General features: G+C 33.7%; 4 protein-coding genes across 6 annotated transcripts in view; 1 reads left to right on the top strand and 3 right to left on the bottom strand.

Moving 5' to 3' along the window:
- Positions 1-8,581: 8,581 nt before the first annotated feature.
- LOC113238803 (vesicle-associated membrane protein 2-like) lies at positions 8,582-11,460 on the bottom strand. Its single transcript, XM_026475644.1, has 6 exons — positions 11,381-11,460; positions 10,169-10,355; positions 9,496-9,574; positions 9,348-9,427; positions 9,146-9,197; positions 8,582-8,664 (listed from the first exon to the last, which is right to left on the bottom strand). Exons 1-6 carry the CDS (start codon positions 11,458-11,460, stop codon positions 8,651-8,653), a joined length of 492 nt encoding a protein of 163 aa, XP_026331429.1. The 3' UTR covers positions 8,582-8,650.
- Positions 11,461-24,406: 12,946 nt separating this feature from the next.
- LOC113238789 (vesicle-associated membrane protein 2-like) lies at positions 24,407-38,550 on the bottom strand. 3 transcript variants are annotated; one of them, XR_003311129.1, is made up of 7 exons: positions 38,435-38,550; positions 34,142-34,292; positions 33,612-33,690; positions 32,984-33,063; positions 31,755-31,806; positions 28,958-29,071; positions 24,407-26,442 (listed from the first exon to the last, which is right to left on the bottom strand). XR_003311129.1 is itself a non-coding variant. In XM_026475623.1 (7 exons), coding segments are annotated over exons 1-6 (444 nt in total). In that variant the 5' UTR covers positions 38,437-38,550; the 3' UTR covers positions 24,408-26,442; positions 28,958-28,962. The 3 variants fall into 3 exon arrangements, 2 of the variants coding, with proteins under 2 accessions (XP_026331408.1, XP_026331409.1); XM_026475623.1 differs by having other exon boundaries at positions 24,408-26,442; positions 28,958-29,042; XM_026475624.1 differs by lacking the exon at positions 28,958-29,071 and having other exon boundaries at positions 24,408-26,442.
- Positions 38,551-45,608: 7,058 nt separating this feature from the next.
- On the bottom strand, positions 45,609-48,148 carry LOC113238802. Its single transcript, XM_026475643.1, has 4 exons — positions 48,117-48,148; positions 47,776-47,858; positions 46,458-46,593; positions 45,609-45,688 (listed from the first exon to the last, which is right to left on the bottom strand). The coding sequence occupies exons 1-4, from the start codon at positions 48,139-48,141 to the stop codon at positions 45,609-45,611; spliced, it is 324 nt and encodes a 107-aa protein (XP_026331428.1). The 5' UTR covers positions 48,142-48,148.
- Positions 48,149-64,045: 15,897 nt separating this feature from the next.
- The window catches only part of LOC113238793 (neuronal PAS domain-containing protein 4-like), a 9,713-nt gene continuing 1,669 nt past the window's right edge, over positions 64,046-72,089 (top strand). Inside the window, exons 1-10 of the mRNA XM_026475633.1 lie at positions 64,046-64,190; positions 64,698-64,771; positions 64,856-64,945; positions 65,038-65,223; positions 65,307-65,491; positions 67,835-67,941; positions 68,649-68,799; positions 69,406-69,711; positions 71,652-71,800; positions 72,010-72,089. The exon at positions 72,010-72,089 is cut by the window's right edge and continues 161 nt beyond it. Of these exons, the coding sequence (XP_026331418.1) occupies positions 64,046-64,190; positions 64,698-64,771; positions 64,856-64,945; positions 65,038-65,223; positions 65,307-65,491; positions 67,835-67,941; positions 68,649-68,799; positions 69,406-69,711; positions 71,652-71,800; positions 72,010-72,089 (1,473 nt within the window). The remainder of the gene's footprint in view (positions 64,191-64,697; positions 64,772-64,855; positions 64,946-65,037; positions 65,224-65,306; positions 65,492-67,834; positions 67,942-68,648; positions 68,800-69,405; positions 69,712-71,651; positions 71,801-72,009) is intronic.

The following is a 72,089-nucleotide window of genomic DNA, read 5'->3' as shown; positions in this document are numbered from 1 at the left end:
ACAGGAAGATTCTTTTGCCCATCGTATTGGCAAAGACAATTATTCTTAGACAAAATTTAAGTATTTACTTCTATGTAACATTGGTTTTTATCTTTTTACAAAAACAAAAATTCAAATATCTACAACAAGCACATGGAAACTTTTGCAAGATTTGCTGGTTCGCTCCGTAGCACAGTTCGGAGAGTGTCAAGCACGGTATGCTGAAGGCGCTGGTTCGTATACAACCGGATTGAAATAATTTTTCTTAGTATTCGATTTTTGTATCAATAATAACACTAAACTAGTGGAGTATTTTCACAAAAATATATGAATATCATGGTATTTAATTTAAAAAAGTCAAACCTAGTAATGGTAAAGATGTTTCTAGATCCCTAATTGAATAATATTAAAATCTGTGAACATTACACATTTATTATAACTATTACAAAATAGGTGCCATTCCAGTGAAGTTGGAACTACATGGAGCTGTCACCCGCGCTGCGCTGTTACGATTTTATGTCACTTTGGTGATGCTATCGAATGTGCAAATGTGTTTCATACAGGCATACTGGGACGGTTTAAGACGGTTTATTGTTTATTTTATGTTTTATATTCAAACTTTCTTAACCGAATTGCTAACTGAACTAAGTGAATTGAATAATATTGATAAAACTTTTAGTAACGGTATAATTTTTAATTACAAAAAGCTCGTATCTATTTCATAAAAATTAACATAGAGTGCGTGAAAACAATGGCTTACTCATTATAACACACCCATTGCGACAAATTAATACGCACCTTTCAAGTTTTGATAGCTACACGCAATAATAAGGACTTAGGTAGTTTGTAACAACTGCGCTCATAAAATCAAATTAAGAGCAACAAATTAGTTTGGCCACGGTCTCTGTAAACCGGATTTTAACGTTCATAATCGGATTGCTACGAAGTACATCTCTCGTAAATTTAGAAAATGTTTTAGGTTTTAAGATATTTGATCGTTCCTAGTTGTGTAGTTTTGCGTATGGTAAATTTTCCATGTCTGTTTCTGAGTTTTATATTCAGTAAAGTGACAGATCCAGGTGAAGAGGACAGGCCGTTTCTACCCAGGAGAGCAGTGTTCGCTGGTTAGAGCTTCTTTTTTCACCTTGCACTCATGAAGCAATACAACTTGACAGAGCTATGGAGAATCTTTAAGATGTTAGATCGTTAGTTTTATGATGGGTTCTTATTTCATTTACCACATGCAAAGAAGCAAATATTTATTATTTATCCAAGAAATGTCAATGACATCTTTCTGTTACTTAAGTACGGTCACCAACCCCTCATCAATCCTGGAAATTATACATTGTTTGGAGACGTCCGTGTTTAGTTCTTATTAATGTTGGTGATATCAAAATAGCATCAAATAACTAGTATTTAAAGTATTTTAATTTTTTTTCTTATCTCCACGAATAAGTAAATTGATAGCAAATTAAAATGAAGCAAATATCGGTAGGAAAAGTAGCATCAGAATTAGACCTCGAATAAAATCCATTCAGTATTTACAGTAACGAGGCAACTATTAGAGCTAAGTGCCCCTGTACCAGCGGCCTACACGTCACAGGTTAAGTGGGCCGTATAATAAAATTTTACTGCCGTACCTAGGGCCTCGACTTACAACGGAAACAATGACCGTCGGTAATAGAATAGTTATTAAAATTTTGTGGACATTGCACTTTTCTTATAATAATATTTGCACAACTGTAACATAAGCCGAAAGACGAAAAACTGTGTGTGACTGCAGCTGCTGTTGTCTTTATAATATGGTACAAATCTTTTTACAACGATTGATCGGAGACGACACATACGCATTAAAATGTTGATTGATGATGAAAATATACATGTTTTATGTTGTGCGTTGCTGTAGAAGTTTTATTTTGTGCCTAAAAATCGAATCAGAAAAGGTGTTAATATAAATTTAATAATATTTTGTTTAAAACGGAATTATCTAACCAATGGTTTAGTTTCAGTACCACACTAAAACCACTTTCAACAGACGTCGTGTAAAGCAAAAACAAAGGCGTTATCAAACTGACTAAAGTCTACTATGCTCACACCTACCGCATGTATTGGTTAATTGGGTACATGGTTTTAAATAAACTGGGTGAAATCGATATCTGGTATCATAACTATGCTCTCGTCTCGTTTACTATAAACAAAAAAATGTGTTATATCCTAATATGTAATAGAATACAATAATTTTATTCAGAACGCAATTATCAAAAATATGGCGAAAGATAAACAAGTAATTTGGGCAAGATAAAATAAAAAAAACCTAAGCATTAAAATATTAAGTTTGTTGAATATCGTCGTGGTTAGTGCAAATTCGCGTATGTGGCATTGGTAAAAATCTGCACTAAACCAAATTTTATAAGGGAGGGATTTAACGTGAATACTTTGTTATTTCAATGGCTACGACTCATTTTTGCACAGTAAGCATTAATTTTTGTTGTCTGCGGACTGATAGCAATAGCTTAACGTATATCATGCAAATTTGGTTGCCACGACATATAAACAAAATGCAAACTCATAACCCAATGCTAGTTCCGCGTAATTGCAATATCCCAGACGATATCACGATGTTTTACTACCATGATAATCATGTTTTTTTACCACAATTTGGTGTTATTATTGGATACCAATCAGAAGTCCGAAATGACATTTTCCAGAAATAACGTTTGCTCCAATTTTGATAAGCTCGAAAGTAATTTTGAGCGGAAAATGTTTTTTCTTTTAAACCTAACTTAACCTAACCGAACCTAATCGTGTCTTCGCGATAAACATCTAACATATCCTGAAAGAACAACGGTTTCGTTATAATTCGGTTTTTGGGGTATTGAAAATTCGAACAAACATTATTTCGGAAAAAATAAATTCGAGTTAGTGGTAGGTTACCGTTATTATTGATACAAAGATCGAACACTAAGAAAAATTCCTTCAATCCAGCCAGCGACAGCGCCTTCAGCATACTGTGCTTGACACTCTCCCAACTGTGTTATGGATCGAACCAGTTTTTGGTTTTTAACGACATTTGTGCCACTAAGTAATCATCCAAAGTTTTAGATGTTATAACACTATAAAAAGGTACAAATCAATATAATATAAAAACAAATACTTAAATGTTGACTAAGAGTAATTGTCTGCCAATACGATGGGCAAAAGCATCTTCCTGTAAAATTTACTGCGGCGATCACCGCTGCCAAGCATCTGAACTGTTTTCATATTGATGAGCTTCATATCCACTGAAATCATGGTAAAATATAAAAGTAAATTTTTAAGTTATTATTTTATTCAAATGTAATGTAATATTTAATCGTTCCTGTTCCCTCGTACCCCTTACTTCAAGCCCGGCAGCGCCAAATAAGTTATATACAATATATACATATACATTATATACAATACTTAACATAGATTGATTAATTGAACAAATAAAACGTTTCTTACTTTTTTTATGATTTCGAGTGAACAAATCGTAAGCGTCACGCCCATTCATAGCAGTTGCATTGCCATTCAAAGCTTTAAATCACAAAAACTCTGAAGGACACTCTGCCACTGCGCCCGTTACTCTGATACATAAGTTGACAACTCTCTTGTGCTTGTAATTTTACCAACACCCTTACCCTTCGAAACCAAAACGCAGTAATGCTCACATTATTGTTTGGCGCTAGAAATAGGTAAGGTAGCATTACTACTCTGGACGAACTCTTCCCCAATTAGCTCTTCTGTTACTAATTGTACGTTTTCTGTGGGCTGGTCCTTCGTATATAGAATATCATCATTCGTTGTAGAGAGTATCGGTAATCTTAAATAGTAAACAAAAGTAAAGATGATGATAGTCAAGGCCTACACACTTATCTTAAGTCTAGTCTTAAGATATGTGTGGTATTCGCAACAATCAATAGCGCTCGATTTCGACGTTTTGCAATTAACCGATTGCAATCATTTTAATTATCAAACAATGAACATATTCAAATCCGTGTTTCGATAACGAGAAATTATAAGACGATTTATATTGAATTTATGTATTATGGGCTTCTGGGTTGCTTTACATTGAACAAAGTATACGTATTGGCAAGATATTATCATTATTGGATTTAGAAAAAATTAAGGTACACTTAATTATATGAAAATGAGATTGTAGAGACCTACATCTTATTTCATTCAATATTCATTTGTGATAGTACATTGTTATGTAGTATGAAGGAGTTTACGTTATACGTTTTTGACGAGTCTTAAAGCAAACATGGCGTTATTTAACTGCCTCCTTGAACGAACGGTTATCATGCTGGTCTGCCAGGCAGAGGTGCTGGGTTCGATTCTCGGGCCGGGAGATATATTTCTATGGCGTACATCTATTTATCTCGTGAGTTTGGGTGTAATTTGTGGTTGTTTATGTGCGTGTCCATGGCAGCCGCTACACAGAGTTTCCCTTGCGGGGCTACGATTATGTGCATTATTAATTATAAATAAAATATTATTGTTTGTTTCGTCGCTGAAACCTGCGGTATTTTCCCTATATCAGCCAGCAAAAGTAAATTGTACGATGTGAAAACTATTACGAGATCCAAACACTCAGTTTTGAATTAAAATGAACTTTAAGATAACCTATAAGGAGTTAATAGTTTATTGGCTGTGTTTGGAAATTAATCCGCGCCGCATAAGGTCAGTTGAATAGAGTTTCTTGCCCCTTTTTCACAGAACAATGCCTTTTTTGAAGTCATAGATGAGACATTGTGTATATGCCACTTGATTTTTAAATAATAATTCCAAGTTTTGTCCGCAAACGGGTTAATTCCACTCAGCCTTGCTAGCAGCTTAAGGTAGTTGAATTTTTGTAGCTTGTCGCTTCCAGCACAAATGCAGAAAGAGATTTTGCTCGATAAGATACTTATTCTATATCATTGGAAAATCAAACTTAATCTTTCAAACCATGGAAGAGGCAAGAGTCCAAAATGCGTAATAATAATAAAGCACTTATTTCAGAATAGTGGCCTTAGTGTTAGTAACAAATTCTCTTAGGGTTAGTGTTAGTAGGTTTGAAAATAAAATAAAATTAAATTAAAAATAAGGCCTGGTATGGCCTTGCACCAAATACGGAGTCCCACAGGTTTCTAAAGGTTTCACTTGCCTGTATAAACATTTTTGTAAATATTTTTTATCATTATCTTTTTTTATATCCATTATGCTTTCTGTATATGTGGTATAATCAAAGAAAAATGTTAAGTAGGTAAAACATTTATTTCATTGTGCATCGTCCATAAAAACAAAAGCCCCGCGCGCTCGTCTTCTCTTCTATAATTTCCTTTAATTTCGAATCATCGCTCTCATTGCACACTCCTTCTCTCTTACTCCCTAGTTTAGATACGTTCACATTTGCCTAAATTATAATAATGCATGCGTTCAAATCTAGTAATCCTACATATATGTCCTCATGTTGGGCATATGCGTTTAAAAAGTGTGTTCCTAAGAACTGTAAAGTTACGAGAACCATTTTTGACGTGTATTATTAAGTAATAATTAGTACAGTAAAGCACATGCTGTTGAAACGACACGCAGTGATGCCGGTCCTTAGTGGCTATCGAATCCAAGACCTCATATATATCACTGATGTTAGCAATAACAATAGAAAATCGATTTTTACGTCAATCCATTTTTTTACGATTTAATTGTTTACTATGGCAGTGACATCTCATTACCACGATACAAATTTCATCGGGGAAAAACGCTAAATCTTAATCATTTTAGAAGTCACATCCAAACAAAAATCTAGAAATGTGATTCCATGTTACACCGTACAACATTACCAGCTATTTCCATTACAATAATATGATTGTTCCCACTGTAATACAGTCGGTATCCTATCTATTCGATTATTGAAGTGTAATTGACGATTTCAAGTTGTTGCTTTTGTTTGGAAATACAAAAAATACTTACCTCTACTAATTTGAAACGCCATAAGTTGTTATCTCTTAGCCGGAGAAATGCTTACCTTTGATCCTAAAAGAGTGTGATATAGACTCCTGTGCTGCAGAGGTGTCGAATAATGATAAACGTGTATAGTATTTTATACAAAGAGCAACTAGAGTTTCTAACTCGTTTTTCTCTGAGGAATCTACCCTACAAATGAGTAATAAATAGAGTTGAAAAGTTGTGAATATAGATATAGGAAAAAAGTTTGGTTGTTTATTCTCTGTGTATGTATCTCAAGTTCAGAGTAATCCATTCCTGGGTGTAGGGCTATAATAATATAGCTTAAATAATTAAGTTTAAAAGCTTTTGGATGCCCCTTCTCAGAAACAGTGACACAGTGTGTAAACTTGTATTAGTGGAGGAGCCATAGGATACTACTTTTACAAATGTCACTATGGGTCCATTTAGTTCTTGTTTTGTGCAGTTTATCAATGAGTAAAAATTATCGAAATTGGTCCCTTGTCATTTTCGATGTTTTCCTCGATGTAGGCATTTATCTGGTGGGAACTATTTTCTGATTATTTCAATCCGTCGCGTTTACCCCCACCCGTTAATCAGTTATGAGAGTATTTATCTAATATTGCAGCTGCTAATGGCTTTGCATATGTTCTCTTGGAAGGTTTTCATAACTTCGGTCTTCGCAAGTAGGTACTACTATATTGTGTTTAACCCCGCAACAAAGCGGTTTACGCCATACGATTACAGGGAAAGTCGCGAACACCTAGTTACGACCTAACATAATAATCGCAATTTGCTATTACCTACAGGCCACACGTAATCTGGGGGGGTCACTATGCTCTGAGTAGACTTCTCTTCACTACAATCTCAAAATTTCCTTCTCTTTCTAACAATAGGTTGATGGCTCTTGTAAGACAAAGATATATGCAAAAACGGCGATGTGTGGATGTTTTTTAGGATATCGTGGTAGTGGTGCCTGGCGTTTTGACGCTGACAGGCACTTGAGATGAGTAACCGTGTAGATAATGTGTGGCAGGTTCACTAGCATCACAGGGTAAAAATGTTGAGTTGTTTTGATGCATCGTTAGTTAAATTCACCATGACGATGCTTGGTGAATACATGCAAAGTGTTTATTTTGATAATACAACAACTTCTTATCTCAATTGTTATACAAAGGGCATTGCTTTTTAATTCTAAAATGGCGGCGCTAAAGTTAACCTTTTATGTTAGAACGTGTTACCAGTCGAAGAAATTAGCTTAACAAGTGTTCAAATTGATATATAAAACTTTTTGTTGCTATTTTCATTCATTTTGATGTTAAAATATATTTAACTATAATAAATAATATAATAAATAGTAATTATATAATTGGTTGATTTCGCAGTTGTGAATAGAAACAAATAAGTTACCACTTATGTAGAGGTTTAAAACGTAATTGCCGAATTGCAAAGATCAAATAATGTAATTAAAATACCAGCGGTGCAATAGGTTTTTTATTGTCTTTTTAATTTACTCTACACAACATTTTTGTATTTTTAATACTGTACTAATATAAAATATCGTTACATCTACGTACAGTACTATGTCCGAAAGTCCAAGTTTCGTAGCTATTCTAGGATACTGAAACTGTCGAATATAGGTCATTTGTTATTTATGTGTACTTAGTTTTTGTGTAATAATTATTTTTTATATATTAATTTTTTATAATTAATTTATTAATTTATTATATATTTCTCTTTGACTTTGTTAATTAAGCACTTAATGTTGTTTGCAAAAGGTGGAAATTCGTAAATGTCATTTTATTACTCCTATTTAAGTATAACTGTAATAGTATAATTAGTGTGCATTTTCGTAAAGTTTATAAAATAAAATAAATTACCGTGTCGATAGTAGTTTTCAACTCGTGGTTTCGACGCGGGACCATTTCACCTTAGCAGGGAAGCAGTTTAAATAGGGAGTACTCAGTTGTATTGTTAAATTGTTCGGTGTACTAGTATAGTTATTAGAAAATAGTACTGAAAAATAATTGACTTATCCTTCAAATCAAAGCTATAAGCTAAACATAGTCTTTGCGCTTTATTCAAAAGCATTTAAATTTGTTTGAGATTTTTGAGCCTTGTGCCTTCTAGTAAAATTCTTAATGACGTGACTAATCTCAATGAGTTTGGTATATACAATAAATATTAATAAATTACTTAACGCAATGTCGATACTGTACATGTTTTGCACAATTGTAAATTATACTGCTACTTACAAGAAGTAAATAAATATATTTTAAGAAAATATATTTTAACTATCCGTATGTACATTGAAAAATCATACAGCTATATATTTGACTATTTTTTAGACTATAATATAAACCTGCAATTATGCTATTGATTATATAATTGATTATATTGATTATATAAAATGTTTAGTCTTCAAATAACAATAATTGATTTCGTATTAAACAAAAAATGTGTATTTTTAATAATAGATACTATTTATGATAAATACTAATTGTACTAAATGTTTTACTAGTTCGTAGATGTATATACATATATATATATATATATATATATATATATATGTATATATATGTATATATATATACAGGTACTAACAAACGTCCTACAGATTGCTTGTTATGCCGTTGAGAAGTTAGCGCCATGCAATGTCAGGGTATCTTCATATTTCAGTTTTTTCAGCATAAGTAGATTGTATTTATAAATACACCTCTGAAAATATAAAATTTGCGATAGATTTTTAGAACTATTCAAGAAAACGGATTTGTGTGTAACGAATGCATAAGTATCCTTCGCACTTCAGCTGTACGAGCTGTTACTACGGTCTTGGAGTCTTAATGGATTAGCCACGCAGAAGACATTTCCTAACCTTCTCGAGTTACAAAACCCTCAACTGTATCGAGCTTGTTTATTTTATAATACTAAGGTGACTCTGCGCTTGTACCCATGTACGCGCAATCACCAGGGGGTCAATGGTTACTGACCTCCTGGTGTATGTGTACCCCAGGTAAGGAACCATTGCCGTACTGTATGGTTTATGAGTTTTATCCGCTTTCGTCTGCTTTCCGCTTTCGGCGCGGTGTCAAATTCGCTAATGGCACGTAATCACCGGAAGCCTTCGTTTATGACAAACTTTTAGCCTATCGGATCAGCGTATTAGTAGTTAATGGATGTAGATAGATACATGACTTACCATATATCACGCCAATGATGATAAGTAAAATGATACCGCTGATTATCATACTCTGAAATTGCATAAACAAGTTACAAATTGACACAAACATATAACAAAGCTTATCTATAAGACAAAATATTTATACAATGAAATAATGAAATTAAAGATATAATTTCGTTTGTTCATTTGATTTAAAACGTTCATTACTTTATTCATTTACCTTTAAGTTTTCTAGCCAAAATTTATTTTTTAAACTTTTTGCCTGCTTTTCAAACATCGATGCGTCGTCTTGTAACGCCTCTGTAAAATACCAATGGATTATTTAGTTTGGATATTATAATTGGTCTTGCTTCTATAGTACACCATACCTGCTCTTTCTGACAGATCCGACAGTTTTGTGTCTCTTTCGATTACTTTCTCCATGTTAACCTTCATTATATCAACCACCTGTAAGATATAACAAAAATGTAGTCGCTGAGCTAATTTTAAATCTATATCATGAGTTATATAATCTCACTTGCAAATAAATATATGATACAAATTTACATAAGACCGGAGGTTTTATTGTTAGGCAGCCATCTGTTTTAGGCGATTTTCGTATGATAGGATAAACATTAAAACATAAAAATAGGCAGCGGGTGCAACAAATACTTTAATTAAGTACTTTTATCATTGATATGCAATACATAATAGACATTTCGGTCGCCAAATGTAAAGTAACATAGTGCATAGCATAACAAGATGGCATACCCCAACATTTTAAAAACTTTGCTGTTTTCTTGTGGTATTACTAAACACTTTAATGAACACTATAATAGACAGAAAAGAGAAAACATGTTGATTCATATTATGCTTGATTAATGAAAAGATCGAAGACGGTGTACTGAAGACCAAGATTTATAGGATAATAGACCAGGGTTTAAAGAAAAGGAAATAGTGGCAAAGGAGAAACTATTTGAGCTTTGTACAGCCACGAAAACATTCTATTCGAAAACATTCTATTAGAGGAAATATTTATATCATACAGAAATTGGTAGTTACCTCCTGAACTTGAGCCTGGGTTTGTTGCAGCCGTCTTTGTGCAGCTATTTGTTGCATGTTGCGAGGACCGCCTACGATTTCGCCGTCTCCAGTTGGAGCATCCAATGAAGAGCCAGGCTCTCCAACTGGAGCTCCTACTTCTGCTGGGGTAGATGTCGAGGGTGCGGCTTTTTCTCCTTCTTCAGCCCTGTAATGATTTTAAAGAAATATTTAATTTTTTAGTGTTCACTCACCGAGATTCTTTGGATTCTATACGGAGCCCATCGAATATAATGTAAATATGGGGTTGTAAGAGTTGCAAAAGAAGTCAGTGAAACGGATGGTTAAGACCATTACAACTGCAATCAGTTATAATGGTCCTAACCATCCATTGACATCTAAAGCTACTGACAGACTACCTTATGTCAAATGCTTTCTGTTTGATTTTAAAGGTAAAGAGTTGACGAGATACTGTTGCAAAATTCGTCGGGTCCAAGTAGTCGACTATCCTCAAGGATGACGGTCAATCATGGTACCTAACTGATAGTGAGCGAAAAAAATTTTCATAGGTTTTGCTATACACCAAACTAAATTTTCTTTTGATTCTAAAATATTGAAGTCACATCATGCTCTTTTGTCATTAATATTTTCATATTCTCCTTTGTTGTGAATATCTAGGAACCAAACTGAGATTAGTTAATCAATAACAGTATTGGAAACATGCCAACTGCCTGTGACGTCACACTTTTTGATTATAATTCATATTATTACTATCATATTATATACATAACTATAAACCTAAAATAACTCTAAAATAATAAAGGCAACAAATTATTATAATTCCTAATTAATTAATTTTATAAAAAAATACTCATATAAATTAATGGTATATTGTCATTGTAAGCGAATAAAGTTCAGTTTCATCAAAACAATATATAATTAAAAAAACAATTCAAATGACGGTTACATACAATAATAATAGTTTAAATAAAATACGTAAATGAAAAATAATGGTTCAAAGAATCTAATTCCAAAAATACGGAAAACATTTTGAAAAAGGTAAAATATCACACACGATCCTTCGATCAAATATGTATGGTAAGAAACGGTGCAATAATTAAAAATACTCACATATTTTTTCTCCTTTAGTGCTCCTATTCAGATGGAAACAGTGGTCGCTGTTTTGAAGAAGCAGCACCCGTATGCCGCTAAGAGTCAAGAGATGAATGGCACAGTGCGTCATTCCCGCGCCGCGCAGCCCGGGTACAGGAGCTGTACGCACGCTCGCGGACGGCGCCAACGCGTCGCGCCATTGATATTACCTAGTCTCGTCAATTCGATTTTTGGAATCCTCAAAATTTCAACCATATTATTCAATGGAAATTAAGTTATATCAGTATAGTAAATAAATCCAAAAAAAAGATATTTCTTTTTAATAATTAAAGTTCTATCTCATTGATATTGATGTTGTAGTTGTTGATAGTTAGAAAAATTGCCGAAAACAGGTACATCAATTCAATAGATTACGAAGGCGCTTAAAAGCGCCACTCACTCACTAATTATTGAAATAGAATTTAATTTACTTAAACACTATGATTGATAGTTTGATTTGCGACTTGGATAATTTCTCTGTATCCGAGTCAAAGTCTTGTGAAGTTGTAATTTGCAGACAATATTTATTACCGTTTAGCTATCCTCTAATTATACGTTAGTATATGTTAGCATAACATACGCAGCATCTATAAGAATTTTGACAATGTCAGTACTGCAAAGATTAAACGTTAACTGTGATGCCATAGTCCTGACAGATTGCTGGTTAGATAAATATAGAAATCTATTTAATATTTACAGTTCTAAGGAAAATTACAACCAAAATGACGGTACAGTGGTCTATGCTAGGAAAAATATAAATATTTTAGTTGAAGAAGTAAATATATTAGATTGCAATCGGCTCCTAATCAAAATTGGATCAGACATAGCAATATTAGCTTTGTACAGACCCCTCTCGAAGTACCAAAATTTTTACTGACTCACTTAACGGTACGTTTCAACTTTTATCATCTTTTAAAAATGTATGTATTAATGGGAGACATAAACTTCAACATTCTCCCAGATAGCATCGATTCCTGTGCGCAAGAATACCTAAACCTATGCTCGTTTCAAGGCTTACTTCCTGCGCACACTCTCCCCACTCATCAAAGCGGCACTTGCTTAGATCATATTAAGCTTAAGTTCATTTTTAAATCAATAGCATTAGTTAATAACTCGACAATAACCGATCATACAGCTGCCCTACTAATCCTTAATCGTAAATTAAAATTAATAAAATTATTTGTAAATTGCACGCGAATAAATTCTAAAATCAATATAAATAAACTTGAAGAAGATTTATGCAACATTGATTTTAACCCAGTTTATAATTCTGATTGCGTCACCAGTCATTTCTGTATGTCCTACGTAGTAAAAATTATACAGCAATCAATATTAATATATTAATATATTATTAAATATTAAAAATTACAATATCAAGCCTTGGATTACACCGGGACTTATTCGCTGTATACGACATGGGGACAAGGTAATTTCATATTACAAGCATCGTACAAAAGATATAGGAACTTTTGTAACAACCTTCTTAAAAAAGTTAAAAATAGTTACGATAAAAAGGAATTGGACAAAGCTGGTACAGACAGTAAAAAAGTTTGGAAATATATAAAAAATGTTACATGTATATCAAAACAACATGAATCGCAAATGGTTTTATCGTCAACGCAGGTAAAAATCTGGCATAAAAAATTCAAACTTTGTCGCTTTCTCCACTACAAAGCAATCAATCCGTCTGTCGCAAGTCTTTGGGATCATTGTACTATTAAATACGGATGAAAGTGAGGTTGAAAGAATAATTTTAAGCCTAAAAGACGATAGTGCTCCTGGTCATGATAACATATCGAACAAAATACTAAAACAATTCAGACACATCCTACTTTCACCGCTTATATTCATTTTCCAAATATCTCTAACAAAAGGAATATTTCTAATGCTTATAAAAGCTGTTGTTGTCGCGGTACATAAGTTTGGTAACAAGGAACAAATAACGAATTATAGACCTATTTCGTTACTGCCAGCAATATCTAAAATATTAGGAAAACTTGTGAATAATAGACTTGTATTGTATTTGGAAGAAGAATCCATATTATCTAAAACACAATTCGGTTTCAGATCCAAATTGTCAACATCTGACGCTGTGCATCACCTTACGGATTTTTTAGCAAGGGAACTTGACGAGTGTAACAAAACAGTGAGGATATTTCTGGACCTCGCGAAAGCTTATGATACAGTTTATATACCCATCCTATTGCAGAAGCTTTAATCCCATTACGTTTTCAGTTCTGTTCTCAAGAGTAATGCATTTGGAATTCCCCAAGGAAGTATTTTAGGCTCTACTCTGTTTCTGATCTACATTAATGACCTTTGTAATCTGAAATTAGATGGTGGGAACATCGTATCCTATGCTGATAGTACTACTCTGCTTTTTTCTGCTAACTCTGATAAGGAAGTCTATGAGTCTGCTCAGCGAGGATTCAATGTCGTAAATAACTGGCTGCAGCAAAATTTATTAACACTAAACACGGATAAAACTAGTTTCATGCAGTTCTATATGCGAAAACCAAAATCTGCTATAACTAACACACAACTTTTTGCTCACCATTGTAAGGAGACTAAAAATAACCTGTGCAAGGGTCCAGACATTGCTATTACTAACAAGGTAAAGTACTAAGGTGTTATAATACAAGATAACCTCTCTTTTGAGCACCATATCGAAGCACTAAGCGGTCGAATCCGTAAGCTAATGATGTGTTTAAAACATTACGCGCTATTGGTGATTTTAAAATAATTAGGCAAGTTTATTATGCTATATGTCAATCAATTATTACATATTGCATTACATCTTGATGTGGTATTGCTAAAACTTCAATACTAATCATTGAGAGAGCCCAGCGAGCGGTTCTAAAGGCTTCTACCTTGCGCCCTTTCCTTTACCCCACTGACCTTCTGTTTAAGTCGTGTAAGGTCCACAGTTCTCAAACAGCACATTGCACTCCCATATAGTACTGAAAACGCTAACAAAATACGGGAAGATATTATTTGCCCCAAAATTGTATCATCAAAACATGTTGTTTATATCCGGATTTTTTGAGTTTTGGGGGCCATTTTTTACAATAAATTGAACGCCAAATTAGCCATATATAATTTTTGTTACATAAAGGTTAAGAAAATTTTCCAAGAATTCCTTCAAAATATGTACTACGAAGATACAGAGAATTTATTAATTATCCTAAAATAAATGTTGTCTAATTTAAGCGCATAGGTATATGATTTGCATTTTATTGTAAAATGTTTTTTGTTTATAATTTAGTCACATATCCACCAGTATAATTAGTACTTTTTACCTAAAATATAGGATTCTCCTAGTTCAAGTATATGTGTTACATTTTATTTTTATTAAAAAAAAATCTAAAATAAAGGGCCCGAAGCGTCGGTCTGTTTAAAAGAACAAATATACGCGACTTTAATCCGGAAAAATAGTTTCGTTTCTTATGTATAACAATCGCGAAAACCTAAGAACTCGATAAAAACAAAAAATGTTTTTATTTCAAGACACAAATTTTTTTACAATTTTAGTGTCTCGAGAATCCCTTTAAAGTAATAAACCATACTTGTGCTAGGGATTTCCGCTCTTCCTTATTCTAAACAATATCTAAATTATGATTAAGTGATTGAGTTTAAGTAATGCAGGCTCCAATTTGTAAAAAGAACAAAGAAAAGATAATTAAAATTAACAAAAGATGATGAACTTGAAAGTATGAAATGTATAAGTTAGTGAGTGAACGAGTGGGTGTGTGTGTATGCGGGTGAAGTGTGAAATTTGTGTGTGAGGTGGTGCGTTTGAATGAACAAGGTATACGTGGGTTTGGAAGTTTATAATATTTAATTTAATATTCTATGTATATACATGGGGCGCACTACGAGTTTCCGGAATTAATAAGAAAAAATACTGTAAATGGACAGAAATGAATTTATTGTTTCTCGAAATATTCTCCGTTAGCATTAATGCACTTTTTAATAAGAATGAACCATTTATGAAATCATTTATGCCACTCCTCCGTGAATATCTCTGAAACATATTTTTCATACTCTTCGACAGCCTCTTCAGGTAATGAAAATCGTTGACCGCGTAAGTGGTTCTTAATTTTTGGAAATAAATAAAAGTCACAAGGTACCAGGTCGGGACTGTACGCGGGATGACTCATAAGGTCAACGTTGTTCACCTTCAAAAATTCATTTGTCCGTCTGGCCGTGTAAGAGCTGGCATTATCGTGGTGTAAGATAATACGGAGTTTACGGTTATTTTTACGGAGTTTGTCAATAACTTCCGGCAAACAAATGGTCATGTACCGATCACAATTCACGGTACAACGATTCTCCAAAGCAACAGTAGCCACGCGTCCAGTTTTATTAAAAAAAGAAGCAATCATCCGCTTAGAGGCACTTAGCACACGCGCCACTTTAATTGGTTTAGCTCATCTCGAAAGACCCATACGCTCGATTGCTGCTTTGTTTTGGGATCGTAACTATAAATCCATGTTTCGTCACCTGTTACTATGTCCCACACCAAATGACGCGATTCGTTTTTTGAGCCTCAATCTAATTGTGTGGGATCCACCGATAGCACAGCTTTTTCACACCCAAATGTTTGTGTAGTATTGATTGTATTTGACTCATGGCTAGTGTTGTATATATCTAAATATATATATAACATGTTTATAAAAATCAATTAACGTGATAATTATAACAAAAATTTAATATTTATTTGTGACGTTACGTAAGCAACATCAGCCGTTAACAAACGTACTCCGGGATGACCACGACCACTCTGTTAAGATTGATACGAAAGAGAAGAGAGAGAAAAATGTACTCCAGAAAAAAAACGGTTTCTTTTCATGTTTTTTTCCCTTCGCTGTTAGTTGTTCAGAAATAAAAATCTCCGTCTCCTCCTCTGAGGTGAAGCTCAAAACCTTGCCTCGCAGTTTTTCTTTATTTTTGATGTTGTAGGATTTATGCTTTCAATATGTTAGTCTTTGTTATAGTTGAGCCAGTCTCTACAATTATTGGGGTATTCTTATAACCGTCTCGTTTTCTCTGCACTCTACAAGTTTAAAGAGATTAACATTCTTACAATAGCGTCACAGTGCATTTGTGAAAAGTAATTTATGATAAAGAAGAACAGTAATATAAAAAAATAGTGAGAGATGTTAACATTAATACTAGGAATAAAAATAAAGTAGCTGTTGTAGACAGTCGTCTTCACAAAGTCACAAATTCATTTAACAGTGGTTTATCCGAACATAAAACACGTTTACGTGTCACGATTTAAAAATCTTTCAAAATTATTCAGAGCGCTATATGAAATGTACTTTGTTACTCATTTATGTTTAAAAAAAAAATACTTCTTCACTTAACGTATTTCTTATGGACGCATAATTGTTTGTACATTTTATTTGTTAGTATTATTCGATATTATAATTAACATCTTAAATTTCGCACATAAATTCCGAGAAACTTAAAGGTGCGAGCCCAGATTCGAACCCACGGCCTTTCTTTGGTAGGTCCATCCATTAGGCTACCACCGCTTCTTTAGAATTTCTTATTTTGTAAATATTAAGTCGTTAATATAAAATTAGTTTCGTTTTTAATACTTTGTTACCAGTCAATACTCGCTAGATAGCGCCGTATGTGGAAGTATTAAAATGATAGTGCATTTTAATTCTCATCATTTTAATACTTTCACGTTCATATCGTAGAGTATTTATGACCAAGTAGAGACCAGAACAAAATATCCCGTTTTATCTTCTTTATTTATATAATACTTTGACAACCTAACCTAACAAGACTTAGGTTAGGTTTTTTACCCGAAGAAAAGCGTTACGCATACCGCGCGCCCGGGGGAGGCGCGGAGTTATGTGGGACTCTCCTCTCTAAGAAGAGAGGCCTACGCACTAAAACTCCGGGGGTGTTCCCCCACGCACCTTGTGACTGGAACGCGGGGACGCTTCCGCATTCTTCCGCGAAACCAAACCGAACCTAACCTAATTAATATCGTATTAATGATGATAGTGATCAATTATTTCGGTCGTTTCCGACAATGTTTAAAGAGTGTCTTGAATTTTCAGTGTCAATGTCTTATAATCATTATTATTACCCGAGCATGCTTTTGGTGGTACAACAATAAATAGTAAGTTCAACTAGCACTGAGGGCAAGGTCGAGACGTTGTTAGGACAATAATAAATACTACGCGCAGTGAAAAGTTCCAGAATGTAAAAATAAACAACGACATGTGTTCTTCAAACACCTGACAGTCCCATTATCGCGTTCTATCAGCGCATAATGCTTCTCGCATACATTTTGCTGAGTAAAATTTTATGCAAGTAATTATTGCATTGGGATAAAATTATTGTTAACATAAAATTAAGGAATTGCCAACATTTAAGATATTTCAAATATTTATATTAAAATTTTAGGTTGCAGGTAATTTTGTTGAAAATGTTAAGTTGATTTTTTATACTATATTGCACATTACATTCACACGTGCTCCGTTCTATGATTTTATGCATTTTGTTTAGTATTTAAGTTGACCCAAAGTCGCATTCTGTGAGTTAAATTATATTTATTGTACTACTGTGCAAGTATTCTCTCTTAATGTGGTTACGAATGTTTCAATGTTCAGAATAATAATACACATTTATTGTAATAGTTTTGACGTTTGGTCTAATCCGTCTTTGTGGTTAAAGCCTTAAACTATTCCAATTGTAAGGATACAAAAATAATTCCCAAAAAATATCAGCTCTATAGTCTGTCCAGCACGATAGTCGTTCAAACCACTGTGCAGAATATCACCTCTCACCTGGCAGACGCGCCACAGCTCACTGCTTGACACGCAATTAAATAATGCTCCGAGTGTTCACACTAAATTCAATATCTCGCAGCGAACTCTTTCAGATATACGAGCCTTATGATCCTGCAGGCCCTACCATTGGCTCCAGAGTTACTTTAGGAAAACAAAATAGGCAAACAAGTGTTTTTGGAAATTTTGCGTAATAAATTTTACAGGAATGAAATAAGGCGAGAATACTATAATTTTTCTAGCTGCTCCCTGTCTCTGGTGAATAAAAAATCTTTTTCTCGAATATTCTCGGAAATATTGGCATTATTTAAAAAAAATATTCAGTGTTCGTCGTTTATGGACTGCGCAACGGCTTAAGGCAGGAAAATAAATATGGAAATCCATATCTGACCGCTACCCTACACTATTGACAATGAACTATGAACAGGTTAAAGAAAAAAACTGTTATATAGCATCATCAGTGACAGTGATTGAGAGTGTTCATAAAATAAATTACTTAATATTGACTTGGTATTTATTACTTTTTGCGTTTAATTATGGTGCTCCGAAATACTTTTCACAAAAGTAAAAAGCGGTAAAATAAAGTGTTTTGGTGACCTATATTGTATTTAATATTTTTTGTTTATTGATACTATTAACGTGCCTGGAAAACAACAATTTTTTCTGTTAGCAATAATTCTAACATGTCAATTGTTACTTTTAACATATTTATTTTTACTTTTTCTATTATCATTTTTCCTTATTTTTTAGTCTTTTATTATTTTCTCTCATTGTTCAAGGGAAGCATTATGTATCCCTCGGCGAACACGGGGATTGTCTGACTCGTATATTGTGAGACCATATAACTCATACTCGTCCGGCAATTTCTGATTTGTCTGAATTTCTAGGCCGCATTAATAATATACTATTTAATTAGATACTAATAAAGTTTGTACAATGGCATTTTAACGAATGACGCCACAGACCATCATTGGCTCCCACACTACCGTTTTTGATAAATGATATCTTGCATTCATACGCTGTGCACCTGCTCTATCATTGCGTAGCAAGTTTGGCAACGCAATGATAGATTTTTCGAGATACGTACGAAAGAAAGTAGAGTTCTTGTAGTAGAAGCTAAGCGCCCGCGCAATCCAAGAACAGTTGTAACTAAACACGCTTTGTTTTTCTAGACAGTTCCCACCGCGAAACTAATTGAGTGTCTGTTGAACGAAATATCGTGTTCGCACACCATTTTTGCATTACTTTGACCCTTGTAACTCTAGTTAAGCGTTTCGCCAAACTAAATTATCAGTCTTTTTTGTAGGAGGTCCTGGATTTGATTCACACCGGGAACTTGCACCACTTAGTTTTTCGAAACATTTGCACCTAATTCATTCATCATTAATTTCATAAACAATGAGTGAAAATCGAGATGACATTTGTACGTAATCGGATAATGTATGCAGAATATGTATGAACGCCCCAGCCGCAGGGATAATTTTGATGAAGCTACCTTCAGGAAAACATTATTAGAAGTGAGCTCCTTGTGATAAAGTTCGTCCAGAGAAGTACTGTCACCTTATATATTTCTGCCGCCAAGCAGTAATGTGAGCATTACTGCGTTTCGGTTTAGAAGGGTAAAGGGTGCTGGTGAAATTACGGGCACATGGAACTTGTCAACGTATGTCTCAGGGTGGTACAGGCAGTGGCAGATCTTTACGGTTTTAAGCTCTGAGCAAGTACTATGACTGTTATGGGTAGGCGAGTTACTTATCATAATTCATTTCAGGGTAAAAAAGTTGCATTATTTTATTAAATGTTATTAAAAAATAAGAAATCCGTTAAAGAAAGTTATTTTTAAAACTTATTTTAGTAGCAGCAGCTCCTTGTGAAAGAGTTCGTCCAGGGAAGCTGCCACCTTACCTTATTCTGTCGCCAAGCAGTAGTGGGACTATTACTGTTTTCCGGTTTTAAAGAGTGAGGGTGCAGGTGAAAAGCACACGGGACTAGTCAACTTATGTCTCAAGGTGACGGGCGCAGTGGCAGTGCCCCTTAAATCTTTGAGATTTTAGTTCTAAATGACATTGCAACTGTTATGGACAGAAATGTTACTTTCCACCATGCCCACGACTTGTTCATCCCTTCACATGGTATCATGAAAAAAGCTGTAGAGCAAACTACGCGTCTGTGCATTGAGTGAGCACCCTCTGAAGAATGTTTATATAATATTAGTCATTTAGTAGAAGTTCTAAAATAATTGTAGAAAATGTGTAGAAACCAATCTTTCTATTTGTAAGAAAATAAAACAAACGATAAATAACTTAATGTGTGCTCAGTCAGTTCTCACAGAGGGCTAGACATATCTAGAGCAGTATGAATGGCATGAGCAAACTTATTTTACTTTTATTTCTGTGTAGTAACTGTCGCGTGAGATTTGAATGTCTGTTGTGTTATTGTATATTAGCGCCTTGTGCTATAATTATAGCTAGTTGGCTATACAAGAAGTAGTAAGAGAGAGCTTTAACCCATCACAAACAATCCTACCTAACAACCATAAAACTATGCATGTACATAGTACAGGAAGCCTGTCACCGTGCGATCTAAGGTACACAGACAACAAGAATAACAAAACAGACGGATAGGGGAAGCATAATGGGTGTGCACGTTGTGAGCGTGTACAGGACTGCTGCTCGGCGCTAGTTTCACGTTGCATTAGTCCTGAAACTGTAATACCGCGTAAATATATTTACAATAAAAAAAAACGTTATTCATACAGTGAAAGTGAAAATAATATTATTAGTATATTTAGGTACTGAATACTACTCCAAACAGCATTGTCTCCAATTATTTGTCCTTGCTACCTACAACGTGTTTTTTTAGTAATTAGTAAAGATCCGTTACTGTTCAATTAAAATTGGTTTGTCTTATTATAAGATGCTAGACATCTATCGAAATAATTGTTTTCGCCACTAATATAGAAGTTATTGTTTTTACAAAACAATTTTCTTTTTTCCATACTATTGATTTTTAGTGAAAATTATCATGTTTTACTACCATGATATTCATTTATTTTTGTAAAATTACTTCACCAGTTTGTTATAATTATTAGTAACAAAGAAAAATGCCTTCGGTCTGACAGGACTCGAATCTTTGTCTGTTTTACCAATCTAGGGCAATTGTTATCGTATTGTATCACTTGCCAAGTTATGTCTTAGTTCTTAGTCAATAGTAAAAACTTACATTATATTATTATCAAATGGTAAATAACCATATTATATGCCTACTACTAAATATTCTTAAATAAACTTCTACTTATACAGACTGCATACTAAATATAAAGACTAAATTGCAAACTAAGACCGTGCCAGCAGATACTTCCACAATCCAGTCTTAAAAATAGGAAGTGACTTAGTATATCGGATCTCAGAAGAGAGTTCATTCCATAATTGTGCAGTCTTAACCGTAAAGAAGTTTTTAAAATACTATGAGCGGGTGAAAGTTAAGGGAGGTTTCAGCAGGTTATAAATTTGTGTCCTTAATTCACGGATGTGATCTGCAACGAGGAAGAGAAAACGTTCCTTAAGGTAAAGAGAAGCGCGGAGGTCATAAATCACGTTGTAGAGAAATCTGCAAACGTGCTCATCAGGACGCAGCTTGATGGGGAGCCACTGGAGCCTCCTCCTTTGTTCCAAGACACATTATAGAACTTGCGCTATCCGTATATTTATTATTTAACTGCCTCAGTGGCCGAACGGTTACCATACCGGACTGCCACGCAGAGGTCCCCGGGTTAGATTCCCGGGCCGGGAGAAATATTTGTATGGCCTACATTTATTTCTCTCGTGAGTTTGGGTGTAATTTGTGGTTGTCTATGTGTGTGTCCATGGCACCCGCGACACAGGGTTTCCCTAGTGCGGGGCTATGTTGAGTGTGTGCGTTATTATATTATTATTATTATTATTATATAAACCTGATGCAAAGATTATATAAGCGCTGGAGTTTGCTTAATAGGTCCCATTAAGGTCAATAATACAAATATCGGCATAATCCAGAATGGGTAAGAGTAGCCTTTGCTCAAGTTCTACCTTGACCCTCACAGAAAGCAAATTTTTCAACCTTCGTAATGAATCTGAGGTAGCAAATACCTGTCTACTGACCTTGGTGACCAAGACAGAGTGGAATCATAATAAAATACAATGTCAAGGTTTTCGACACCACTGCTGAAACTCAAAAGGAAGGAGTCTAATAGGAGCAAGGGAATTGTTCTGTTACTAAGTTTGGCAATCTGCTTTGAGCCACCAATGACGATGGCCTACGACTTATTAGCGTTGACCGTAAGACTATGAGTTCGACTCCAAACGTGTACTGTCGCGAGGTCGTTATTAAGTTTGGCGATTATACTGTTTACGTAAGAAACGGAAGCTTGAAAATAAATCTGTAGGTCATCAGCATACAGATACTACTAAGAAACTAAAGGAGTTGATAAAGATTGAAAAAAGAAGAGGAGAGAGGACACCGCCCTGAGGCACACCAGTGGTAACGTCATAGAAGCTAGAGTGCTTATTATCGGCACGAATACACTGCCGTCACTCAACGAGATAGTGGCAAAACCACTTCACCGCCATATCCGACACAAAGACAGATTTCAAACAGAAAGACAGAGAAGTACAGTATTGAACGCGTTGCTGAAACCTAAAAGAACTAACACCGTCACATGCTGATTCGATATATGTTCGGGAATGTCATTAAATACCTTGGTCAACGCAGTAATAGTGCCTATGCCTAGGGCCGAAATCAGACTGGAGGGGACTAGGGATATTGTTACATGGAAGTGGTACCTTGTGGTTTCTTGGTACAAATAGAACAAACCTATACGGAGAATTTCATTAAAGTCATTAATTCATTCTCATCATCAATTAATTCTTAAGCATTACGAAAACGAATAGTTTTTTGGAGGGTCAAACTCAGACATGAATTTATTTCATCATAGTGCATAATTATCATGAATCAAGATTTTACTACCTACAGTAAAAGCGAGGTATTAAAAGCATTCATACTCATAACGTTTGTTAATATTTAACATTACCTTTAACCTTTTAATTCACTCGTACATTAACAGATTCAATCCTGCATTACTTAACCAATAGTGACACGAAATCATATTTCACGCCGAGAAGGCCATTATTGTAAGTTAAAACGGCGGGCAACTATCAAAGAGAAAGCCAGCCAGGTCTCACATCATTCTCTATGCCTACTCTTACTGAACCATAGACAAACCTTTAATGTATGTTGCTGATGAATGTAGACTAGACTTTGAATGTAAATGTGGTATTTTCTTTGAAACATGCCTTATATATTTACTTGTTTTAAAGGTGGACGCACAGTTGTCGTCGATTTATGATTTTTTTGTATGGTTCGTGATTATATGTATGTATGGGACTCATTATTGATTTTATTATTCAGACACAAAACATGTTATCAGCAGCTGTAGCTTGAAATTATCATGACGGACGTCCAGTGCAAGACACAGGACGTGAACTTGAATTAGTCAAGATAAATTAAATAGTTCGCTATGCCTTTGTTACACCGCTATTCCCGAGTATGTTTTTCGCCTATTATAATCTCTTTAATACTGAATTGAACTAAATAAAACACAAATGAAGTTGTATATTTTAATCACATTTTTGTAATCAATAACACCTTTATATTTGATTGTTATTAAATAAGTAGTACAACATTTTATAATGAAGTTTGATGTATACAATATTATAAAGAACATTACACCCAACATATTAAACTTCTTGAAAAGTGCAATAAAATAAGACTTGTAGGATACCCAAATAGTGAAGACAATACGTCCTACTGCGAAAGTTGTCTAGGATCTAGTTATAAAAAAATCGTGCCATATTTCTGTTCGATCCCCGCTCTATAATCATAGAATTAGTTTGACTCTATTGAAGTCATTTATCTCGGGGACTAATATTTTTTAGACATTGATATATGTCCAATTAATTCACAAGAAATTTTGGATACTATATACTAGATAAGATTTTAGTAAGGTACACCGAACATTTATTTTTATTAAAATTTTATAAATTATTGTTCTCAATTTTATAAATTTCTAACTAAGGATAAAGCTACCGGCAAAATATCGACTTAAATAGTAAAATGAATTTAATTCCTAAATTTCACTTCCGAATCTCACTTCCATTATCACACCCATTAATTTCTGTTATTATAAAAAGAATAATTAGTATTGTCAATGGCACCATATTCAGTAACTTATCTGTACTTACAATTTTTATAAAATTTTCTATAAAATTCTTTAGCACAACTTGAGATGGAAACAGCATTCAGTGTTGATAGTATCGATACTTTTCTCAAAATTGAACATTTACAATAAGTTTGTTGTCATACTTCTCCATTCCTTCGTCTTTTTATAAATTATCTACTTAAATTATCACTTTTGAGTACTTCTTTCATCATTTACGATTCTTAGCGCGTTATTTCTAATCTTTTTCTCACGAATTGAATACATTTGGTTGTCTTTGGTGTCATATTAATTGATAACAATCATTTTAAAATAAATTTTGTCTGAAATGTTGTAAAATTAATATTTTTGTCTGAGTTTTAATTTTAAGTTCTGGAACATATGGTTTTATCAATTAAATACTAGTGTAGTGAAAAATACTTTGATCGTCCATAAAAAATGTAAGTACGAATAATTCCTTCTTTACCTTTTCGTTAAACACAAGAATTATTACGGCACAATTAATAATTAGCATTGTTATTTATAAATTAAAGCAGTAATTCGCATGTCAATTAACACTAAATACTAAGTAAAATATTAAAGCTCTGATAAATTGGTTTAGTAACTATACAGCAAATAATTGACTCTCATAACAAATAAACGTAACGACAAATTTAGCGTAAGATTGTAAAATATGAGCTGAGAAATAGAGTACTTGAATTGTGCGCAATTTTGCAACTATATTAATGTGACAAGATTAAAAATATTGCCTTTCTATAAAGCTGCAGAAGTTGAACAACACAATTTTAGTTTTTAATTTCATATTTAAGTTTATGAAAAGCACAAGATTGATTTGTAAATTTGTGACAACTTTACTTTTTCGTTACTCTGCGAGTTGGTTGATATACGACGAATAATAATACTAAATACTTATATAACTATTGAACCTTAGTCAATTCCACATGTTATAATGGTATACTTCTACTGTAATTTGGTGTTGCTAGCGCATATTCAAATTAACGTTGGAATAATGCAATCGAAAACTAAGAGAACGGAAACGTTAACTTACTACTTCAATAATAACTATTTTAATATTATCTTTATCTATCAGACAGATTCCACTACAATAGGAAGAGCTCGTTGATTATATACCTATCTAAGTATGAGCATATCTAAGTATGGTAATATGCCATTTTATAATACAATTTGAAAGATTTAGTAAACTTTAAAACACAATTGCCATTCGTCACAACAGCGACAAGACATTGTACGTGTTACGTTTTATTAAAGATTCACTCATATTTATTGGAGTTTGATATTATTTAAGTTAAATTTAAATAAATAAATAAATTATATTCAAGTTTGAAGTTCGAATTATCTTCCATAGCGGCACAGTGCAAATACAGTTTATTCTACACCTCACTGCCGCTGCGGTTCCAAACGGCAAGTGCGCTTTCTACCTGGTTAATATAAGGACAGAATTAGTCCAATTAGTAAACAAATTTTAGTAGTACTATGATACAGTAGAGACATTATAATAGATATTGGTTATGCACCATTAAATGACAATTAAAATCGTCAATATGAGAGTATTTATAAATAGTATTTTAAAAAGGCACGCAAACTAATAGACATAGCTGAGCTAGTCGTGTCAAGTATTCTCTCTATTTATGTATTACAATAAAAAGCAGGGAATTTTAAATTTTCTACAAATTTCCCTTTAGGTATTAGGTCTATAATTATAATAACCATATTGTATTATTTATTATTAAGAAATTTTCTTGACTTACACACAAATTTCAAAATCAAGTTTATTAATTCAAACAGTTTGACTAGTTTCCTTTCAAGCTTTTAATCTTATTAAGGCATATTTTACGAAGGTTTTAGGTAAGGATCTACTTTGTTCTATTTTACACGCGTTATGCTTTAAAGATTCTTAGTATTTATAGTTTTCTATTATATACATATAAGTGATAGATACAATTATAACTCAATATACCTATAGTAGTAGCGCGTGTAGAGGGATTAATGCAGCTATTATCTTCACATCTGAAGTGGAATCCAGCGGATGTCATGAAGAAGTTATTACATATATTTTCCTGAAAATTACGAATGAATAACTTTATAAATATATACAATAGAATTCAATTTACTTCTGAGAATCCTCTCACACACACCGCTGACCACCGTGGTAGCGCGATGATGTCATGCACTGACTTTCAATAAAACCACTGTAACTTGATACGCCGCTGTGGATTGCATGAATCAAAAAGCATAATCTGTTATTAAAAAAATTGCGTACACGAACCTATTTTCATATAAAAGCTTTTGCGCATGAGCGTCAAAACATTTCGTTGTTACTTTTAAAGATAAAGTGAACAAATTAGATATTTGATGAACTGTTTTGTTTTTGTGCTAGTTGCTCATGCACTTTGAATACTAATAAACTAATAATATATAGGAAATGAAACTATTTTTTCAAATCTTAATCGCGTATATTTGTTTTTTCAAACAAACCATGGTCCCGTGGTTATATCAGTCTGCCGTGACCATGGGATCTGTAAAGAGGTCGAAACTTTGGTTTGTTTTAACAAACAACAATATTTGCGGTTTAAATTCGACGAAATAGTTTCATTTCCCATATTTGTTACATATGTATGTATTGTCGCAAACTTGATATTAATAATAATAATATTTAATATAGTAATACATACGCTTGTACTTTTTACGTTAGTGATGATAATTAAGCCCTCAAAAAGCATTTCTTGGGCTTAGAATTATTATTTTTTTATATTACGTATAATAAGGATTTCTCACTCCTTGTGCAATAAGGCCATGTCTGCAAAATGATAACTTTTCAGTAGATGTATCAAGTTTCTACGAACGAAATTGACTTAACTTTTTATGTCCAAATAGTTCTAAAATTTCATATATACATAATTTGTGTCATGTGGTTCGCATTATTTTTATGGCTTTCGTGTAATAAAAGCACATTTGACGTATGATCATTTGTGTGGCTTAATTACCGAGGGTACGATTTATTATAACCATATCAGCATTTTAGTAGAAAAGATATTTTAGACACGTATGTGTAAACATTTTGTATGAAAACCGGACCGTGACATACCACCTTGTATATGAATTCATATTCTTCTCAAGCCGCAACACTAAAATACAATGAATAGCGCAGCAGAGTCGAACTATACTTTATCAGTTAATAATATTTTGTTATAAGGTCATCTCCAAGCGCTGCTAAAGCCGGGTCTTCACGTTACAAGCGCATACAGGTCGACTGCGCTTGTACGAGCTAGGTTGTTTAGGAGTGCATTCGGAATGTATGTAGTTGAGTTCAATGAGTTCAAGTAGTCGTACCAACAGACTCGGTCAGAGCGCGCTTGTAAAGTGAACATCCGGCTTTAGGTAAAATAACGAAATACTATTAATTGCTAAAACACAAGTATATTTCGCTCCAATTTGGAAGATAGTAAGTAGGTTTAAACAGTTCGCTGCTTTTCAAGAATAGTGGCTCAAACCAAAATTGTTCATATTAATCTTATAACACACCTGCGTTCCAGAATATGCAAATTTTTATTATAAGAAAAACACGGAGTTTTTATTGGTTAAAATATAATGTTACAACATTGGCCGGGGTATGATTAGTCGGCTTTGATATGCTGTTTTTTAAATATGCTTCATTGTTTCTAAACCATCTTCCTGATGAATTTGTTGATTTTGAGACAGACCACTATTCTAGAAAGCCATCGAGTTGTACCGCTTGCAGCGGGTGGAGTGTGCGTTTGTCCTGACTAAAGTAAGTGTGAAAATATATAAATGGGTACCAAAATATTGTGTAAGCAGTGCGTGCTATTTTTGATGTCAAATGACATTAAAAGGCCTTATAAATTGAAGAGTAATCGTATCTGTAAAGGCTTCTAAAGATAATTACTGCTCCGTGGAACGAGTTAATAAAAATGTGGTGCTTTGAATGTCAGTGTTATGATCAACTTATTTTCAATCCATACTAATGTTATGAATGGTACGTATTTTTAATGGGATGAAATTATTTTTGAGCAGCATTGGGACGATAGGTAAAATGTCATTAAATACAAGTCTAGCTTCAAGATAAGTTTATCAGCAGCAGCAGCTTTGTCCAACAAGCGAATAATCTTGTAAATAAATACAAATTTCATAATAATTCATTTCACAATATGTGAAGAGAGTTTTGAAAATGTTCTTTAGATACCATTGCAATAATATTGTATGTATATATGTAAAAGAATAGTCTGTTTAGTATAGTCATAAACAAAGTATTTCCGACATTGTGTGTACAAAAGATTCTTATTTTTTATACATGAATGGTATACGAGTATCATAGGCTACGTGAGCTGCATTCCAACTGCAAAATAGCTGTTGAAATGTATAATTACACTAAGAATTCCGCACAACTGAAAGCCGTAGCGACCGTCGAGAGTCGTATCCGTTGCTGAAAAAACTATTTTACTAGTGAATCAAATTGCACTTACCTTCAAATTAAAAACTACACTAATTTCGTACTGTAGCGTTGAGAATGCAAAGCTGAAGTAGGAAGTGTGAAACACAAAATCCGTTACTCACAATTATTAATGAATAGGTGGCAAGGTGCTATTGACTGTCACCATCGCCGATACGCCAGTCATAGTTGGTGTGCCTCGGTATCGAACTAACCAAACATTTGTTTAATGTTATCACCTGCAAAACAGCCGTAAGCAGAACAAATGCCTCTAAGCAACTAGCTACCACCATAGCCGTTTCCGAGATCAATTATTGCTCCAAAGGTGAGGTAATTTACAGGTACCACGGCAAAGTTCAGTATTAGGTAAATCCCTCTAAACACATGTTAAGTGGATTTGTCGATCAAAGTAACATGAAATTAGTCATAGCGATTGAACCTCAATTAGTTCCCTTGCTAGTGCAACTTGTGTAATTGAATTTCAGCGTGTTTGATTTCGACAGTTTGCGTCTGCGTTGTGCAAACATTTACTGACTTTAATTTAATTTCTCTTTATTGCAGATTACAACCTCGTGTGTTCATAAGTTTCGAGACAAAGTAAAAGTTATAAAAATATTTAAGATATTAAGTTATAGTTTTAAAATTGTCATGTAATATTAAGTAGACACTAACAAACAACTACCAGCAATTATTACTCACAATGACCGCCTCAGGGCCTACCGCAACCTCTTAAAACAATATTAGTTTAACCTTACATTGACTTTTCGTACCATAAGGCGCTTAAAGTAAGCTTATTGTAATGTTAAAACTATGATTTTTTTATTGGCAGCTTTGTGACTATTAATTCACTCAGTTCGTACCATGACGCGACTTTATAAGTAATATTGCTCTTATGTCAAATTTAGCAATCTTTAAATAGTTACATGGATGTAATAGAAACAATATTATTTTCAGTTTTATTATCTTAATATTGATTTGTAATGATTAAAAGTTAAGTTGAACTTATTTATTTAAATATATCTCTTCAATATTTTTGTTTATTTTTTATTTAGTAGCACATAGGAAATAATTTATCGTTAAATAAAAATACGCGATGTTCATTTCCTAAAATTATGACAGCACCATCTATATGTTCCTTGGCGAAACTAACAGTTGACACTAGACTATAGTTCCGAATTCACAACGTGACTATCAAGGCTCTGCTTGTTTGATTTATTTTTCTTCATGAAAATGCGGAATAATTGAAAACAATTGAAACCAAGGTAATTTTAATAGATTTCATGGAGATCATTCGTTCTTTCAATCGCTTTAGCAATAATACATTACTTGGTTGAAGGGCTTGTTATGGTACGAATATGAGTAATATTAAAATAAGCGTACTTTAAGGTTACATTGAAATAAGATTGTTTTTGAAAAGGTTATGGTAGGTCCCTATAAGCTCTTAAACGTTCATTTTAACAACATTTTATGTCAAGGAAAATCTACATTGATTTCTTTCCTGCCATATATTGCGAAATTACAGTCGCACAAAACTGTTTTGTTCCCTCCATCACGAGAAATATTGGACATAGTTATGATAACTAGAACCAACCCACAAAATGTCACTTTCGAGATAATTAGATTTTTATAAAAACAGTGTGAAGAAATAAATAGGTAAGTTGTTTGAGACAAACTACGTGACTTATGTGTAGCATTGAGAATGATTTAGGGAAACTATTATATTATATAGCAATAAATAAAACGTTACGTATCTTTTTATTTAGTTAACGAGAACCATGTTCTAGTTTCCGTAATGAAAACGCTAAAGACCTACAGTACTTCAGTACATGTGATATAGATCTATTTAGCATATTTAAAAAAGTACATTATATGAAGTTAAGGAGTCTTTTGAGTCATTAAAAAGTGACTTTTTAGGATTGGCACCCTGAATGACTTTTACTTTCTCCGTTTTGGCTTGGTATATTGCCAGTGTCGTTTGTAACACAGACATTCCAAATATTGAAAAAAGAATGAAACAGGTGCCAGTATAATCTTATTATTAATCGACTTCAAAAAAAGGAGGAGGTTTTCAATTCGACTGTTTTTTTTTTGTATGTATGATACGCAATAACTTCGGTATTTGTGAACCGATTTTCATGATTCTTTTAAAGTCACAGTTTATCTCAAAAATTTATGAACACGATATATCTGCAGTGTGTATGATAAATTATAATAGATACAATAAAAAGGTAAAAGCTAAGACAGTCATAAAATAGGACTCGATGAGCCCAATGAAACTTATTATGTTTCCTAAACGTACAAAGGTATTGGCATATATACACAAGTTCCTTATTAACGACATCCTTTTAGGGGAATACTAAAAAAAACTATTTTTACTATGTTTTTGCAACCCTTCTGAAATCTCAAAAAAAACAAGGTTGTGTCGAGGTCTTGTATCGAGTTTAGATAGTTTTTTTTTTGGGGGTTTTTTGGTTTCTGTAGTAAAATAGATTGGTTTCATTTCCTGACATGACCTCAAAACTTTGTAAGCTATAAATTAGGACCTCATGCACATATTTATTTAGCTCCTATGTTGGATCATCCTGCTACTAGGGATAGGCATGGTAAGAAGACATCGGTGTGGGTGTGGATACAGACATCGAAGGGATACATTCGCGAATGCAATCTACCGAGATTATAGTTGCACTTTATGCACATTTATATAAAATCGAGACTTGTTGTTTTATACCATTACGAAATAAGGTCTATGTTTTACACTAGTTTATGGAATATATTCAAATAGTTTTTAAAATGAAGAATTTCCCTTACAACAAGTATCAACTTTCGTAAACACGTACATCGAACACACACTATTCAAATATCATCTAAGCACCAGTAACACGACAACATAAATTTTACACAACATTAAATGCTATGACTTACCAAACAGCAGTCCTATTATAACGATTCCAATCACACCCATTATTATCATCATCTGTAACGTTTACATTCATTTATTTATTTATTGTCTCTAAAAAAAAATTGCTACTTATAGAGAAGAAACTGAAATCCTGTAAAAATGTTTTTCACCTCACTAGCACGCAAAGATTTTATTTCTCATTACAAATCTGTGCGCAAACGAGTTTTTGAAATTCGAACATTTTCTTTCGATGAAAAAAAAACATAATGACACGTTGAACTACGCGATTTGTCGTAGGTACATTATTATGTATATTCTATAATAATAATAAGCACCAGGATTCTTCGACTACCCATTTACAGCCTTTGGAGTCGAAACCCTTGGCCCGTGGGGTCCCAGTGCCCTTCATCTGTACAAAATTATATCGAAAAAAAAAATATACTGTCTGGGAAACCCAAGGGCCGGCTATTACCTTGCCCAACGCATAGCATAGCAATACAAAGGGGGAATGCTGCCAGCTTCTTGGGCACCTTGACGCGGGGACCCAATTTTATTCATATAGTTTAAAAATCCTAGTTTTACTTTCTAGTAGTTAAGCTCTTATTGTCTTTTTTACCTTACTTGTATATTTTATTACCTAGCTTTTAATACTTTTATTCTTAATATTGTTGATATTAAATTGACAACGATAACTAATTTTTGATGTATAAATTAATAAAACTGATTTCTTTTCGTTCACCTGTTTTTCTTTTATCTACCATTTTCCTCACTATAGTGAGGTAAAATGTTGTGTGTTTCGCTCGGCAGCAAAGTTGTTTTACATGTCGTGGCTTGAAATCCTCGCTACGCTCAAGATTCTATTTTTGAACTACTCGCTTCACTCATGGTTCAATCTTAGGATCGTATTCCAGAACTGTACTCAATGCTCAAGTCAGGATTTGAGCAGACTTGAGTATGATTTCAAGCACTGGAAATACGACCCTAATGGCAAGGAATTGAGTATGATTTCTAGTGCTTTGAATCATGCTCAAGTCCTGACTTGAGCATTAAGTAGAGTTCTAGAATATGACCCTTAGAATCCTTCGCTTGCTCTGGTTTCAATACAAGAACTCGCAAGAACAACTTTGCAGCGTTGCATTACAAATAACTATTGTATCATGACGTTTCTAGTGTCATTGTAACATGGTTCATGTCTCTTCTGTATAAGGCGCGACAATTTTAACCTTAATCTTATAGAAATACAAAAGTTTACCTTAAGATTTTGTAGCCAGAACTTGTTCTTTAAACTCTTTGCTTGTTGCTCGAACTGCGATGCCCCTTGTTGCAGTGCATCTGTAAGGAATAATGAAACAATATTCAGGCTAAATATTAAGAGAAAACTTTTCAATAATATTTCCAAATATTGTATAATGTAGATTTTAGGACAGGTTTCTAACCACGTTATAATTTCTTTTTGTTTTTCCGATATTACGGAACGGTTATTTTTCTTTTTTTTTTCTTAATGAATGGCTTGTGAGACTACAGTCTCAATTTCATAAACGTTATGGAGGGTGTGTTAGAATTTTGTTCGGTGACTCAGAGGGAGAATCGAAGGGATTTTTGCATAAATTGATTCCTAGAACAAAAGAGACGGCATGACAGAATGGTTACACGCTTCATGGTCACGGGTTAACGCCACAAGTAATGAGATGAGGGTAGTCGTCAACAGCGAAAGAGGGTAGAGATATGTCTGTTCTTAAAGCTGTCATCTGCCGCTGGCCAGTCAACCCGTGACCATGGAGCATGTAACAATTCCGAAATATCAGGAAAATAAAAAGAAATCATATCGTGGTAAGAAATCTGTAATTAGTGCTAATCGTTTATTGTATAATATTTTATACCTGCTCTGTCATCCAGTTCCGAGAGTTTCACGTCTCTATCAATGACTTTCTCAACGTTTGCCTTCATAATATCAACCACCTGAAAGTCGTCCAAACAATATTATCTTTACTAAATATACGAGACGTTATACGAGAGCCAAATCGTTGCTAAGAAATCATTTGCTTTTAGAGGAGTAGATGTGGATTCATTTTAGGGTAAAAGAAAGTAGCATTATTTTATTAAATGTTATTAAAAAATTTTAAAACCGTTAAATAAACTTATTTTTATTTATTTTCAAACTTATTTTCTCGTAGTAGCAGTAAAGCTCCTTATGAAAGATCATCCAGGAAAGCTGCCACCTTACCTATTTCTGCCGCCAGTAGTGTGACCATTGCTGCGTTCGGGTTTTGAAGGGTGAGGGTGCAGATGAAATGGCACATGGGATTTGTCAATTTATGTCTCAAGGTGACGGGTGCTCCTCCGATCTTTGTGATTTAAAGCTGATTTAAAGGCGGGATTAAAAGAAAATACAGAATATTGTAATGTTAACCTCTTCAACTTGCGCCTGTTGTTGCTGCAATCGTCTCTGAGCCGCAATCTGCTGCATTGTGCGCGGCCCTCCGATGATTTCCCCATCGGGCCCCACCTCCGGCTCCTGGGGCTGCATTCCGGGCGGAGGACCACCAGTACCTTCAGCCGCCCTAACAATATTATGACCTATTATATTGAGAAGAATATACCCAGTATTCTCTAAAAGATTAAAATAAATTACAAGTGCTACTGAAACCACTACGGATCAGATGAGATATTAACAGAAAGTTTCGCTGAGCACCATTCAGTCTGTAGTTTAGACATTATTTAGTTTTGAAATTAAATATCTGAACTGAAGATGGTATGAAAATTACTTTATATTATCCTTTCACCACGATGGCAAGCATTGTAATGTGCCATCGACACTATATGTAGAACAGAATAGAATAGAATCAAATATTTCATATTATCAATGTCACAATATTACAATTAAAAATATAATGTCAAGGGATAATAATGAACGTCACCAACGCAAACAATAATAATGAATATAAAATAAAGTAGTATAACTACTGCTTGTTTAATTACAAAAAAGACAATTAAAACAAAATTACAATTATTTCAAAAGAAACTCATCAACACTGAAGAATTCATTATCCAATATAAGGAGTTTTAGTCGGGTATTAAACGTTTCGTCGTTTGTAACACTTTTCAGGTTTGTGCGTAGATGTTCGTAGAATCGGGGACCTATTACCCGCGGATTTCTCATTGCGAGTTCGATACGCACCGTGGGCAATGGATTTTAGTTTTCCCGCGTTTCGCAACTCTCGGCCTCCGCCTGCACGTCGCTCATAAGTGCTCAAGTTTTGACGCGCATAAACTATTATCATAAATGTATTATGAGTACGTCGTCATTATATGGTATTTTTTTTAAAGGTTTCTGCAGGACTGATCTTATTTTATACCTACTATAGTTCTTAGTGCACGTTTTTGAAGAATAAAAAAAAACCCTATTCGACTCAGTTGAGTTACCCCACAGTGTGATGCCGTATACGAACAAGTGTTTTCTCATTAAGGGCTCAAAAGGATTTAGATTCCGAAGTCGTTAACCGGCATGATACGAGTAACTATTTAAAAAATATAACTAAAATGAACTGCGCAAAGTTTAAAATTCACGATAAAGCTTTACTACCACGAACAAATTATTGTCTTATAAGGATTGCAATAGTGTCGAGTGGATAAAATATGAAACGTAAACTTTTAATTCGTGTAGTTATTTATTGCAATTCAAATTACAAGACTTAAGTGTTAAATTATCTCTTGAGCTATTATATTTTTGGTCATATGCTATTTTTGTTCACATACTTTCGCACAGCTTTTAGTTTTAATTATTTGATGCAACCGTTCTAGTATATTTCATCGTCAACCCTTTTACACTTCCCATTGCTCTTCTCTCAGACGAGGGTTTAGGCCATAGTTCGCCACCCTGGCCCAATGCGGGTTGTGAACCTTCTTCGACGTACATACCTGCACTGCAGGTATCCTCACGATGTTTTTCTTCATCGAAAAGCTCATGATAAATTTCAAATTCAATTTCGCACATAATTCCGAGAAACTCAGAGATGCGAGCCCGAATTCGAATCCACGACCCTCTGCTTGAGAGGTAGTAGGTCAAACCATTAGGCTACCACGGCTTCTTCTAGTATATGGTTTATAACAGTCGAAATATACTAATTATTTTAGTGAAATGCACCGAATTCATAAGCTAATAATAATTTAAAATCTCAATTACTTAATATTAAATGTTGTTTCATGTTTTTGTAATGGCATTGGAAGATAATATTGCGAAGATAGGCCGCAGGACTAGGTTTACTAGGAATTGTTAAGTTACAGTTTCTCTTATACAATTAGGTACAATTTCTCTTACTCTGCCACGTGGGGAGACCCACGTGGCTGAGTAAGAGAAATTGTATTGGCAGTATCAACATAAACGTAACTTAATCATGAAACTTTACTATTATTGGTGTATTGGTGCACTCTACACTATTAATATTAAAGAGTTTTAAAACTCTTTAATACTATAGAGTGCACAGAAGATGCAGAGTCAAAGTCAAAGTCAAATATTGTTTATTTCTTAGGTAATCAAATTACATTTGAAATCGTCTTACTAATTAAACTCTACTGCTCATTCATTCAACAGATTGCCCTGAGAAAAATGAGTAAGAAACTCTAGAGGTTGCTCTTTCTAAATATACATTAGAATACGTTTATCATCACAATATTTAATTTAAACATCTTAGATCGAGAATACCTGAAAGAGCTAAACGGGTCACTACCACGGATTTTTGTCGTCCAAGTACGCAGAAGTTGTATAATATAATTTAAATTTAAATTTAAGTTTAAATAACCTTTATTAAAACGTTTTTGTTTTACAATCATTTTAAACCCCGTAAATGGCAAATTTTGAACATCAATCAGGATCTTATTACAGAAGCGTATACATTGCCCCTTAAATGAATTTGAGACTTTATGAAGACGAGTGTCAAAAACAGCTAGTTCATTTTTATTCCTCGTATCAATGTTATGTCTGTCACTATTTTTATAAAAAAGTTAATATTTTTGTTATTATAACATTTTCATAAATGTACTGTGACGCTAGTGTAAGAATGTGAATCTCTTTAAACTTATCTCTTATAGAGTTGTAGTGGTATTGTTATTATGTACCGCGTAATCGTAAAACATCGTAATATCGTAATACCACATTGGAACGAGTAAAGAAATAGCGCCGAACTCTACTTGTACTTCGACTGCATTTTGGACTTGTTTTTTGACAAGCATTGTCGTAATGAGGTGCTCTATTGTTAATCCCTAGTCCAGCGCCTGCCCTGGCAGTATGGGTAAAACTAGTTAAAGACCAGAGGTAAACTTGACTGGCTACTTTAAGATCATAGAAGGGTAGGATATTACTGATATCGAATTCATTTTGTCAATATGTCATTGTTTATGGCGTGGGTCATATTGCAGGTTGTCAGCCTGTATAATAAGTGACCGTTGTTATCTTTCATTAACTTTTCAAAGTTAGAGTAATTTATATCTTAAACAGAGCAGATGATAAAAATGAAAATAACAAAACAACTGTTTGTCGGTTGGAAAATTGAATCAACTCTGAACTCTCTTGTTTATTTCCAATGATAGCATTTTACTGGAATTCGTTCGGACGCCTGACGTACAGCGAACGAAGCAATCTAAATATTTGAAAAGAATAAATAATAGCTTGTGACTTTTACCGTCCAGTTGGAAAACGCAATATATTTTGTGCACCGTTTTCGAGAAGTATTCAAAATATTCTTTTTTTCCAATGTTGTTAAATTTTTAACAGAAATATTTTTGTCGGAATTTTTGTTTCTTTGTTTCTTCTTATCGGTTTGCTTAAAAAATGAAAAATATTCGAGTTCTCATTTGTGTGGATTTTTAAAATGTACGTACTTTAAAATGTTGTTCAGGATATGCATTTTTAAAATGCAAATGAAATCCAGACTGCTACGTTAAATTTTGTACTATGCTAAGAGATCATTCTCCCACTGCACACTTATAATAGCAACGACAACTATTAACTCGAATCTATAGGCATCTATGTAGGTTCATTTAATATTGCTGTGTAGCTAATGGTTGCAATGTGAAAAAGTTTAATGCTATGGAAAATAATAATGACGGGGAATAGTCCAAGTGGGTCGATAGGGAGTTGGAATCTAGCCAGATGACGTCAACGTTCAATGTAGGGGGTGGTGATATTACCTGCGAATAGCATGTTGAAGCCGTATCTATGTGCATTGTAATCATAAACAAAAAAGACTATTTAAAAAAAAGAGACTATTTAATTATAATATATATATAAGGAATGGATTATACATTAATATTATATGAAAGATATTAGTTATAAAAAAGGGACTGTAATTGAAAGTGGAATCGCAATGAAAAAGTTAAATTAATATTATTATGTATTAATTAATTTTACAGTAAAACTATATTACTGCTCGTATATTGAACGACGAATATACGTTTATTTCGTAGTTGCCTAATAATGTTTTTGTTAATATTAAAATAAGTGTTAATTACTTGCAAAACATTTTTTCTAATTATTTAACTTCGCAATGCTGTACTTGATTCGCTAGGATATTTAACTTTTCTATGTATAATTTTAAAATAATCCTCAAACATCACATTTAAATATATTATAGCGCTTAGTAAATACAAAGGTAAGATTTTTTTTAAATAAAAAAGTAAACGGTCGCGGAAAGATAAATACACTTACATTTCTTCTTTCCGTCACACAGTTACGAATTATGATACACTTTTTTTTCCAAGTGTTTTGGGGCTTCTATTTGAGCGAAGCCCACTGCGTCAAAATACGAATGAAACCGGCCGCAGTAAGCTCTCGAACACAAAGCTTGGACCGAACTTTTGCGGTAGCTTTCCCTCTTTGTTTCAGAAAAGTGGAGGCTTCGAAGCAAATTGTTTTCAGCGTGTTTGAAATTCGTTTTGATAAAATGTAACATATTTAGAATCGAACGTATGAAATGTAAAATGTAGCATTTTATTTGCTATGCGTTATTATAATATCAAGATGTTACTCTTCACTGGAGAACCGTTGTAGGTTTTTGAATATGAATGCAATTATTTTTATTATATTTATATTAAAAATGGCGCATAAGTTACATAAATTATGTATAACATATAAATAATCACATTATTTAATATCTTGTAAATAAATAGCTTGGGATAAAGTCGAATAGAAAGATAATTATTTATGTAGCATTTTATAATATTGTTTGTCTATAACAGAATAGTTCCATACCTGAGAAGCATTATACTTTTAAGTGTTAATTTTGTAATTTTACAGGGAACGAGATTTTGTGTCGAAATGCAACATGGACAACATTTAGAGTGGCTTAAAATAAAACTTACTGAGTTGTAATAACATTTCGAGCTAACCTAATTGTCGTATAAACTGCTTTTCGACACAAAAGAAAAAAATTGCTTGCCTCGTAAAATTACAAAAATGGCTTTATTTAAAATTTTATAAAATTTAAAAATTCAAACTTAATTTAAAAAAATTTGGTTGCTGTTTAGATAACGACCAAGACTAGACTAGATTGTAATGCAATCAAATGTAAAATGGGCTTATACATAACCATTAAAAATACATAAATCCCCTTAAAATAGAATAAGAAATCCTGTCACCAAACTATTATTGCGAGCCTATTCTGTCCCACGGCTCACCCCCTCTTTTTCCACTGATCTCGATATTGGCCAAAAAAGAAATTTGGTACTTAATAGGATTGGCACAAAAAATGTTGACTGTTCATACGACATTTATAGATTAACTCAAACAATTTTATAGAGTTACAAAAATAAATTTTTAGGATTAGTGCTACAAAATAAACCTTAACAGTTTGGTTTAATAAAAAGGATGTGTAAATAATCAATTACCAGTGAATTACTTTTATTAACAAGAAAGTTTAAGATGTTGGTAACTTGTGTGCTCGCCATTACTGCGGAGAGAGAGCATGCGCGAGTAGCACTGCGTGTATATGCCGCCCCCATCGATTTACCGACACCTTCACCCGTCGCCCCCACTCGTGGGGTACCACTAGTGGGGGCGACGTCTGGTTACCGCTTATCGACATATTAATGGATGCACAATGCATCCATTGATTGCCTGTACTTAATTGCATTAAGAGTTTTCTTCGACTGAATGGCTTTTATAAAATATTAAATGTAATTTTGTTTTAAATTCTATGTTCTTATTGCGGGGTGTGTGGCCTGTTAGTAAAGAAGAAACAATACATTAAATGAAAAAGAGATAATATTCAACATTTGTAAAGTAAGGGTCTTAATTGGTTGTGATTTATTGAAAATTCATAACGCATTTTTGTCAGTATTTAGAGAGGCTTGTTTGAGTTACCTCGTCGCATGTAGCGACTCGTACGCCGGCGCTTGGTGCGCTACGTGTACGCAATAAAACAATAATGTGCTGAAAGTTTAGTATAGATCTTGCCTCAATTTGTATTTTATTCGATTATCATAATATAAATCTTTTCCGAAGAAAGACTAATCTTATTAGACTAACACACATTTGTATTTCTAAACCTTTGTATGTTTTAATACTTATAGAAAGTAATAATCTACTGATCTGTTTCTTCATCCCACTCTGTTTATTTTGAGAGCTCCTTTAAATATGTACAGGTAGTAAATAATAAGTTCTGACATCAGAATGTGGTGTATTATTGTTTCGAAAAACGTTCAGAGATTATATGTATAAATTCTTGTGAAAATACATAAATAACGAATAATAACGTAAACACCATGATCCATACTGAATGGCTTAAATCGGAAATAACATTTTCCCACAGGTGGTTAAACAAATGTACGATCCACTCTAGTCTTTTGTATGATAAATACATTAAATATAAATTTTATAAGGCCATTAAAATTAGGGCGGTCGGGCCGCGAGCAAATTGTTGTGAGCGTCGGCGCGCGCGCTCAAAGAACGCCGACTAATCAATTGCCTCTAGAGCGGCCCGCACTGACTTTCTTCAGCCTTGTCCAAGTCAAACGTCGTATCCCGACTATCGATTCCAGATTTATTTTCTTTAACAAATATGAAATATGATCGATTTTTACAGGTAGCACTGTCTTTGTATTCTGTATTATGTAGTCATGTAGAATTTACGGTAATTATTTACCACTTATATATGCAAATATGTTTCGAAAAAGTTAAGATAAGAAAGTTATGCGTGTTTGACATAATACCACGACACTGGAGTCGAACGCCGGCTCTTCATTTATTTTATTAGCAGGACTCCGCGAGGCATCGTAACTCACTCGTCTAATACATTTATTTATTTCAGCTGTACCTTTAATTACGTGAACTTAGAAGTAACGAGCGTCAATCCGTGGGACTATCCGAGATAAATGCGTCATCCGTGTATTTCATGTAAACATAACAATTTAATACATTTAATTGCAAATAAAAGCTTAGATACTTATTTTTGCAAATTTCGTAGTTTTACTTTTTTAGTATAGTTGGTTTTCGTAAGTCGTACCAATGAATGAAGATTATGGAACTAACCTTGAAACATCAACTTTTTGTAAAACAAACAAGACCGAAGTAGCAGCTGTCTGCACCGACATTCTATGATCAATTAGCTCACTTAACCTGCAACTAGGCGTGGTAAACAGATACTAGCTTTGTCCACCGAGTTAGCGGGCCCTGGCTAAGTGCTACCCGATCCTTGTTAACTTTTTGGGTTAACAAGGCGACTGTGGTATTTACGCGATCTGTTATTGGTTACCGCAGCTAGCGCCCAGTGATGCCATTTGGTACAATACGTAAGATCTTCGACTTGTACGGGAATAAAAGTAAAATAAACAAAATCAGCAAATTTTTTTAACACACTTATCAAAGAATTTTGCATTAATTAGTTAGCTTCAATTAGTAAAGTAAATTAGTAAATTACTTTACAATAAACTACTTATTAGCTGCATTTAAAAAGCATAAAACTTATTGCAAAAAAAATATAAACCATTAAGTATATTTTAATAAATTCGTAACACTCGTGAAAATAAATATGCGGAACTTAAACGAAAAGCCCAAATCAATTGTTTAGAAATAAACAACTTTAGTTGTCTTCGTCAGTATTCAAATACTTGTAGACGGCCTTTAGGAAGTTTACTTCCCATTACAACTGATTGCGTCCGCAAATAATTTCCTATAAAAAACCTCAAACATCAGCTACACGATTAAGATAACCATTAACTTGTAGAATTAGCGTCAGCTGAAAACGTGGTAAAAGTATCTTAGTGTAATTTTCGTATAATGGACGGTTGCCTGTCTAGCATAAGCAGGTTACATATTACAAATATAATGTGTTACATTTTTGTGGTAACCTCCTACTTGACACGCAAATATTTATAAATGTGAAGCAGCACGAGTCATGGACTATTTGTGTTAATTTACCAAACACCACAAAATATACAGTCAGATGACATCTTATTGTTGTCATCCTTCACATGAAATACATCATAAGACGAAATGCGACAATTTTTCTACAGGTAAATAGATCATTTAACATATTATTGTTAAGACTGGTGTCACCTTAAAGCGTGTGCAAGTCAAAATTCGGCTTTTCCTCTAGTCACATTATCACTTATCCGGTAATAGGAACGGCGGGTGCGCACGCGCGTCTTCTGCGCGCTCTCCTTTGGACATACACCGAACTGGAAATTGTACCAGAACTCGGAATTCAAACAAACTCTGCTCCGTTGTAAAAGGTATGATCCACTTTACTTCTTTTTGAGTTGGTTGGTTGAAGCAGCTGTTAGACCACGCAGTATTTTGAAACTATACTTAATTATTATAGCTACAGAACATTGGATTCCTGATTGTTTTATCTCTATATTTATCTATGTGTATTCAGGTTTATATTTTTATGTACACTCAGTCATGCATTATGCTATAGAAAGTATAATATTTTTAATAGCAAGTTTGAAATCTATATAAATATTCCGGTACAATTTCCAACAAAGAATTTTAAATGTGGCGCACGAAATATATCGTAAAATTAAAAATCCATCAAATTCCCTTACTTACCTGATTAAAATAAATTCATTGGAAGTTTCTGGTCCGAACTTTTACGACATAACTATAAAACAGTCGCTTTGGTTGAGGATGAATTCAAGTCGATTTGGTGTCACGATTAGTCAAAAATAAGTCATATATCAACATTGTAATGATTATAAGAATAATAACAAAGAACACTTTCGAACAATATAACAGGATTCCTGCTCTATACAAATCTTTCTCAAAGTGAGACTCGCGCAAGTTTATCGCAAAGACTTCAAACACAATCACGACGACTTCTATATCTTAACAACCAGCCGTAAAGTCAATAGCGATGCTCAATAACAAATTAATCGCACGAGTAGTGGGCAAATCGGCGCACAATTTAGGCGACGCGATAGTCTGCCCGACCGACAATATGTCATGGCCCGGACGATCGTTAGTTGTGAACTCTCTGGGAGGTCCATGGATGTTTAATGCAGTTTGCAGTTATTGGGAAATAATTTTAAATCTTTCCATAACAAATGTTAAAGTTTCAATTATTTTGAAAGTGTCATTAATTAATTACTCCACTTTTGATTTAAATTATTTCAACCGTTACTCAATTAACATCGACGTTTAAAAGGTTTAATTAAGCTATAATTAATTATGTCAATACTCTAATTGTTCCTATAAGTAGAAACTATTCTTACTGAATTGTCAATCACTTAGAGGAACTACTTACTACGCAATATACAAATATACTGGCAGAATGCACTATCACAATTTTCCCTCCAATTTGCCATTTAAGGCTTTCAATTAACTGCTCAAAAGTGATCTATCCAAACAATGAGTGGCTCCCTTCAACATGCCGTTAACGCACGGTGCGAGCGATATCGGCCAGGTTATTAATTGGCCATTGTATCGCGTCGTGTAATGGAACCAGCGCGCGCGCTTTGGTATTATCTTTATGAAGACGCATGAACAAGCTATTGCGCGTTACTACGTAGCAGCTAGTCGATAATAGGGATCACGTTGCATTTGTAAAGTGAAAGCAAAAACTTAAAAGTGTTTAATTAAAAGCATACATTGGACTGATTATGTCCTTAAGCTTTTTGTATTTTTTTTAAATAGGTAGTAGAGAACAGGCAATGTACATAATTTACAATTACTAAATAAAAATAATAAATATGTAAGCATGTTTTCATACAAAATTAAATAATAGTGAAATGATTATTAAGTAACACAGAATGTTATTATTGGTATCATGATTGTATTATTTTGCAGTCTTTAGGTTAAATAATAAATTAATTAAAAATAAGGAATTCTTTTTTCAATTTATTTGTGTCAACAAACAACAGCACACACAATTAAAACATAACTAATTATGATTTTTTTTACAGTAAATATGTAATGATGGTGTCACCAACACCGTTAATCAGTAATTACTACAAAAAACTGAGAATTAGTTAATAATTAATTTAGAAATGCATCACATTTCAATAATAAATAACTAAAGTACAAAAAATATACAGAAATACTTCGAAAGTACAATATTTTCTTCTCGAGAACTAGTAGTAGTATTCAGATTTATAAAATCTGCTGTCACATGAACCACTTTAGATGCGATTGTCAAAGAAGCCCTAGTATACAACAATGTCCGCGCTGCTCGTCGTCCTTCTGTTGCGAGCAGAGCCTATAAGATGAAGCTACAACATCGGCTGCGGGATATTGAGTTTGATAGGTTTAGAATTAGCGTAGTTGTATTTGGATATATGTGTAACAAAACCGACAAAATTGTATTAGGCCTGAAATACACTACAGCGTTTTATTGCTCCACGCCATGTACCCTTCGTATCATGATAGTACTTCTACTTTAAAACCACTCTTAAAAAACTCATTTTTTAAATGGTAATAATGTAAAGGGAGACGAACGCAAACAAAATACATTACAATATATTTTGAAATTCGTGGAAAATTGTGCTTGTTTACGGAACGTAATTTGACAAACCAAACACGTATTGCCAATATTGATGTTTTACATGCGCAAACTAGATTCTACGTAACATATTTGTTTAAATAATTCAGGGAATGTGTAACAGTGATGTACTCGTATGTGATTTCGCACAGGGCTTACCGAATATGTTTGTGTTCAGTCGCTGTAGAGTGTCATTTTAATTGTGTACTCTATAGTCAAAGAACGTAGGAATGAATAATAACTAAAATCTTTGTTAATCATTAAAAGATGCCACAAACATTAGTATGGCTCAGATTTTCTAACTAAATTGAATTTTTGTGGCTTTCCAAATAATGACACTTACGTATCATATAATTTACTTTTTTTTTCATCCTCTGAGTTACAACCACATTTGAGTAATTTGTCTATGAGTGAATGTGAATGTTCATTTAATTATACTTTTTTTTTATTATTGATTGCACAAATTTGCGAATGGATTGTACAGCGGTTTTCATGGTGTCACCATCTCTAACGTCTCTTATTCAATCCCCGGCCTTTTGTATATAGTCTCGGGTCTGAGTGTTTGTAGTACCGTCGTTGTTTTCGATTTCCATAACACAAGTTTTTAGTTACTTACTTTGGGATTAGAGCAACATATGTGATGTTGTTCTAAAATTTATTTGTTTATAAAATAATAATATGTGGGTGAAACATTGGAAAGTCTATTTTTACAGTACCAAGTTATAGAGTTATCTTGCATTTATAAATATTTTTACGAGTTTACCAAATTTTCACATCACTGTTTTCGTTAGTAAAATATATGTAGGGAACTGTACTTACCTACGCCATTGCAATAGGTAGGAATATTTTGAAATGAAATACCTGGACTTAGTAATTTAATTAAAAACAAAAATTACACTACAAGTCCTATCTAGTGCCGTCGTCACCCAGTCGCTCGGCAGCTGCTACTTCGTATTTGCATACATCCATTTTGACATGTCGGTATTCTGCAAACATAATAATGAACCGGCAAGAGTTACATTTTGTCATTAACATCATCATTATCAGCCTAAGCAAATAGCTGAACATGTCTCTTGCAAGTTGTACCACAATGTTCGTCCTTGTGTCGATAGTTCTAGCTGGGTGCATCCAAGCGTATCACTGCTGTTAATGTAGAAAAAAAATTAAATCTATAGACGTGCACAATAAAAGCGACACGAAAAGATGCAGTCGAAAGCCGTGGTAGCCTAATAATTTGACTTACCGCCTCTCAAACAGAGACTGTGGGTTCGAATCCGGACTCGCACCTCTGATTATTCGAAAATTATGTGCGAAAATTAATTTTAAATCTACCATGAGCTTGGCGTGATGAAACTTGCACCACGAGAACATTCACAAACCTTGGAAAACATTGCCGCATTGGGCCAGGATGGCGGACGAAGAGGAGATCCGTGACCAGCAGTAGGACGTACAGATGCGTTGATGATGATGAAAAGACGCAATAGCTGTATGTAAACCACTTTACAATGTGATTTCAGGATTTTTCTTATATTCAATTCAGACTTGACATGTTACAATGGCGTCACACATCAAAGAATGTAAAAATTATACTACAATGATTAAATAATAATAAAAAATGCATGTTCTTTTTGTCCTACTTATTCTAAAAAAATTGTAAAATATTGGAATTTATCTCACACTCAATTGAAATGTGTCACGTTACAATTTCATTACTCATTTAGCCAATGTTTTGGGTTGTATAGATAAAATATTTACGTTTTTTATCATCGCAGTTGTATTCATAAAGGTCACAGACGTCGTTGAACATCCTGGTGATACCGAGGGAATCCTGCCCGCAGATCGGGACGAAGTCGTGTTGGCATTGATCCGCCATCTTGCAGAAATTGATAACCTGTCCCCAATTTAAGTTGGTTAGGACTTAGAGGGAAAGGTGCGTATTATGGTCACATCGAAAGCTCTAACGCCTAATGAAATACAATATGTATCCTGTGAACTGAAAATTTGTATGGGAAACCAAAATAAATTATTCGATATTTCGAAATCCTCTAAAACACGTACAATTTGCTTAATTGAAGTAGTATACCTATGTATGCCTATAACTCTTTATCATCTGGTTTTCCATTGTCTTTATTTATTTATACATTTCATTATTACTGTTACTACATAGTTTTATGCAATGTTGCATTTTATTAACCGATTTCAAAAAAGGAGCAGGTTCTCAATACGACTGTATGTTTTTTTTGTAAATATGTTACGCGATATCTCTTACGAATGACTTATGAACTGATTTTGATGATTCTTTTTTTGTTGGAAAGAGATCAGATGTGGTGTCATTTACATTTGAAGAAAATATTCCACCTTTAAGGGTGGTAAACTAGGGGTGAATGACTTTTGAGGTCGGTTTTTTTTAGTACTCTGTACTGAGATTATATTATGACAGATAAACTTTACAACGCGAAGACTCGCATTACGAATATCTTTCTAGACACAATGTCAACCAATTACTTATTCTTATTTATTTATTTCTGAAGATTAACTTTAGATTGGAACCGTCGACGTGTAATTGAAATAATTTCTTCGTCCTCATTAAATTTCTTTAAAAAAGGAACTTATTTTTTTTTGATGAAAAGCACTCAGAAGTTTGACCACTACTTTACCTGATGTTAAACAACCATGTGGTCGATTGTTCCGCATTCGGATAGCCCTATATTGTAGCATTTGGGAAGCATAGATTTCAGTAGTGTATCCCATAGAAATGATGAAACAAAGTGCTTCATGCAAATGGGTGCCAAGTCAAAGTATTCCGGACTTCTAGTAAACCGAAAGAAGACCGGTGAGGATGGAATCAAATTATAAAATTCTACTAACTGCTCTAATATTTCGCTCAAAAGTCAATATTAATGCTAGAATTTCAAGGGTTTGCCATGTACCTAAATACCCAGCTAATAAAAATCGATGTTGTTCAACATTCTATGAATGTGTTATGATAAACATATTTTGAAAATTTCTAATATTTTGTTATAATGCTGAAGATTCCGTGCATTACTGCATTCAATGGTAAATAATATCTTACCGGCTCTAGGGGGAAGAAGTAATCTTCAGCTTCTATTTCAACGTGTGACCATACTTCTGTTGCAAGCCCGATAACAATAAGACCTGAAAAATTACATGAAAAAACATTTCAGGAAAAAAGACCTTAACGCCGAAAATCTATACATTACACAGCGTTACATTTCTCCACTAAAATTTTTATTTCAAATCGTTTCCACTTTGCGACTGCAGACACAACAGTTGAAAATATTAGCATGATCCCTGCTGAAGAATGTTTTCAGGTAATTTAACTTTAGACGGATGTTGATATACATATCGCAACAGCCATGCTACGAGGACAGTATGTCATAAGCAAAAACTTACTGGTGTATACCCGTCTGAATATCATAGTGACGGGCGGTAGATCCAACATGTAGAAACAGACTAGTTTACGACTTCACCATCCTTGTTTACTTTGCAAAATCAAAACTTTATTCAACTCGAAGGAAATTTAGTTTAGCGTACAAGTACTACGAAAACTATCTGGTGCAGTAAACCACAAGCAGCGGTAGTCAACTTCATGGATATTAAATAATTCGATCTTTTGTTGCCATGCTTTATGATTCTAAAATTCTAGAGATACTAGATGTATAGAGGTATCCAATTATTATACTTCAGAATATTAAAGTATCTACGTCGCTAACTTTAGCCAATTGTCCCAATGACGACAGGTTTCTAAAGCAAACTAAACCTTCTTATTGATAGAGTAAGTAACATGTGAAAGTACTAGACGATATGTAACTGTAACTCAAATATACTTCTAAACGTTATGTTGTGAACTCCTGATGTTTGGCAAAATTATACCACATGGGAATAAACACTACGCTAATGATGTAACAACTATACTATCAAAATGTATAAGACCTCGTAAATACTACGGCGTCATGTCGCGGCGACTGCTCTTTTGTTGTAAGAAAATATATTATTTGTCAAAATATCAAATATATCTTAATTATAGGGAGTGTTCACCAGAAAAAATTTAAAAAAAAATCTAAAAATTATGTGGATAGTTTAAAAGAAAACTAAAAGTGTTGAAATATGTGTTTGCATTTTGATTTTAATCACCTGCGTCCACTTTTTATACTGTTTTCTCTTTTTAGGTGCGTGGATTTTCACTTTTGTTATTCCGATATGTAGTCATATTCCTGATAATCTACCGACTCCAGAGGTACGCGTGTACATTTATTCTTTCAGACATATTTAAAAAAACTGTGTTTAAAAAATAAACTAAGTAGAACCGATGGTTCGGTTTCAGCGGATCAGCTACCTTGCTCCATACATAAGAGTATTACAGACTGCCAGAACTTTGAGTAGTCTGCCGAGGGACACAACTTTATCTATTTATATAAAACCTTTTTATGTTTTCTATGTACTATTCCTTTCTTTGGGTTTTTGGAAGTTGGTTGGCCTTATGATAGCGAAATTGACCAATCAATAATAATAGAATAATATTGATTGTATCGTTAAATTAATCATCCTGTTTATTGTTTCAGAATAAAATAGATCAGTATTGTTACCTTGCAGAAACGTGTGTCCACGACACGGTACCAATTTGTGGAAAGATGGGCGAACAATCTAGAACTTTTCTGGACTTGTGCGACCTTTTAGAATTCGCATGCGATACTTCTAATGGTGAGAAAACGTTGTAGCTTTTAAAATTGTTTTATATATGAACATTGACTTACAAATAAATGGACGACGGGTCTAATACAAAAAACACGAAAAAAATGTCCCAAGTCAACCTATTTAAACGTAGTGACATGTCAAGGAATATGAAAAAGCTAAAACGTTGAATTCAAATTGTAATGTCATCGCAGTACTGTCTAATTTTGCTTGCTTCGCTGTCAGTCGAACAAATGAAGACTAGAGCGTGAATGACGCTCTGTATACGATTTTAACGCCCTATAAGTTCGGACACTTTTTAGCGCGGACCCGACGTCCATATAATTGTAAGTCAATGTATATGAATATAATTTTATAGCACTAACATATAGTACGCCATTAAAATGCTATTTTGTCTAAGAGTCTCGAACACAATTAAGTTGTTAATTGTGTCAGTTTTGTGTCACATATATGAGAACAGACTAGGGTTTTAAAAACCAATCTGTGCTTTATGAATGGATGCGTGACAAAAATATTGTGACACATTATTTTTAACCAGTTAGCTAGTTTATCCAAATCTATATAAAAATTACATTATATTTTTTCAGTATACAATCACGTTGATGATCAACCCGGGTGTCCTACTATAAAATATAAGGACAAATAAATTAATATTACACATAAAGCTACAAATGTACCGCATACAAAGTATTTACGAGCTCTACAAGTGTACAAGTCTCAGACGCGTAACTTTTTACGCAAAAAAATCTTTACTTAAATATGTGTTTAAGTATCATTACGGTAATGTACTCCAGCCTGACCCGCGATTGAAGAAGGAAGATAGTTGTATAATGAATTGAGCTTGTGCAAAAGAGAGGCAAACAATCGAAGGTTGACCGGGTAACAGGTTGAGGCAGACAGAATAAGTATGGCGATTGCAGTAACGTACACCGGGCATCGGGCGCATCTTGATACGGTGGTAACGCAAAAACCAGAGAATTAATCTTGGTTTAAATAAAAGAAAACTTCACTTAGTGCAGTTAATGTAGAAGCTTGCTATGTACGCAAACAAGAATATATGTTAATATTTCGATGTAGTAATTAATAAAAATTATATAAACGAATTCATTCGTTTCAAAATCTGATTTAAATTGAAAAAAAAAATAGTCCTTACGTCCTTACCTTGCATGACAATAATGTTACATATTGTTTGTTAAACTTAACTAGTGTTTGTCAATAAAAGCATAATAGAGCAAGATTAAGAATCGTTAACAGACAATATGAGCAAAAAAATGGTATGCGATGCAAGCGGGCCTCGCGGTCCGTGAGAAAGCTACAATTTGAACAAGCCATAATTAGCGAGCGGGGCATTAAATCACGGGCACTCGCCCCCGCCCCCGCCTCCGCTCAACCCGCTCGCTCCCGCGTCCGCTCGCTTGTGGCGATTACGCGATTTGGGGTCGCCCTCCAAACAGGTGTATTGCACAGGTCAAGGACAAATTTGACTCGAAACATTTTGAACTCTATTAATAAAAACAATTGAGACGGAAAAACAATTGAGGCATTTTCTAACATAAATTATTGAAGATCAAAGAATTTTATGAAGAAAAACAATTCTTGTCTTTTACTACGTTAAAAAACAATTTAATTGCTAGTCGTAATTTTATTAATCCGGCGCCTAAGTTTTTCAGCGGTTGTTTGTAATAGAGTCAGAACATTAAACTTAACCTGAAGCTTTTCACTATCTCTCTCGCCATGTCCAGCTCGGCTGTGGGTTCATTAAACTGATGAAGCTGATTTTTCTGTCGCAATTATTTACCTATGTTTAGAGTTAGGAAAATACATATACACGTAATAGTAGGAAAAAGTACATTTTCGCCAAATTTAAATCTTTGCAAACGTCAAAGATGTGTTTTGTTTGGTAAATCGAGAGCAATCCAAAGGCTGACTCCTAATTATTTAGCAGTAAATATACAAAGGGAGATTTTCGCTCTAGTTTAGCCAGAGGTTGTCGTATTTGCTGAGCGAGCGCGAGCCCGGGCAGCGTCAGGTAAACAGGACGGACGCATCGGCCGCAATCGCGCCATCTGCACTCCACGCCCATCGACCCCGCGACCGGCGCTAGGGCTGCTCTACAAATTAATAATCTAGTTTAAAAAGTCTACATGTACTAATAGCGAATATACATCCACAAGAAATAAAGATACTTAGATGCTCAACTATTTTCGGAAATTACAATTCAGCAAACCTGCGTGCATGGTGAATCTTCGTTCCCGCGTCGACCTGAGTCGTATTGTAGCAACGGCCTCACAAACACTGCCTACATATTTTCATATACATGTGTTTATACGAGGCACATTATGATAATTATTGTATCAGTAAATTCATAAGCATGTCTACCTAATCTTGAAATCGTTATCTTGAGTCATCATATCAATGGAGGTAGATTATGTCTATGTATAGAGGAGGTCCATTTCCTCGAACCTTTGCAAACCTCGAATCGCGCTCAATCAAAAAGCTAATAGATTGTAATCAGAACACAGACGCTTTATAATCTTTCAATTTTGCTACAACAAATAAAATTATACGGTCGAAAATGTTTGGAGCTACAGCCCTGTTGTTAAAAAATGCATCCTAAGTGAGGTCTGCTTCACTCACCCTGTAACTAACGGCCTGGCTTTAAGATTAAGCGTTACAAAAATATGGTCCAGAAAAAAGAAATGAGAAAGGGTTGGGGGGAGTTGCAAGGAAATAAATATTGAGAACAATCTATTACAAGCTTGAAAATAATCTTAACACTTTAGTAAAAATTGGTAACGCAAGTCTTAATACCAAATTATAGATTATACGAAATAATTTCGGTAATGACTTGTAGAGAAAGAAGTAATTAATTTTGTGGTTCACATTCAACGTACAGAATTTAATAACAGAACCTCAGTCTAGGCGGAATGATAAATAAATGGTATAATAGGACTATTAATAGTAGGTGGTGCTTGGATTACATTGATTACAAAGTCAATTGGACCACCTGTGCAATACAATGCCTCGTAAAGTTATAGAAAGAAAGGTTCAATACGTTCGTGCCGACGGTTAGACGAATGCGTCGAAATAAAATCTGAATCTGAAGAGTACATACTGTTGAAATAAAGTTTTATATAAGGAATAAAAGAGCCTAAAATTTATACATATTAATGATCCATTATATAGACACATAATATTTCACAAAGATCTTGAAATACTGTAAAAGTTGCCTACCTCTTTAAAATTATAGTGCTATATTATGTCATCTGTGGCGTCAAATGTTGGAAATTATATCAAATGTTCGTTGGCAAACTGAACCAGCAATTTATTTCATTAGCAAACATTCCATGTAGCAGAAAGTTAAATTCAAATTTAATTTATAAATTGCTTCACCAAACTAAATTTAGCAATTTTTTACCACTTTAATTACTCGGTCCATTAAAATATTATACTAGACATTTTCGGCTCTAGTTTGCCTCAACTATGTAGGTCGAAATTCCATGGAAACGTAAATTGAGATGTAATAATTTCCACAAGCTAAGTGCGATATTAATCTTTAGTTCTACGGACTAAAGTCGTTAGCAACATGCAAAGTAATAAAACGGACTATGTTCTCATATTAGCATTACAGAAACAAAAGATAGTGACCTCGTCAACCCGAGAGGGCGAGATTAGATCTGAACGACCTATTTAGTCCAAAAAGCCGACAAATCCAGTGCACCCTGAGCGGTACCGTCTGCGTTCCTAGTAAGAGGCTCTCGATAATAATCGGTTAGCCTAATAACCCGCGGTGCTTTTGTCTATTGTTTACATTGGGGTGGCTGACTACGTGATTTTGGGAGTCATGCCGGCTCCTTTGGAAGGACCTCCCTGCTGTTACTGTTAAGTACGTCGTCATTGTGACCACGCGGCATCCTCTACGGGGTGTTTTTCAATTGTTTGTCTTGTAATAAAGAATTTTGTATGATTAAACGAACCTTTAAGATTTTTACTCTTTAATATCTATTGAAGCAATTTGAGAATGATGCATAGAGAAACAAAAACAAAGGCTGATTCATCAAGCCTTCCTGATAACCAAGTGTATAACGTACTGAACATTTAATTATTCTTATCCATAAAATTCTTAACATACTTTTAACGTCAATAACAACACAATTCGACTGGAAAAAATACTGGCATGCGATCTGTTCCAGTAACTTGCTAAGAAGAATAATTTTTTCATGATATATGTAAACATGAACAAACACTCTGTGTATGGGTAGAGGGTGCTCGTCGGCGCGGGCGCACGTGCCGCAGTTTAGCGGCGCGTGAGTCACGTGAGTCGCGCGCTAATGACGCGGTGTCACTTCAACGCCGGTCCCAATGCACTGGCCGGACGCTTTTTGGACCCTTTTGTATTAACCGCCTTATTGGCTAAACTTACTCTATTTGCCTTTATATTATTAAACTATACACGTTCCGTCGTTAAAAACAGACCTACTCCAAAACGAGGGTTTACCTGTTAAGCTACACTATATTTACTCACATCGGACTGCTAAATATGGATCTTTTCGAAATTATACTGCCCAATTACAACATATTATAGGTATATTTACTGACATTCAAATCTACTTTGACTAGCGAACTGAGTCAACTTTTTCTGTCTCTGTAAAGCAAGTAGTGATTGATAAAATATATATTATCATCATATATATATATAATCAATCAAAATTTACAATACTTAGCCTAAAGCTAGAACTAAAATCCTTATTAAATACAGATTTTCTATAAATGATAAACATAAATAGGAGTAGATTATATAAACAAAATTAGTGCACCATAGGACACCAAATATTTGGGTCATATTCATCCATTAACAACGTCCAAAAATCTTTTCACCATAAATTCTCTTCAATATTCAACCTGCCGATAGTTTATTACAAAAAAAATAAAAGCCCTCTCCTCTCCTCAGTTTAATGCGCCTTTCTTTTTCTGGTATGCATAAGTGAGATGAGATGCACCGGAAGTGAGATTTTAACACTTTATGAAATATCAAAATTTGTGTAAATTTGCAACATTGCATAAAATGCGTGAAGTATTTTATATTATTATATCCAAAAATAATTAATAAATAGTTTCATTTAACGTACGTTATTAAATGAAACTATATTTTAATTATTTTCAGATACTTTTACTAATGTTTTCTAACTATGTGTTATAATAACACCTAAATATAATTTTATATACATATTTGTATGTTGAATTCAAAATTCGAAGTTGTAGATGTTGACAATCGCAAAAGGCGGACGCCTGTCTCATCCCCTGGATTTTATTTATCAATGGCTTCTCGTGACAGCATTAAGTACGATGGACATGCATTGTAATCAGAATCAAATTGTAGTAATCAGAACTTGAAGAAAATAAATTAATTGTGGCAATTCAAATATAGAAACATCGACGTGTAAAACGCTAAAAAATACATAGTTATTGGTTATAAATCGAACAGTTCTATACTAAATATAACAAGAATAGTTTGAATTTAACGTATTTTTTAAATTGTTTAAAGAAAATAATAAATAAAATTGCTTATCCACCTCACCAGACCGATATGAAAGAAAATGAAAAACACTGCAATATTTTATTTTGGGTGGTTTTGGCCCATCGCTGTTGGTGAAATACAAAAAAATCCCATATTAGCTTGTAGGTAGATGTTAAGATTACGGTGGTTATCTGCGTAGTACGGGAGCCGCCCTGGAGCGACGCACTCGACTGAAATTTTTATCTGTCGATTTTATCTCACCACTTAAAAAACTTAACAAGCCTGTTAAAATTGGAGTAAAGGATATGTAAGCAATTTTAAAATCATTATAGGTTCAATACGTAACTTATCTCCGTATATCATTGCTATATTGCTATGATATAGTAGGTTATAATTATTGGATATAGACACGTTGCATTTTGTCTTGATAAAAACACAGCATCGGTAGAAGCAAATACAATTGGAACTTGATTAAATGGAATTTACACTAGTACGCAGATTGTTTGGACTCAATTAACCCCACATACATTTCACATCACCAATTTATTATGTCACGCAAGAGCGCTCTTCTCTTCCACTTACGGTAAGTACGTTACACACTTACACGAAACACCTGTTAAGCACGCAGCGGATTGCTCGAATTAAAACCTTATTCTCGGCCGCAAAAACAACGAATCTCGTCTCAACCTATCATTAAATTCTAATTAACATTAGCATCTATATCTAGATGCGCTAGCGCACATGGCCTACACAGCAAATCGCCGCACTCGCACAAATCGACTCTTATTACGACAATATCAATAACTGTCATTTCGTCCAATCATTATAGTTTCGTCTCGTTTACGCAAAACTGCCGTAATTACAGCGTCATTACCTACGTCTCTTTCGAACTCATTAATCTAAAGCAACGTTGGTAACGAACGACTCTTTCCATTTCTTTCACGCAAAACAACGAGATAGGTTCTACGGAAAAACGCGCTATTGTAATATCTATCCGTCCTTTTCTGGCGCATGTGTTTCATTGCCTGAAATGAAGTTGTTTAAAACCTTTGCGTTTTTCTTTTCTAATGAAACTTAAACTATTATTTTTGAAATCACTAGCTAAAAGTTTCAATCTGTTTTGAAATTGGGTGTGTCCCCGCCACGCAAAGGAACTCGTTAAGGCGCGAGCGCATGTTTTCAATAAAAAAGAAAATAAGGCTCGCGGGAAAGAGAGGCTTGGTGGTGGGTTTTTATCTATAGTCGTTGTCCCGATGCGCTGGCGCGCGGAAGTATCGGAGCTTCAAGATCGAGCCTTAATCTTATTTTAATAAAAAGCTCACGCATAAATTGACGCGTTATCATTAGTTTCGAATTTTAAAATAGTTTTTATAGAGTTGGTTAGCGGGGGCGCGCGTGCGGTTGTATGGGTGTTAAATTATGTTGAACACGTGGGTTTATCGTCAATTTTATAGTTGAAATATGACATTAATTTTGTGATGATTTGTGTAAAGGGTTGTTTCTCTTATTGACTTACCATTAAGACTTCATCCTTCAAGCTGCGTGGACGTGTTTCTTTGTTGATGAAATTAATTTTTATAAAAAAAAAATGGATTGATACTTTTGTTGTGACATAAAATTTGGAAAATTTGTTACCGGAATTCTTCGTTGTTTTCAAGATGTTTCTTAGGTAAGATTTTTATTTATAGTTTCATGGTTATTACATCATGTTGTGGCCATTTGTTTATTTTTATTTAGTTTTCATCCTATTTTTTATATATTTTTTAATCATTTATTAGGTGGATCATTGGAGTATAAGCTATTTCAATATTTTGGAGATATTTTTAACTTTCACATTGATTAGTAAGTTTTTTTACTATGTATTGAATGTTAGAATATTTTGCTCAAAATACCTACTCGCAAAAACGAGACCGCTGCACATCAACGCAGTGTGTATGACTTGTTACAGTATAATACCCTAAAAATAAAAAAAATGGTGGGTACATTCTCCAATCAACAGAAGATCGTATGCTAGGTAGCTTATATAAGATCAAAATTTAAATCTGTCTTCGTCGCCGGACTCAACCGAAATAGCTGAAAATATCAAGACTCTTCAATCACAAAATCAACCTGAAGAAAACTATTCCGATGATAACGTATGTTGTAAAAACTAAACTATTTATATTTTAAGACATTTGTCGACTTGATTTTGTTTCTCACACAATCAAATTAATAACATCGCTACTTAACACATCGTAAATATGAAAAAGGAACTAAAATGTTGTGTACGCAATAACTTCTAGAAATACCTGCAAGAAGTTTTTGTTTTCAATTTTCATAACGCACGTCACGCTTCGCTACCCTCTGTATTATGAAATACAGTACTAAATAACACGTAAATTGGAAACCAATGATACTTACACTTAACTAGATTGTGTCTTTATAATTATTGCGGTAGTACTACTACTTCATTAGTAATTGTCGATATTTATTAAGTGTAAAACTTTGATCGTGATAGAGTCGAGACTTAATACATTTTCACACGTTATAGATCTGTGACCTAAGTTTACTCGAGAACAACGATATATCTGCATTCTGCGGCAATACGTGGCGGTACCATGTTGCCAAAACTCGCCTTTCTTCATGGGTCAGGTACTACACTGAGCTGCTAACATTTGCACTAACTTCGCAATAGTCCAAAAAAATATTTAAAGCGCTGAGCTAGACATCGCCGTATGACGTGATCTTTTTAGAGGCTGCAATGTCAACAGTAGTAGGTAATATAATTGAAAACGAGTGTTGTAAATACATGGTATGTGTATCCATTTTTTTTATTTTGCTTAGGTTTACCCTATAGATAGATATTTTTCCATGCAACGTCAGAGCAACAACAAAAGTTGAAACAATACAAATCTTATTGCCCTTAGGAATCGTCTCTCGCAAGATATAAACAAACTAACACCGATTTTTTGCATTCGTGTTTATAATAAGTAAAGATACGATTTTTAATACGTCGAGAACAAATATTTGGAAATATTCCACATTTACAGCAGTTAATTCAATTAGATTATAATAAACACTTGTAATTACTGGTTATTATTTTAGAAAATGTTTTAAAACACACGATAAACTTTTTTTTAATACTCCCCTATTAGGAAGTTTACCTATTACCATGTATATTTATTACCGAGTATTTTCACATGACACAAAACACTGATAATTAAATGTAACCCAATAAATGTAGCTAATAAGCAGCTGTTACTCGTATTGCGTAAATTTTACGATACATGCTACTGACAAACCATTATATTATTAGTGGAAAATTAAGCTCGTTTAGCGTGGGCTGTCTAAAGGAACTGTTTTTTATCACAGTGTTAAAAGTGCTCTACGCATAAAATTACATTTAAAAAACTCTTTTTGATACACGTTACATTTGCTCGCCCTTTTTTTTTGTCTTACTCCTGAAAGGGCTGCGATCAATAGAAAAATGTTCTATGTAATCCAAATCAGTGCCCTGTCTCTAGGTGTACAAGCGATATTCGTACTTTCTCGAATTCCAAGAGCATTTAGTGCACAAGCGACATCCGAAGTGGGTCCGAGTTTTCTACATTAGTATAGTCTCGGATTCGGAACGAATACAATACAATACAATACAATACGAATAGGATGCAGTGCGTAAACGTGCTAAAGGTGCTGATGATTGTGATGGTTACAGGCACATGTGACGTCAACTTTTGTCTCAGGCTGACGAATGCAGTGACAGTGCTCCTCAGATCTTTGCTATTTAAAGCTCTGAGTGGCACTGCAACTGTTGTGAAGCAGGCGCCCGACTTGTTCAATCCTGTCATTTGGTATCATAAAAAAAGAGTTTTAAAGAATGTATGCTAATATACGAGATTTTGTAAGCTTTTCAAAGTGTGAACGTCACAAGTTTTTTGGTATGATAATTTTATGTTGTTGTTTTATATTAAAAGGTGCTTGGTTTAAAGTTTGAAATTTAATTTATTATCGATCATACTTTTATGGAATATGTTGCTGAAGATTTGTGAAAGCAATTGAAAACGTTTAATATCGAACATTGACATTTTCTACATAATCCTAAGTACTTGGAAATTATCGAAAGTAAAGGCACGCTTCTTTTGAAAACATATTTTCATCGTCGGGCTTCTTACAAAAATTCTTTTTCAAACGCAATAACTTCGACTTTACAGGCGTGAATGCGAGTTATTTATCCATTTGGTATACATACGTTGAGGTAATGTTAATTTCTAAGTAAATAAACAGAAATACTTTGCTTCAGCACTAAAACTCTAACACTGTAATATTTGCTAAAACATACATTATCTGCCTGCATAACGGATACATATCAAGAAAAGTTTCTTAATAAAATAGATCACTTTTTCAAAATTGAACTATACATTTTCTTGACATACACCTGCCAACGATTGTTAGCATAGATTAAAAAATACCACTGAAATAATTTCTTCGTCATTATGTCAGAAGTATTTAACTTTTTGACAGTCTGATTATCTTGATCAGTTTTGTCGATAAGAGAACACGGATGGTCTGTGATTGGTAGTATCATCTTTTCGATTAAGCGACTGGAACATTTTAGTTAGATCACTGTTAAAACTTTAAACAACAATAATAGACACACTTCAAAAACAAAGACATCAAAAATAGAAACATGTTAAAGTTATAATTAAAACAATAAATTATAAAAAATATATTGTATGTACACGGACTATAATACAAAAAAACATTAAATATGTTTTAGGAGAAAATCATTGTTAACCTCTACTAAAAGGCTTATCTGGGCGCCTAAGCTTTTATAGGTTTATATATATTACAGTGATTATGTAATGGTTACCTTTTCCGAAACAAATGAATTGATTCCGTTATTAAATGAATCATAAAAGTCAGTTGACTCATTTTTAAGAAACACGTACAAATAGAAACAAAAAAACGCCTTTTTCGAGATATGTTAAAGAATTAAGTTATTTCATTAATTAAATTATTCCCATTTGTTTATAAGGTAGTTTAAAAAGTAATACATAAAATATTATTTTTGTGTTATTTTTATTTTGTATTAACCTAACTATTTTAAGAGCTTGAAATCTTACAAATTTAATACGGTGCAATTTGCGGCTAATCTTCAAAATTGTTTCAATTTAAAAAAAAAACATTTTTTTGGTCATGTCCCATAGTTATGTATTTTCTTCGAATAATGTAAATTTATTTGGTTATTTCAGTATTACTTAATAGAAACATCGTTCGCCTTTTTTTGATGGTACACTGAACTCCACAGTACCTCGTACTATATACAATTTTGTTGGATTCTTATTTATGTATTTATTTATTGTCAACAAAATTTCAAGGATAGAAACTTGCATTTACATTTTTTAAATATTTTTTTATTAAAGAATAAGTGCGCAATTGACCTCCATCTCATCATGATGAAGCATGCACACCTAAATAATATTCACTCTTGCCTTGAAAAGATACAAGCTATAGATACTGTTGAGGGAACAAGTCTGTAGACAGGGAATTCCATTCCAAAGCCGTTCGCTTATATAAAATGGAAACGAAACGCTTCGTGAGAATCCTTGGAATATCCAAAACATAAGGATGGAACCTTAACTTACGTCCATATAATCCCCCGATAATGGAAAGGGAAACAATGCCCTTGCACTCTGCGTGACATGTCCTGCACAATATTTTGGTTATATATAATTATTAAATCAAGAACTACTATATCGTTGATATTAATTAAGAAATGCAGTGTTTTATGTTACAAAATTTTGCTTAGCTTAATATTATAAAGCTACCGTTAAAAATACCGTACATTAATATATCACGAAATAAAAATCACCGAAAGGTTTAATTAAAATTTTATAACGTTTTCCTATAAAAATGCCATTTGATATTATATTATTCTTGAAAAAATATTTAATAATTTCAATGGATAAATGCTTTCTGTTGAATACTTTTTACTTTTATACATTTTTTTTTATTTTAATATATTAGGATAAATAGATTCTCGTGAATTTGTTATAATTTTCAACTATGCTGAATGTACGTAAATCTAAGTTATTTTATAAGATCTCTCTGCTGTCAAAATTGTCTCTGTACTTTTCGTGTCTTGTCTGCCTAGGATGGAAAAAAATAAAGCTTGCTTTCTACAATAAACCTTAGAGGAAAGCAATAAACCGCCGAAACTGACACTGGCCCTAGCCTAGTAGTCACCATTAAAGAAATAGAAATACGACAAACCGAGTTAATTTTCAAGTCTTATTTGTTTTTATTCTAAATTAGAAAAATAACATAACAACGACACATTGACACTTTCTAAAATTCTAATTTAGAATTGCGCTATCTTTGTGCATTTTCTTCAGACAGGAACTCAAAATCAGTAGGGCGAAGCGGGGCAGTTCGACAGGTCACAAAATGTTTTCACAGCCGTTAACTAAAAAAATTAGCAACACAAATACGAGTGCCACTGCAGTTTTGTTCACTGCACAGGGTTTTATGTCCTAATACAGGCAGGGTAAACTAGTATTTTCAATAACTAGAATCGGATGTGACTGAGAGAATATATAGGTAATGTTTTTTTTAATAAATATTCTTTTCTATACTGGCTGGTGGGGTACTTTATACACTAGTGAGTGTGGCAGTTTGGTACGTGTCAAAGTGCTAGGAATTAGTTATTTTGTAGGAAAAATATAAAACTGTTTCAACAAGTCAATGTAAAGAGGTGAACTAGCGACATTTTGCGTTATAGTCAGCTATTCCTCCTGTATTTCTACTTCCAAGACTACATTACAAAGAACACTTTTCAAATGGCTCTAGAAAGAAGTCTTGATAGATCAAGTGCGGAGGCACATATAGCGTCATACTTAATGAACGGTTGATCACATAGTGCTGATAATACGTGGCAACCAGGCATGCCACATTACATCGATTCACACATTCTAAGTGCCCCAAGCGATGTATAAAAGTACCCCACAGGTGGGGCAGAATTTGACAATTCCCATTTTTTGTTAAAATCAAAATTACAATTATTCAATCCTATTTATGAAAGAAAAGATTAAATTACTAATGTTTATTACTTATATCATCAATTAGTTAGAAAAAATATTGATTATAATTTAATTTAGTAGCCCAAAATTAAAGTTAAAAAAAGTGTACGAATCTGCCCCGCTTCCCCCTAATATAAAATCTTTAAAAAAATTTAGACTTTAAATTGTCGAAACTGTCGTTGGAAATCACATAAAGGACGTTTATGATGGTCCCTGAATTATCTCAAATGTTAGGCTAATGTATTAAAGAAGATTTTAAACGGTTCACTTTGTAGACAGACCGTGAAGTGTTCGCGTCATTTCACGCTCACGAGTATGTTAGGAATGCAGCATTCGAAATGCTGCTTTTTGTGTTCTCCGCGTAAACGATTACATATTACCCAGATACATTCTTGATTTGATATATTTATAAAAAAAGAAGATATTTAAATGAATTGCAAAATAGAATATGGATTTGAGTTGCTAAGGTATGCTCTTGCGCATTTAACAAACCTTCAACGCAATATAGACATAGATTTTAAGACTAAATGTTTATTCGCTACATGTTTAACATTTGTTTAGAACAGAACAGCAGTATTGGCAGAAGAATATACAGTTATACCGAAGTAAGAACCCTGTAACTAGTAGCTGTCAACATTGTAACCTGCTATTATTCAACCGCGAAAAACTGATTTATGTATTTACAGCTACCTAAATTTACACGTTTTTAATTTAAACACTAATTAAATTGAGCTTTAAAAACACTAATTAATTTGAGGTATAAATCTATCTCATTCTAAATAAAGAAACAAACATGTACAGTACACAACTACATACATATAAATATTAAAATATTGTGCTATTCAAATATAGTCAGTACCTGTTACGTGATACACATTATGTAAAAACATAAGGACAAAAATAATTATCACTCAAAACAAACTATTTATGGTCCAATCGATAATCACAATCTAATTAATAATAGCGACAGAGGCACAAATCATCGTTCATTTTTCCCACAATCGTTACGATAAAAAACCTAATCATTGAAACAAATAAAAATGGAGGTAACATAAAAAGGACTCCCAGGTGAGATGAAAGGGACCCGCACCAGTAATTTGCCGCCGAGACGCAGGCGCGCATGTTAACATGATCAGACGGAAAGCTACTTCCTTTACAGGGTTTGTTTCCGCTAATGAAGCGTTTTTCGGGGAGTGTGATTTTTTAATATTTTACTTTATTTATTTTTATGCAAGTTACGTAGCAATTAGTTCTCAAAACCTATTTAGTTACCTATTGTACTTTTTTTATGACACAAGTGTGCATTGGACCTCCATCTCAACTGATGGTAAGTAACGATGAGGTCGAAGATGGAGCAAACACACCCAAATAATGCCTATACACTTTCGCCTCGAAATGGCCCAAGTTACAACGTTCAGGGAATAAATCTGCAGGCAGGGAAATTCACTCCGTAGCCGTTCGTCATATAAATTTCGAAGCGTATTTAACGTTTCGTGCGAATACTTGGGATATTCACAACTTCAACACAACAAATTATTATAAATGGAATGGAATTAATAATATTTTTTTCATTTGGCTGTAACACTTTTTCCTTTCTATTTGGTGGATTTCAATTCACTTGACCTGTACATACAATATTGCAAAAAAATGTACAATAAAAATAATCTCTTATTCAACGGTTGCGGATGAGAGCAATAAATCGATACATCCGTCGGTGTGCGCCGGCGCAATTCCACGCGCGAGATCTCTATGTTAATTCCAACAACGCTTTACACCTGTCCGGAACGTTATATCCGCACATTGTCTACGAATCCTAGAAAAATGTCACCTCGCCTAAGTTATGTAGGAAACGGATTAGATTTTTTTATTTGGTTTATTCGATTTTAACATTTTGTTAATTTATTTGTATTCGATATTTATACTGTTCCCAACAAAAAATAGTTCCAAAAATGTTGGCTGCACAACAAGGGAGAAAGCCTACTTTTCCAGTTTTTAAATTACGTCAAATTCTGTGCAGATTCGAACCAACTAAATCAACAAAAGGAGCGAGCAAAATGCGCCGCGACCTAATCAACGCGGAGATATCCAATCTTCGGGACCTGCTCCCATTACCACCCTCGACGAGACAGAGATTATCTCAACTTCAACTCATGGCTCTTGTGTGCGTGTATGTGAGGAAAATAAACTATTTCCAGCAAGGTAAACAAGAATTAACACCTAATTTTATTTCAGATATATAGATTTATAACTGATGTAAGAGACAGATTCGTTAAATTTTATATTGGATATCACATTGAAGGACGCCATTGACAATAAATAAGACATTTACATTTATGGTTAGGACTCCTATCACGGGCCTCTAGAATAGCTCATCATTATATCTCTACATATCTTAAATAGTCCTAATTTTCTTAGTTTTCAAGTTATACTGTACAACATTATCCAAACTTTACATCCACTTTTTCCTGACCGTGTAAAAATTTTTCTCAACAGTTTCTCATGCTCCAAATCTTTGTTTAAACTCATCACGTGCATCGTTATCCTAAATCTTGTCCTTTCATATTTTCAAAACATCTCCCAAACTTTTTGTCAGCTCACCTTTAGTCACGAAATGGCATATTAAGACGTTTAAAATGCATTTACTTCGTTATCTTATCTCTTGTTGCTATTACTTCACCCATAATTCCGTCTTTCTTTTCGTTGTAGTGTTTAAGAGTCACGACTTCAGCTATCAGTATCAAGAACAAGCGACTCCTACACCTAATATTGGATTTTCAAAGGTATTTTTTATTTCAAGTTTACGAGCGTTTAAAGTGAAGCCATAAAAATTGTGTGACTATCGTTTACAATGTTTTTTTCTTCAGGCAATGAATGGTTTTATTATGATGATGACACAAAATGGAAAACTTTTATACATATCGGAAAACGCAGCTGAATATTTAGGGCATTCGATGGTAAGGACTTACTAAAATATTGAAAACTAAATATATAGAACATGTTTCATTGGTTTTCATAAATAGTTGTTTACTGAATTTTTATATTTCAGGAAGACCTACTAATACATGGTGATAGTGTATATGATATAATAGATAAACAAGACCACCTGATGGTTCAAGTTCAGCTTAATAGAAATGGTAACGAGACTGAAAATGTACCAAAGAATACACATTTCTTCTGTAGAATGAACGTATCAAGAAACGCAAGAAGGCAAATGAGATTTGGCGACCAAAAAGTATGTTTAATTTTAATGTTAATATGTTACATAACATAAAAATTATCTTAGTGGAAGAGACTAATCAATTGAACTCATTGTAGGTAGTTCTTGTAAGAGGTCATTACGTGTCGTACCTGCCGTTGTGCAGCCGCAACGAGCCGGTGTTTCTGGCAGTGTGTACGCCGCTCGCCATGCCCGAGACGCGCGAGTGCGTCGTGCACGGTGCCACCAATGTCTTCACCACAGTGCACGCCATGGACATGAAGATCCTGCATATTGACGCTAAGTAAGTACTATTATAGCGTAGTATATTGTGGTACTCCTTTAGAACGATCACTCTTCGCTCCGCATTAAGCCAATTACCTCACCGATGTAGGTAAGAATCGGTAGTTGAATTACAAGCACTCGTTCGTGTCTTAATGATTATGATATCTTATAATATCCACTTTCAATAAAAAATGCACTAGCATTTTATGTAAACATGTGTCACCTACATATTATAATTCCTCCTAAACTATGCAACCAAAGTAAAGGGACCATTTTATCTTCAAAAATTCCCCACATGACAAAATGATTATTTTTAATAAGTTAAACATATTGTTCATAATATAATTACAACTAAAGACAATCGAGACATAAACTTTCTTATATTTTATTATAAAAATGTGGCTTAAATATGAAAGTTACGTGAATTGTGTCGCTGACTTTTTTGTAGATCTATTAATGGCTAATACACAATTTTGTATAAGGTCAGTATGGGTAAGTGTAGCTAGGGGGTAAACGTGGCTGCTCTTCTTATCACAAAAAATAATTGACCTTTTCATATAAGTGCCATCTGTTATTGTAATTAAAAGTACCACTGATTCACACTTTCAAATCTAGATCGCGCTGTTAGGTACTTTCGTAGCTACCGTCATTATCAACTCTGTCGCTTTTTTAATACAAGTCTCAATTGACATATAGCGTTTCAATGTACACAAATTTTGGTGATTTCGATGAGAGCGGGTATTTTGTATTTGGCAAGTTCTTTTTTTACTTGTTAAGCTTAATATTACACCTATATCACCTGGGCTGTTAAAAATAAAAGTTGTATGTGTATTTAAAAAAACATAACCATAAAATTAGGTGATCGGGGAAGTGTGCCTACTTTAGTTGAGGTAAGTGTGTCTATGTGTCACACTTGCCCCAAGTCAGAGGTGGTACACACTAATTTATTATTTTAGTAATTACCGATGATTAATCATAAATATATAATGATTGTGGATAAAATTAGTGTAATATTCGAGATTAACGTTTCAAGTAAGAAGAGAACAGTCAGCAAGTCTACTGTGACTAAATCTTGTTTTAACTTTAGTGCATGCAATGGAACACAGAGAACTATTTGTATTTTTTATTTAAACGAATAGTAGGGACTTTTATTAATCACAGTAGATGAAAGAGAATAATCCCGTGAGCCCTTTTAAAGAGTGTAAGCCAGGTCAAGAATCCTTTATTATATTTTATTCTAAGCACCAATAGGTATAGCGGTTTTTTATTTTTTTTAAAAGATTTTCCAGCACTGTCTGAAGCACAGTATGTTACACTTATTATACCTCATAACTTTTTTATCTTAAATGTTTTAAACAACATATGTAAGTAATATTGATGATAAATAATTGCTTGTTGTACTTAGGTAACATAATCTTTGAAATTTACAATAAAAAATAGTTATCCATCGTACATTAGCGATGTAGTCACACTTGCCACGGTTCGACGGGGAAGTATGTCTAGAGTAGTGCTTTCAGTTTTAGACCTTAACAAATCTTATGAAACGTATTGTTTTCAGCCAATTATGAACCTTATTAGATATTGTCATAAAAAAAGTTTAAAACTCAACCTTAAATGGCTTCATTTTTATGTTCAAAATAAACTTCATAAAAAAATATGTCACACTTACCCATACTGACCTTACTATTTTCACGTACACTTATCAAACAAACCATTTGGGCAGCACACGCACGGCCTTTCGGCTAGTACACGCATAACCTCTGCCATACGGTCAACAGACAACTCGACAAAAATTCTAAAAATTATTGTTTTCGGTTAAGTAGCGTGTTTTAAGTAGGTAGCACTAACTTTTATTATAAAACATTAGAAGTACAGACTTGTTTACAACTTTATTATAAAATATAGCTTTTCAGCCCTGAATAATATTATGAAATTATACATATACATACATATTTAGCGATATTCAAATCAATTTGTAGCTCGTATTTTATCATGTGCAACATCATGCCAATTATTAATTCTATACATGATTTACTCTGTTCATTAACCCTAAACAACACGTAATAAAGGACATGTGACTAAAATGTCAATAACAATTTAAATTTACGCTGTATACTACTGGGTTTTGTTAAGAAGAGTGACATTGCGAATATATATATCTATCGCACCGATATGTATGATATGCCATTTTTAAATTTCGACAATCCGTTTAAAAGCCGTACGTTGTTAAAAAATTTATTCAATATCACAAGTCTTAGAGCGACTTCATTTTAAGCGTCAAAAGCAACTTGTTATTGTTTAAATAACGGAATTCTTGTTACAAATTTATTTATAACAAGAATATATTGCATTTCTATTTCAGCGGCGAATGGTACCTAGGTTGGAAAAAAACCGAACTTACAGAAGTATCGTGGTATCAACTGTTACATTGGGACAGTTTGCGAGAGGCTCAAAGTAAACACAGACTAAGTAAGTTGAAAACACTGAACACACATTTATTTTTACACAACTTTTTATTACTGCGTTTCTCACTACTAGTCATAAGAAAGTATAATATTTATGCAATCACATATAGAATAGTGGTCTATTTCAAGAGCATCTAATTTCACCAAGACTTAGCACAACAGGGCGCGACTTGCGCTAGAGCGACATAAAGCGCGAGGTACTGCTATTCTCGCATAGAAGTCCCGCGATTCGCTCGTCGTCGCTCTCGCGTAAGTCGCACCCTGCCATGCTAGCCCTACAGGAAGATGATTTAAAAACCTGAGGCATGTCTAGCACGCAAATGAATTATAGTAGACTACCTCAACTTTGTCATGTGATTATTTTAGCCAATGAAAAACTCGGTCTCCCATGCGCATTAAAATCTAGCATTTTCTTAACAAACCTCAGTAATAAGTCTGAAAGGAATTATTTTGGATTAGGCCACAATTCTTGATAAGTAGCGGTGTGTATTACATAGAGGACATCTATTCGAATTTATACCACTGATTGTATAATGAAGAAAACAAACAAAGAAAGAACAGAAAAAACAAAATTCATAAACTGTCATTTAGAAGTTACATATCTTCACTACATTCTTTCATCAAGGCTACAGTGTGTACGTCTATTGATGTACTTTGTTGGTATATTCATCTTGTTCGTATGACTGTGACAATATCGGAAATTCGTTGCAGTAACACAATCAGAACAAGATAAATGCTGCATACTGCTGGTAAAGCTGCAGCAGCGCTCTGGTCAATTCATTTGGGTGCACGTGGTACTGCAAGTGAAAGACGCGGCCGACACTCCACGACAATTCATCATTGCCACTAACCAAATTCTCAGGTGAAGTTATCGAGGTTAAATTCTTACTCGTTTCGTTAAACTTTTCTTAATTTTTATAACTATTTTGTTATAACCTTTCTTTTCGATGTTACAGTCTTGATTGAATTAGTTACAGTCTTTCTTTATGTTGCATTCATTCTGTAACATATGCAAGCTTGTTCTTATCATTTATATCGTAACTTAAGAATTATATATTTGTATGTTGTCCCTAATATCGTATATATCGAAAGACGATTGGTTTAGTGAAACGAAAAAGCCAAAAACACCGAATCTGGAGTAATAGTCTCTAAGAAACTATTCTAAGTATGCTAAGCGTACGCTTAGCTAAGTGTAAGCTAGTGAGTACTAAAAACTTTTTCTTTGCGAGTGTTTTAGCATTGCGAATAACGATATTTTTGAAATCTGCAGTTCTAAGAACTTGGAGGGAGCATAGATAGATATTTCATCAAGACATACGAATTTTATTACAAATAATATTGCACTATAATGGTATTGTACTTATTCGTGCTTCTCCTAAGTTTAAGTTATAAAGCAAATTGGCGAATATAAAATTAAATAGGTAATTTTATAAGCGCTCAATATTTATAAAGGTGTTTTACTTCACAGTGAAGAGGAAGCGTCGATAATGCTAACCAACTCGTGGTTGTACCAATACTACGGTTACCAGAACCAGCAGTGCGGAATATTGGACCCTCGGTGTCAGAAATTCTTCCGACGTGAATCTTACCAAGAGCCGTATCAAGAACCGTACTCTTACTTAGAGAACCCTGAAGTGGAATATGGGTACCATTTGTCACCATATGTCCCGCAGAAGCCTGTCGAAGACTACAACGGATGTGAAAGGGTGTATACTGAGAGAGGACCTGTTGACTATTCCACCCATTCTCCACAGTCAACGATTAGCGACGAAAGGTAAGATAATAAATTCTTAAAATACCTTATGTATAATGTAACCATGTACAGTCAAGAGCACGTCAAGCTTGACACTTTGTACTTTGGACCGTTCTTTTCGTAAACGACATAGAGTTGGATTTAAATCTTAAGTGTCAAGCGTGACAAGTATAGACAGTTTCAAAGCTGAAGTCAATATTTTTTTTTTATAACAAAACCGACCTCAAAAATTTGTGGAATTATATTTATTAGCCAAGTTTTATTGAAATCGATGAACGAATCGATGAAATCGACGAACCAATAAATCGGATTCATCCGCTATTTTGCCACCCTTAGAGATGAATATTTCAAAGTTCAATGAGGCCACAACTGAGGTATCCTCTTTTCAAAAAAAAATCATCGAAATCAGTTCATAAATGTAGGAGTAAATACAGTCGAATTGAGAACCTCCTTTTTTAAAAATAAATAAATCCTATTTGCAATAAACAAATCCTATTTGCAATAAACATCGAAAATTGATAGCAATATAGACCTAGGTAAAATAAAATATTTCTGATTATGTTCATAAAGATACTGACGCAGAAGACGGTAAGGTCGCAGCTTATAATTTGTACACGTCATGTCACACCAACAAGGAATATAAATAAGAAAATCATCGCCCTGTCCGTCTGTCCGTCCATCCGCGTAATTTGACACCTTTCATTACCATATTTATTGTAAGTCGTTCTTCTCCAACAGATCTTTACGCCTTCATAAAAACCTTAGCGCTCTAAGACGTTAAAATACAGTCGAAAATTGCACAGCGTATTTGTTGCAACTACAACACAAGATTGCTTGGTGTTAACCAAATACGAATAATGTAACGTAAAAAGGATTTAGAATATATATTTTTGTAGTAGTTTACACGTTCAGTATTGTTCAGTGTTAAGTTCTTGAAATTTATCTTGTACGTTTTAAAGTATTGTTTTGTCTATGCAACATAATATATAAATATATACAACAAGTTCACGTTTCTTGATAATAAATAGTCTTTTCTAAATGTATTGTAACCATAGATATACATTACTAGGTTTAACACTAAACGATGTACTGCATGTAACACGAACAGTTAGAAATTGCGAATTTATTTGTAAGTCAATGGAATATCCGATACTTTTTTTACTAGGAACAACAACAGCTTACTATTGGCTAGATTTAAATGACATAAAAAAAGAAAAACAAAGATTTGCAACAAGTACACAGAAAAAATCGTAAGGTCTGTTGCTTCCGTTCCGTAGCTCAGTTGGTAGAGCGTCAGACACGGTATGCTGTAGGTGCCCGTTCAAATACAGCTGGATTGACGGAATTTTTCTTAATGTCCGTAATCTTTGTATTAATAATTAGAAAAAAATCTGATTATTCTCAAATTACATAAGTGAGCGAGAGCGAGATATATACAGGAAAGACACGCACATAAATAAATATTATAATATAGAACACACACGTATTAAATATGACATAAAAATTTCTTAATAATATTGTATGATTAAATATAATAATTTTATAGTATAAAATATAACAATTTGAGTTTAAAATTTAGAGTTTATTTTTCGGTTTAAATTAATATTTTTTAACTGCAAAGGAATCTATTTCATTCAAATGATTTATTACAGCTTTTTTAATAAATAAATAAATAAGTGCACATTTGACCTCCGTCTCACCTGATGGAAAGTGACGATGCGGTCGACGATGGAGCATGTGACCCAAATAATGCCTATTCACTCTCGCCTTCAAAAAACCCAACTAATAACGTTTAGGGAATAAATCGATTACTAAGTGGAGTGTTCATATAGGCAACAATTTACTGCCCCTCTACACATGACATCACAAAAAACTTACTTTTAATATATATAAAAGGAGCAAAGATTCTCATTATGAAGGCGTAACCAGCATCGTGGGAGTAATCAAAGTTTTGCTTCCAGATCGCCTCATCACTACGATCCGCCTCCGGAGGTGGTTGTCAACAGCAGTATGTACATGTATCCACACCATGGAAAGAGAGATTATTATGAACAATTTCCGAGGACACACTATCAAATGCAGGAACCTTGTGCTACTGCTACTATAGAAGGTAATAAAAAGGTTTACGGCCCTGTTTACGGCAAGATTTTAGCCCAAGTCGTATTTTAATTAAAGGTCTTGATTTAAAAGTTTGTTTTAAATAGTTCACATGATATGTTTCACGAAGTAACACGTGTTATTTCTATAGATTTGAATTAATTCTTTGCATTCTAGTCGGATACATTTCAAAAATTCTTGTCAAAAAATATAAATTTTCAGGAACGGAATATCCGAGTCCAAAACGGATGCGTGTAGCGCCACCTCCACTATCGTTATTGGAAGGAACAGATGGCATGGAT

This window comes from Hyposmocoma kahamanoa, unplaced genomic scaffold, assembly GCF_003589595.1.
Source record: "Hyposmocoma kahamanoa isolate Upper Pololo Valley unplaced genomic scaffold, ASM358959v1 98263, whole genome shotgun sequence".
Lineage (NCBI taxonomy): Eukaryota > Metazoa > Arthropoda > Insecta > Lepidoptera > Cosmopterigidae > Hyposmocoma > Hyposmocoma kahamanoa.
Note: the sequence above shows the minus strand (reverse complement) of the source record. Positions and strands in the feature narration are given on the sequence as shown.

Bases quoted from the DNA above. Each gene is read 5' to 3' on its own strand.
- LOC113238803 (XM_026475644.1), bottom strand. From the start codon at position 11,460: ATGGCGCGACGCGTTGGCGCCGTCCGCGAGCGTGCGTACAGCTCCTGT. The intron at 10,356-11,380 runs GTGCCATTCATC...AAATCATTACAG, and splicing joins CGGCGCGGGAATGACGCACT to GGCTGAAGAAGGAGAAAAAG. The intron at 9,575-10,168 runs GTAACTACCAAT...TATATCTTACAG, and splicing joins CCCAGGCTCAAGTTCAGGAG to GTGGTTGATATAATGAAGGT.
- LOC113238789 (XM_026475623.1), bottom strand. The intron at 31,807-32,983 runs GTAAACTTTTGT...TAAACGTTACAG, and splicing joins TCTGGCTACAAAATCTTAAG to ATGATGATAATAATGGGTGT. The intron at 29,043-31,754 runs GTAAGTCATAGC...ATGTTTGGTTAG, and splicing joins TATAATAGGACTGCTGTTTG to TTCGATACCGAGGCACACCA.
- LOC113238802 (XM_026475643.1), bottom strand. From the start codon at position 48,141: ATGATATTCAGACGGGTATACACCA. The intron at 46,594-47,775 runs GTAAGATATTAT...AATTGGGGACAG, and splicing joins ACTTCTTCCCCCTAGAGCCG to GTTATCAATTTCTGCAAGAT. The intron at 45,689-46,457 runs GTAAATATTTTA...TTATGTTTGCAG, and splicing joins CAACTGCGATGATAAAAAAC to AATACCGACATGTCAAAATG.